Here is a 72,089-nt window from a genome sequence, read left to right as displayed (position 1 = left end):
TCTACGCTGCCAGGGTTCCGAGGTTGGGAACTCATTGACATTAATACGTTGGGAGACATTATGAGGGAAATGGTTCTGAAATCCTTCCAACAATTGCAGGGTGAATACCAACACCACCACAGTAAATTTTACAAATATTTACAGCTCCGACATGCCCTATTTTCCAACATTCAAGAGGAATTGCCAGAGTTTAATGGTTGATTTAGGCACCCACAATATTAGACACATTTTTCAGACCCTGGTCACACATGGTCCCACTACATTGCATAACTGCTGGTCCAGGTGCTGTCATGGGAGGTTCCTCTGGAGCCCAAGCTAACTCTTCTCCACGGATGTATGACGTTACAACGCGTTATTTTACAACGCAGACCGTTACATCGCAATTTTTACAGCGCAGGATCCATTACAATGCATGCCTTTACAACGCATGTCATTACATAGCAGATACTATTACAACGCATGCCATTACAACGTAAGTATAGGTAAGTATATCTTTTTGAAAAAAAAAATGTAATTAAGTTAATTTTATTAATTTAATTTAATTAATTTAATTTTATTAATTTTAAAATAGTAATTAATTTAATTTAATACATTTATTTCTATTAATTTAATTTAATTATTTAAAAAATGTAATTAATTTAATTAATTTAATTTAATTAATTTAATTAAATTAGTTTTTAAATTGTAATTAAATTAAATACATTTAATTAATTTAATTTAATTAAATTAAAAAATAGAATTAATATAATTTAATTATTTAATGTAATTTAATTAATTTAATTTAATTAATTTTAAAATTGTAATTAATTTAATTGAATTAATTTAATTAATTAATTTAATTTAATTAATGTAATTTAATTAATTTATAATTTGTAAATAATATAATTTATTTAATTTAATTTATTTAATTTATTTATTTTTTTAAAAGTCGTTTTTTTATAAAAAACTGAACCCTAAAAATACCCCTGTACCCCAAAACCCAAACACAGCCCTGAAACCTAAAAATACCCCTGTACCCCAAAACCCAAACCCAACCCTAAAACCTAAAAATACCCCTGTACCCCAAAACCCAAACCCAACCCTAAAACTTAAAAATACCCCTGTACCCCAAAACCCAAACCCAGCCCTGAAACCTAAAAATACCCCTGTACCCCAAAACCCAAACCCAGCCCTGAAACCTAAAAATACCCAAACACCCCAAAACATATACCTCAGTACCCCAAAACATATACTCCTATACTCATACTTATTTTTAAAATTACTTAAATTAATATATTTAATTTATAATATTAAAAAACATAAATAAATATATTTATTTATATTTAATATTAATTAAATTAATTAAATAATATTAAATAAAATAAAAAAATATATATATTTACCTATACTTGTAATGGCATGCGTTGTAATAGCATCTGCTATGTAATGTCATGCGTTGTAAAGGCATGCGATGTAATGGATCCAGCGTTATAAAAGTTGCGTTGTAATAGAAGTCCGTTGTAAAAGTTGCGTTGTAACGGTGCAATACCCTTCTCCACAGTATAGAGGTAATTGAAGGAAATCAACATTAATGGAACATTGTCCTCTTATTCCTCTCCTTCCCTTCTTTTTACATTCGCTCTTTCCTCCTCCCAAGTCAGTTTCAGCTCTCTGTGTCCATATACATTATCTCCTACTGTCCTCCACTCTTCAGACAGCCTTCTTCTTCCCTTCTCAATGCCCTTTTTAAAGTTTCCATCATCCACTGTACCCACAGTAGCCAATGCCATTAACCTTTGCATTTTAGAACATTGTTGTGGGTGTTACAAATCTGAGATCCCTTCTCTTCTGTTTCTATTTAAAGTCAGAAGCAGGTTAGAATTTTATCTAAAGTGTTCCTATTTCTGTAGTTGAAAAAACAAAGTTAGGGTTACCTGCAGTCATTCTGTTCTACTTAGATGGATGTTGCAGATAGGCATCCAAGCCTATTAATTACACTTAAGTTACCAGCTCCTATCTACACTAATTAATGTGTCATGATATACCAGGGTATATGCAAAATTTGTGATTTTTCCAGTGAATTGGTTTACATGTAGCTAAAAGAACCCTTTCAGCCACAGTCCAAGCATGGCTCTTGATAAATACTCTGAATCTCAGACTCTAAGCCCAATGACTGTCATTCTCTTATAGTCTTTTATGAAGGATAGGTACCCCCTACGGTATTATTTATAGGTCTAGGAACAAAGGAAGAAAGAAAACAATGAAGTAAGACCTGTATTGCTTCCACCAGGGATAAAATTAGCTCACGGTTCGTCTAATAGAAAACCTCATCCTTGTAGAAATCTCATGTTATTCTTAATGCATTGTTTTTGTTTGAATATTAAGTTCTTTAATTTATAATCATTTTGTACATTTTACTTTTCACAACTGAATTAAACATAAACCAATAAATAAACACACACTATGCATAAAGTACTATACAATGTGTTCCTTCAATTATCCAGTGACACAAAACATAAATACACACAATGCATATATAAAATTGCACAAATTGATCTAATATATTGATAAAAGCTTTAAAGGTGCTGTTTGTCATTTCCTATTTGGAAGTGATCTTTTGGGTATAAGTACCTCAGAGACCACAAGGCAACTAATATTATTGAACAATATATATACTAAATAAATACTATAAATTATTTTCCATAGCCCCATGCATATGTCTCCACTCTCACGTCACACACACACTCTTTCAAACAATCAAAACTATCAATCATACCTTTCCCATTCTAGAATTACACTCACTGTCCGAACACAGCGGGAGAAGAACTGTCTTTTTCAACCATTGCCGTGTTGTAGGGTGGGGTATTGATATTCCGGTCTACGTACGTTTCAGTGGAAAGTATGTTAAGATTCCACCTTCTTCAGGACAACCAAGTGTAACTATTCAGAATTGGTGGAATAGCAAAGGAGTACTTGAAGGTTTATAAATAATCGTACTGGGTCTCTCACTGAGATCCAGTATTAGTAGGCAGGTTATGTTGTTTCAAAGGACTAAGTTGTAGAATAGAATCTATATTTTCTTCAGGGCAAATGATTCTATGTAGAAAGTTGCTCTGTAGTGGTGCACAATATATCTCTGCTTTCTTTTTCGAGGGTCCACTAGGGCCCTGTATATGGTCACTCAAGATTCCTCATCATACAGAAATCACAAGCATCTGTGTATTAAGCCTTTCTCCTCCTTTTTATTAGAGTTAATTTTAACCTTGGTAGAAGCAATGCAGGTCTGATCGGTCACACCTCTTATTTCATTGCCATTCTCCAATATTCTCTTTTAATGTTTCAGTTGCTGAAGTTTTAGTACCTTGTTGATCTCTGAGTCTTCAGGTAAACCAACAATGGAAAGATAGTTGTTCCTCAAAATGTTTTTCAAATCAATCCAAACTATTTAGCTAAACTAATTTTTCTTGTGGAGAACAATGTCATTATTTGTATGCTCTTGGGCAATGCCTTGACTCTCCTCAACGTTTCCTCTTCTTTTATCTTCAATTTGTGATTGCAATGATCTCATTGTCCTGTTGCAGCATCATGTGCATCACATCCACAAACCAAGAACAGCCTGATAATTGGGCAATCACAAAATTGAAGATAAAAGAAGAGGTGCTTGCCACGTTGTCCTTTGAAATGCAGGGAGGTACCATAGGTACCCCCATGTGCACCACCCACGGGCCCCCAAAGTAGACTCTGCATGCCATTCCATGGCGGCATTGCCGCCACGGAAAGGCATTGGAATATGCCCATGGTAATATGGCTGGCGGTGTCTGATATACACCGCCACCATATAAAATCTTTTCTGCCCCAGTCGCAAGGCGACCGGTGCGGAAAAGGGGCGGACGGGGGACGGTCTTTCCATCCGCCGCAGACCCCCCAGCCATACTAATATGGCTGGGGGTCATTCCGGCATGGATGGCGGGCAGATCGCCCCCGCCAGGCCGGCGGTGGCTACCGCCGGCCTGGCAGGGGCGATCCGCCCGCCATCCTAATGGGCCCCTAAATCTCTGATGCCCCTATGGAGTGCTGGAGCACAGATACCCCTCATGATTTCTCGCTCCATACTCAGTTCAAAGTGTTCATAGCCGGTGCTATATTATTGAGTATGGAGCGAGAAATCATGAACTACGTGAACCATCATACAAGAGGTGATTGTGCTGGGGCGTGTCTGGTGCGCTCCCACCCCACTAATAGTTTAAACATGGCTCTCACGAGCCGTCGAGCTGAGGAGCTCGGGAGCTTGTGCCTTCATGCTGTGAGTGGAACTGGTCCTGAGAGATGAGGCAGCACGCCCTGCAACCTATGAACTTTGCTTATTTTCCCTACTGACGATTGAGTATTCATGAAACACGTGTCTAGGGATACGAAATGGAAATAAATAATATAGCACTGGCTATGAACACTTTGAACTGAGTATGGAGCGAGAAATCATGAACTACGTGAACCATCATGCAAGAGGTGATTGTGCTGGGGCGTGTCTGGTGCGCTCCCACCCCACTAATAGTTTAAACATGGCTCTCACGAGCCGCCAAGCTGACGAGCTCAAGAGCTTGCGCCTTCATGCTGTGAGTGGAACTGGTCCTGAGAGGTGAGGCAGCACGCCCTGCAACCTATGAACTTTGCTTATTTTCCCTACTGACGATTGAGTAATCATGAAACACGTGTCTAGGGATACGAAATGGAAATAAATAAAATAGCACTGGCTATGAACACTTTGAACTGAGTATGGAGCGAGAAATCATGAACTACGTGAACCATCATGCAAGAGGTGATTGTGCTGGGGCGTGTCTGGTGCGCTCCCACCCCACTAATAGTTTAAACATGGCTCTCACGAGCCGCCAAGCTGACGAGCTCAAGAGCTTGCGCCTTCATGCTGTGAGTGGAACTGGTCCTGAGAGGTGAGGCAGCACGCCCTGCAACCTATGAACTTTGCTTATTTTCCCTACTGACGATTGAGTAATCATGAAACACGTGTCTAGGGATACGAAATGGAAATAAATAAAATAGCACTGGCTATGAACACTTTGAACTGAGTATGGAGCGGGAAATCATGAACTACGTGAACCATCATGCAAGAGGTGATTGTGCTGGGGCGTGTCTGGTGCGCTCCCACCCCACTAATAGTTTACCCGCATAGCCTGTTGATATTGACAAGGAACATAGGGGCGTATAGCAGACAGTTAACTCTAGATACTTTTAAAGAGATGTTGGGAAGATATGAAGTTATGTGTTTTCAAGAAACTTGGCTGTGCGAAGTACCCGAACCAATAGATGGATTTTTAATGCTTACTAAAGATGCAGTGCGTATGGGCCCAGGACACCCCTCAGGGGGATTGATTACTTTGGTGTCAACTAAAATAGCTAATAAAGTAACTAGGTTGAAAATCAAAAGTTGATGGCTATTGGCTAGCTAGATAGAGCTCTATAGTGGCCCCAAGGTAAGAAGACAAATAATGGTGGCTATATATATATATCCAACCTGGGTATATAATAGAATATGAAGCACAGTTGGGACTGTAAGAAGATTTGGATTAATCTGTACTGCAAATGCAACACAATTGGTAATACTCTTAGGGGATTTTTATCATAAATTGGATCCCTCCTTTAGTGAAAAATTGTTTAAAGAATTTTTAGCTATGGCACATGTGCCCCCAGCTGTTTTTCCTAGATTAGGTGGTACCTTATCAGATTAAACCGTAGTAAAGCTCTTAGGATTCATAGGGCTGTTCTGTGTCAATGGACAAGTAGATACCCACAACCCCGCAAGAAAGACTTTTCATATTGGTAATCACAATTGTCCAATTGATTATGCCTTCATAAATGCATAGCATTTTTCTGAAGTAGAGGGGATTGAAGTGCTGCAAATTGAAGGTAGTGGTCCCTCGCCGCTAAAGGTAATACTCAGGGCAGAGCAAGGGGCGCAAAGAGATAGAGTGGCCCCAATGTAGATAGAGTACCTGTGGGGTACTTGTTATTATTGTAAACTTATTTTAGGCACTGTATTTTCTTAAAATACAGTATAGAATGTAGGGCACTCTGTTGGTGCTTGAATTAAGATTATGCAGTAGTTAGCATGTGGTGAACAGTGGATTGGAACACCTGATTCAGTTGGTGCTGATCCTCTGGGCCCTTTAGTCCTGTATGCTGTTATACTTTATTAAATCTTCAAGGAAACTTAGTAGGCTGTTGAATTCATCTTTATAAATATGGGGACAAGTATGGGATTAGGATTCAGCAAGATGTTTGTGCTTCAAGCTGTTGTTCTGCAATCATTGTAATAATAAAAAAAAACAATGTTTTCATTTGTTTTACTTGAGGGCTCAGGGATCTACACTTTTTTTTACTTGGTTCCTTCTGCCAACTAATGTCCGACTCAGCACTGTTTTGTTTAGACATATTTTTCATGTGTCCTAACTCCGCATCATTTGAAAGCATATTGTACTGGCCGTTCTCGTCCTCGTGCAGCAGGCTCTCAAGCTATGTATTCTTAAAGCGTGAGCCAGATCTTTCTCGCACACTGAGCTGCTACCATAGAAATGCCTTTACAACGTAACTGAACTTTTTCAATCCCTGCTTTGGCCATGGGAGATCACTCTGGTCGCTTAAGCAACAGTGGATTTTACACATATGTCACCCGCAGTAGAGTTTCTCTATCTCTGCTTTGGCCGTGGGAGATCGCTCCGAGTGTTTCAACAGCAGTGGATTTCTTCTGCCGATTTCGGTAGTGGACTGCTCTGGCTTTTCTCGCCTACGTGTTGACTGTGAAACGTCATCCGATTTATCAAGCATGCATGTGAAGTTCATTGACTTCCTGCCTACATCTACCACACTAAATTTGGAGTACTCCTACAGTTATCTTTTTGTTGTCAAGTGGCACAAGTGATGCAGATTCGTTGATCGGCACGCCTTGTTCTTCTACTGTGCTTAAGACTTCTACACGTCTTTCCACTTATGTGCTAACACAGTGATTGGCACACTTACATACAGTGAAACACACAAGATGATGGACGGAATGTTGCACAATGGCAAAACATTCACCTCCAGTCACAGATCTGGGTTTAATCCATCGGCATTTTGCATACCAAGCCACCCCAGTTCAGACATGGCCATATGCAAATCAGTCTTGCCCTGTGCCTCATGGGAACAGTCCAGCCCGAACTGCCAAGCCATGTCTTCCCTGGACCGGAATCAAGCATCCTAGGACCGGTTTCTGGCTATCAGCCGTCTTCAGCCAGGATAGCTTGACTCCAGTGGCATAGTGAGCACGGGACCCACACCCACGTCTGGGCATACAATTCCCACATAGGGTGAACAGCAAAACACACAAGATGATGGACGGTATGTTGCACAATGGCAAAACATTAACCCCCAGTCACAGATTTGAACTTAAATCCATCGTTTCTTTGTTCACCAAGCCACCCTAGTTCAGACATGGCCATATGCAAATCAGTCTTGACCCTGTGCCTCATGGGAACAGTCCAGCCCGAACTGCCAAGACATGTCTTCCCTGGACCGGAATCAAGCATCCTAGGACCGGTTTCTGACTATCAGCCGTCTTCAGCCAGGATAGCTTGATTCCAGTGGCGTAGTGAGCACCTGACCCACGTCTGGGCATACCCTTCCCACATAGGCTGCACAGCAAAACACACAAGATGATGGACGGAATGTTGCACAATGGCAAAACATTCACCCCCAGTCACAGATCTGGGTTTAATCCATTGTTACTTTGCTCACCAAGCCACCCCATTTCAGACATGCAAATCAGTCTTGACCCTGTGCCTCATGGTAACAGTCCAGCCCGAACTGCCAAGCCATGACTTCCCTGGGTCGGAATCAAGCATCCTAGGACCGGTTTCTGGCTATCAGCCATCTTCAGCTAGGATAGCTTGACTCCAGTGGTCATACAGTGACCAAAGGATCAAAAAAAATGTGTTTTACTTTACAAGAACATACAGGAGTCATCATTCAAGCTATTCTTGTATAGCGCACAAGACATTCTACAATATTATTAGGCTGAGCAAGCTGATCTTTCTTTCTTTATTCATTTCTTCCCTTTGTTCTCTTTGTTCAGCTACTTCTGTGAACATGCAAACCGTAACACCTCCCAATCATTATTTACGGGAACCTGGTCGACCTCCATTAAAATGGTGGTTATGGTTTAGATAGTTCAATGCATATTTGGGGAAAATTGATGGACTGAAATTCAAACCGGATAGGAAACACAGTCTACTTTACAACTCCTTAGGGATTGAAGGCCAAAATGTATTTGATCATTTACCGGAACATACTGGTCATAACAGTGAGGATTCAGATGAATTTCAATTAGCCGTCTAACAATTGAGTACATATTTTGAGGGAAAAGGTAATTTAGTGGTTCAAAGACACAAACTTTTTACTCTGGTTCAGGGTCTCAATGAGTCTATTGACACTTATGTCACTGCTTTGAAGGTACTGGCTAGTGTTAGACCTGGCATCTTTGGCGTGGTTTCCCCCTATCTTTTTTGCCTCTACCTCCTGTATTTTTGATGCTGTGCTGGATTTCGTTTTTGCTGGTTTAGATGCTTTGGGCACTTTGCCACTGCTGTTCAGTGTCAACGTGCAAGTGCTCCCTGTATAAATTGTTATTATGATTGGTTATCAATGATTGGCATATTTGTGTCACCAAGAAGTCCCTAGTAAAGTGCACTGAGTGTGTCAGGGCTGGTGATAACAAGTGCTACTAGTGGGCCTGCAGCACTGATTGTGCCACCCACATGAGTAGCCCTAAAATGGTGTCTCAGGCCTGCCACCGCAGTGCCTGTGTGCAGTCTGTGAACTGCCAAGTCCTCCTGGTCAGTGTCCCCACTGGCCAGGCCTAACCCTTCCCTTTCTGTACACATTGGTCACCCCTATGGAAAGCCCAAGGTACCCCCTTGGGCAGGGTGCAGTGTATGTGAAAGGTAGAGCATGTACTTGTGCAGGTGACATGCTCTGGTAGTGAATCACAGCCATTTTCGTTTTTCACTATTGTAAGGCTATCTTGCCCCATAGGCTTTCACGAGGAATGCTGGCTACAGTGGCTACCAGCATATCTTCCCATAGGAGCAAGATATGACATAAAAGTCTGGTATCCCTGAACTCAGAATTTAATAACACATCTTTTAGGAAAGGTTGTTTTTAAATCCTGTGTTTGAGAACAACACTTTTAGAAAGTTGCTGTTCTCTTGTCTGACCTTTCTGTGTGCCTTGGCCTGTTTGTGAATTGACTGTCTGGTTTGTGAGTGACAGGGGCTGGGTCGCTCCCAGAGTCTGAGTGGGCCATCACTGGGCTGAAAAGCTCCATCTGCATCTAGAGTAGTGGGAGGGGATAGCACCTGGGCCTGAATAGGGCTGTGCCTGCCTTCCACAATGCTAGCTCCACCTCCTGCTGGGCGGCTGACGGCCCTGCCCCTCTCTCTGAAAGGAAAGGAGAGGCCAGGAAAACAAAGTGCTCAAGGAACACCCAGAACTGGTTCATACCGGGCTCAGAGCCCTCCTGCACAAAGGGATCAACAACTTTTAGGGGTATAAGTACAGGACCCCTGACTACAGAAAATTAGATCATCCTAGAATCAAGAAGGAACCTCTGCCAAGGAGAAAGCTGAAACTGAAGAAGGAAGACTGTCCTGCTGTTGCTCTGCTGCCAAGGAGAGGGGAAGGACTTTGCTTTGTGCTGTGTCCCCTGTCTTGAAAGAATCTCCAAGGGTCTGAGAAGAGCTGGCTCCCTGTTAAGAAGTCCCAGGAACAAAAGGACTTCACCCCCAGCTTCCCTGAACTCTGCTGAGAGAGTTCTGTCCTTCCTAGAGTGCTTGAGCCAGTTGTGGTGCCTCTGGAAGTTGTACCTGTGTTGGGAAGCTGGAAACCAAGCTTTTTAAGACTTTCTGCAAGTTTTGTTGCATCGCTCGCTTGCGGAGCGCGTCCCCGAAAGTGCGAAGAAATTCCCGCCGCTACGAAGGTCACCTGTTGCCGCTGCCAGAGCCGTCACATCCTTCATTTTCGGGATGCACCAGACCGGTGTGGGAGCATTACCATCGCTGCGAGTGTCGTCGCAGAGCCTGTCGTCGCTGGGTGAGATCGTCACACCGCTTGCTTGCGGACAGCATCTCGTCGTGGCGAGCATCGTCGCAGAAGCCATCGCATCGAGGAGCTGCAAGAGGAAGATCACCATGGGTCCGCGCATCGTCGCCCCGGAGATCGTCACAACTCCAAAGATCATCGCATCGTGCCTTTGGGAGAGAAAACTTCCTACGGAACCTACGCACCGGAATCCATACAAGTTATCGCCTTCCTACCCATACAGACCGGATTCGTCACAACACGCCCGCTGCTGGAGCGGGGTGGTCGCATCGCCTCTCCAGGGTCTCCGGAGCAACGCATTGCTTGTTTTCCACCGCACCAGCTTCTGCTTTGGAACTTTGTTGCATTTAAAAGGTACTGTTGGCAAAACTTGACGGAACTGTGAACTTTTCAGGCAAGTGTGGATTATTTTATCGCAACCTTGAGAACTCTTTTGCAACCATATTCTTGAACTGTGTATATTAGATTTTTGTTGTTTTGGTCTTGTGTAGTTTAGATTAAATACCTTTATTTTTCTAAACTGTTGTGGAGTCCGTTTGTGGTGTTTTCACTGTGTTACTGTGAGTGTTGGTACAAATACTTTACACATTGCCTTTCATTAGCCTTGACTCCTCGTGCCAAGCTACCAAGGGAGTGAGCAGGGGTTATCTCAGAGGGTTTCCTCCTCACCCTGACTAGAAGCAAGGGTCCCTATTTGGGCAGTGCTACCTACCTCTGCCAACTAGAGACCCCCAGTACTAACAGCTAGTAATTGTGATTTTGAGAGCTTTACATCTCAATTAATAAGGGATCAAATAGTGTGTACATGCTTTTCTAAGAAGATTCAGCAAAAGTTATTATCCTGTATTGTAAACCATCGACATAGCCAAGAGAATTGAGTGTTCGGAGTTACATTCCAAACACTTAGAAACCAACACTTCTCTCACTACTGTAGGGAATATCAATCATTCTAGTAACAGTTCATATAGGTATAATGTCAACGACGTTAAGCCCAAGAAAGGAAAAGATTTAGGTGATATCAATTTCCGAGGTGGAAGAAATGTAGTTTCTGGATGCAATTATTCTAGTTTGCAATGTTTCATACGTGGTTCTACAACTCATATGTCGAATTACAAAAATGTTCCAGCTGCTGCACAAGAATATTGGAGATGTAGGAAACTGGGTCATTTTGGAAAGATGTGTAGGGGTAGCAGACCTATTCCTGTTAGGAGTATTCAGGAGCATGTGACGTCCGAGGAAGAAGAGAATATTGAAAAAAAAGTGGAAGAATTCGCACTATCTATGGTATCTGTGGAGTGCCTAGAAATTAACAATGTAAGTACAAAAAAATATGGAGATCATACACATAAAAATTGAAGGCTCTGATATTCCTTTACTCGTTGATTCACGAGCTAAAATTACTATTATTTCAATGGATAGGTACCAACAATCTTTGTCACATATGGCACTGATACCTCTTGATTTTATTACTACTGCGTTTGAAGTCAGGAGAATAGATTTAGGAGGATATTTTTGGGCTGCTATCACTTTTTAATACACAAAACCATTCATGGCAAGCTGTATGTAGTTACAAAGGTATTAATATGTTGGGGTGGTGGCACCAGGCGGAATTTGGTATGATTATCAAACTGGGTCAGAAAATTCCTGTTTCCTTAGTAAACTTCATTTCTGACCGCAATCAATGGAAACAAAAGTTTGAGAATATTTTTCATGATAAAGTTGGTAAGATCAAAGATTTTTCACATAATATTAAGGTTAAAGAGGGTGTGTCTCCTGTGAAACAAAAACTTAGAAATGTTCCGCACAGCATAAGAAATAAACTTACTACAATGTTAAAAAAAAGAGAAAAGTGATGATATTATTGTTAAAGTTGATGTCACCTTATGGTTATCTCCCATTGTTTTAGCCACAAAGTCGTCTGGGGAACTATGTTTATTGGTAAATTTAAGGTCTCTTAACAAGGCCATTTGGGTAGAGAATTTTCCATTACCACGCATTTATGATCTCATTACAGCTGTAGGTAGTCCAAGTGGCTCTCGAAATTGGATTTGCGTTCAGCGTTCCATCAGGTAGTTTTGAATGAGCAATCTCGCCATTTAACAGCTTTTGTAACACATGAAGGTACGTTTCAATTTTGTCGCATGGCATTTGGACTGGTTCCAGCTATTCTGTGTTTCAGAAAATTATGACCAAGATGTTTTAAAATGTACCTAATGCCGTGGTGTTCCAGGATGATATTCTGGTTCATACTGAGACAGAAGACAAACATAATCAGGTGGTGGAACAAGTTTTGCAAACACTTCTAAATAATGGTGTAATAAGGAAGTTTCAAATGCATTTTTGCAGTGATCAAAATTGAGTATTTAGCCCATATTCTTTCCATGGATTGTATTAAACCACAACCCAGCATTGAAGAAGGCATAGTTAATGCCCCACATCCAGTGGATAAAGATCAGTTACGATCTTTTCTTGGTCTATGTGAGTTTTATGCTAAGTTCATAAAGAATTTTGCCAGTCTTACTGAGTGTTTCAGGACTTTACTAAAGAACAGATATGATTACATTTGGACTGCTACTTGTCAGGAGCATTTTATACTCATCAAAGAGTGACCCAGCTCTTCAGGCATATGTTGAGGGTCGTGACACATACATTACAGTGGCTTCCAGTTTGTACGGAATGAGTGCGGGGTTATCCCAGATGATTGTAACAAAGAAGTAACTGTGGGATTTGATTCAAGAAGAATGGAGGATGTGGAGTTGAGGTATTCGGTAATTGAAAAGTATTGCTGGCATGTGTGTGGGGGGTTGGAAAATTAAAATCTTATGTGTGGGGAAGGAAGTTTTGGTTGAGAATCAACCATAAACCTTTGGTAGACATTCTTTCAGGTACCACGATTAAAAGAACTACTGCTAGACTTGCAAGGTTGGCAACCAAGATGTTAGAATTCAATTTTTTAGGACATTATATTGCCGGTGGCAAGATTGTTAAAGCAGATTTTCTATCTAGACTTCCTGTAGAAGACACCAATTTTCATTAGAGCAAGAGGATATGGCAGAATGAATAATTGTTAATGTAGATGACACTGTGATCTGTCCTAACATGGAAGTGTTGCAAGATGTCTTCACTAATGATCCTATTTTGAAACAAGTTATGGAATTTGTGGTTGATGGCTGGCCTAAAGAGAAATCTTTAGTGTCTAAACTACAACCCTATTGCAAGATTGCTGATTAACTTTCTATTGAAAATAGTTTACTGGTCAGGGGAGGTAAACTAATTCCTCCAAAACATTTCAAACAAAGGATAATGGAAACTGCTCATACTGGTCACTTAGGAATGACTGCCACCAAACGCAGAATTAGGAATTAGTTTTGGTGGCCCAGCATGGATTGAGATGTGGACACCATGGTTAGAGATTGTGTACAATGTTCTTATAAAGATAAGCACTTGGCAACATCTACAACTGTTCCGAAACCAGTTCTATGTACTGACAGAGTTTGGCAAAGAGTTGTACTGGATTTTTTAGGTCCTTTTCATATTCTGCCTAAGTGTATGAAATACTTTATTGTATTAATAGATCACTTGTCCAGGTGGGTGGAAGTGAGAAGGATCTCAGAACCTAACACCAAATCTGTCATTCATGTTGTGCAAGTTGTTTTTAGAAGAGAAGGAGTACCTGAAGAATTGTTGACAGATAATGGTGTTCAATTCACATCTTCCAGTATGCAAGAGTTTTTAAGAAAGTTAGGGGTGAAGCATCTACCCACTCCACTTTATCACCCGCAGGCTAATGGAAAAGTTGAGAGGTTTAACAGGGTATTAGTTGAATGTATACAGAGTACAGTCAAAGTTAAAGGTGACTGTGAGACAGCAGTAAGAGATGTGGTTTGGTCATATAGACCTACTCCACATTCTGTGTCAGGTGCTGTGCCATTTGAATTAATGAGAAAGAAAAAAAACTGTTTCTTCTCTTAATCTATTAGGGAAGATAAGAGTGCTTGGAGGTGATTGCAGTGTGTCACATGAATCCAGAAAAGCAAAGTGTACCAGTGACTACATTAATCATGAAAAGTATGAAAAGGAATGGATCCTAAAATAAATAAAAGAAGCAAGGTGTTTGGTGGGTGAGGTTGTTCGGGTTAAAGACCCGTTGTTATTGCAAAAAGGGAAGTCTAAATTCAGGGAACCCAGCTGTATTGTTGACATTAAAGGTCACGCTGTGAAGCTAAACAATGGACAGTGGTGGAATTTGTCTCGATAAGCCAAAACCAGACACAATGCAATAGTGATTTAGGGTAATAAAAAAATGGATTCTGGTGTTCAAGGTATACGGAGAAGTTCCAGAACAAGAAGAATTCACAAGACATTATATGATTGATTATTTATTTTATATCTCTTTTTTTCTTTTTTCTTTTTCTTTGTTCTTTCAAAAGAGGGGAGATATGTGATTTTCTTCTATTTCGAATTTTTATTATTGTAAACTTATTTTAGGCTCTGTATTTTCTTATTCTATACGGCATAGAATGTAGGGGACTCTGTTGGTGCTGTATTAAGTGCTGTGTAGTACTTACAATGTGGTGGACAGTTGACTGGAACACCAGATTCAGTCGGGGCTGATCCTCTTGGCCCTTTAGTCCTGTATGCTGTAATATTTGATTAACTCTTCAAGGAAACTACTTTGGCTGTTGGATTCACCTTTACAGTACCCTCACCGTATAACCACTCGTATAACCGAGGATAGCTTGAAATTGCTTAACAACCTGGTGGTCGACTATGTATTTCTCTGTAAACCTGAGGAACTGAATAATGTCCTAATATGGGATAGGAATATGATTGAGCAGGTGGTAAATTGCTTGAGGGTGCAATTAAAACCAGGACCTGTGACTAAGGAATACGATTATGACAAAGGGGGAAAGAGAAATGGTTGGTTCAACAATGAGTGTAGGAGCATAAAACTGAAGGTACGTAAATGGGATAGACTGCTTAGGAAAAAGGCAGGATAAGGTAACAGTGGAGAGCCTCCACTCAGCAAAACTTGAGTATAAAAACAAGTTGAAGGAATGGAAATCGGAGTATAAGACTAAAAATTGCCAAACTATGCTTGAAGTGATAGGCACAATTAACATTAGAAAGGTTTGGCAACTGGTGCAGGAGGATAACGTGCGTGGGTAAATTAGGTGGCTAGTTGGAGAAAATGACTGGATTATTCACTTAAGCAATCTGTATGATGATAATGGGGTAGATGAGAACCTGGAGAAGACGAGTAAGGTTGGTGTAGAAATAGAGCTGCACTTCTCCTTCCGGTAGATAAAAGAAACCATCCTGTCCCTACAGCTAACCAAAGCAGCAGGCCCAGATAACCTATAAGCAATAACATTGAAAAATTATTTATTTTGGTGGAAAAGTTTATTTAATGTAATTTTTGAAAAATCTTGACTTCTGAGAACTTCCCCGAGAGTTGGAAAGGGGCAATAGTCAGACCAATATATAGAAAGGAGGAAGCCACACAACCCAAGAACTATCGCCTAATTAGTCCATTGGATGTGGGGGAGAAAGTATTTTCCAAAATCCTATTAGTCGTAATGAAGGCCTGGCTAGAGCAAACAACCTAATTCCGATAGAACAAGGTGACTTTAAGGAGAGTCACTCAACAATAGATCATTGTCTTAGTCTATGGGCATTGACAAAAAAGGCAAGTGAGCTGCGAGGTAGATTGTTTTGCTGCTACGTTGATTTCTGGGCCACCTTTGATTTGTCTGATGATAAACTATAGTGGGAGATGCTGGGGCGGCTCGGTATCAACAAGGCGTTACTCTCACTAATCCAGGAATTGCATCCGCATAATTGGGTCCGGGTAATCTTAAATACCCATGGGACCCTGTCAGAGAAAGTACAGAAAGAATCATCGACAAAAGGGCAGTGTCCCAGCCCCCCTACTGTTTTTATTATCCTTTCAGACTTACCAAATATGTTACGCAAAGCTGGTGCCTAAGCCCTAAAATGGGCGGGACCCATATTGCCTGTCTGCTATATGGAGATGATTGGGTGATAGTGGACATGACAGAATTGGGTCTGCAAAAGAAATTTGACGTGTTCTACAATTATTGTTTACAGAAATGTCTTACAGGTTAATTTGGACCAGGTCATAATAATGGTGCTGGGGAAAGGAAAGGGGGCCTTTAAATCAACCTTGGAGAGGTCAAAATGGAGGTGGTGTACAAATATAAATATTTGGGTATGTGACTTGATACTAAATTAAATTGGAGGGGCTACATAGATTCATTAAAATCGACGCACTAGCCTCAGTATGAGGTCTAAAACACTTTAAGCAGAAATATGGAGGTCCATATTGTCAGCCTTTACTGCAATGGTCCACCCAAAATTCCAGTATGGGGAAGAGATATTATCCTTAAGCTGTAAATTGGATTGAATTTTGAGGAGGATAAATGTATCAGGAACCTCCTTGCGCTTCTACCATCAACCATGATCTAGGCTGTGAGGGCAGAATGACAACTTACTGCCAGGAGTTACATGGGGCTGCAAGTATATTGAAATTTGAGTAGAGAAGGAACCCTGAAAATATCACATCTTTGTAAAAGGGAAATAGATGAAAGCAAACTGGATTGGGCATCCCAAATTAGATGCACACCAAGTAAGATCTGTGTCAAACTATCTTTAGCACCAGAACAGTAGAAGTCCGGGCAGCAGTTCCCCACAAGCAGGAGCTACGCACTATTAGAAGTAAAAGTGCCAGAGAGGAGGATGTCCTCTCCCTGGGGAGTAAACTGTCCACCCAGTTCTTGGTAATAGATTGGAGCAATGATGACACATTCCCTTATATTGAGTCCCTGCCAATCCTAAGTTTATGCAGTATTGAAATTTAGGGTTGAACTTAATCCACGCAATGCAGATATGAAGTTAAACGCTGCAATGAGAAATGAACAGGGCTTGTGCAAACGTGGGCTGGAAGTGAAATGCACTGGCCCACACATTTTATTGGATTGTTTGTGGTTCTTAGATGAACAGAAGGAGTTTGTAAGCCTGTTTATATTGCTTATAGGAATATTAATAGGGATCAAGCCCTCAGTCTGTTGATAAATATGAGATTTTTAAATGTTGTTTGTGAATGAATGAATGAAATGAATGAATGAATGAATGAAAACTACACTTATATAGCGCTATCTACCCGGAGGCCTCGTAGCGCTTGTGACTGAAAGCTAAGTTAACGCAGGCTCGGGTAGATCAGCAGAGTTTAGCATAGAAGTGAGTTTTCAAAGCTTTCCTGAAGGCGAGATGATTAGTGGTTTCTCGCAGGGATAAAGGAAGAGTATTCCACAGTTTAGCCGCGGTGTGTGAAAAAGAGCGGCCTCCCCATCGGGCTTTCTTGATTCTAGTCAAGGCAGCCAATTGGAGGGTACCAGATCGGAGGGCACGGGGAGGAACATAGGGAGTAACCAGGGGCTGTAAGATTGCAGGGCCTTGGCGGTAGAAGGTTTTGTGTAGAATACACATGGCCTTGAATTGAACTCTGGCCGCTATAGGGAGCCAATGAAGTTCCCTTAAGGCATTCCTTGCTGACTGCCAGCGAGGGAGATTGTAAAGCAGCCGGGCCGCACTGTTTTGGGCGACTTGGAGCTTCTGGATGACAAAGGATGGGGCTCCCATATAGAGGGCATTCCCATAGTCCAGGCGAGATAGTACGAGGGCCTGGACCAGGATCCTCCTTGCTTGGAATGGAAGCAGAGGGAGCACCTTCCGGAGCATCCTCATTAATCCAAAACAAGTAGCGGCAGTTTTTATGGCCTGGGCTGAGAAGTTCAAGGCGGTGTCAAGCCAGATCCCCAAGCTTTTTATTTGGGGCTTGGGGGCAGGAGGTGGGCCCAAACATGGTGGCCAGATGGATGAGAAGACAGAGGGTGAAGGATTACCCAATAGCATGACATCTGTCTTCTCCCCATTTAGCTTTAGACAGGAAGATTGCATCCATCTGGCAACGGCCTCTAGACAGGGGCCTAAGGTGTTAGACGATCCCTCCGAGTGGTCTAACGAGACCACCAGTTGGGTATCGTCTGCGTAGGTGACAATACGCACACCGAAGGGTTGGACTATCCTGTCTAGGGGCTCCATGTAGGTGTTAAACAGGGTGGGGCTCAGGGATGAGCCCTGAGGAACCCCACACCTGAGAGGGTGTTTAGGCGACACCACTTCGCCCTCGAAAACCTGGAAGAAGCGGTCAGCCAGGAAGGAAGTCAACCATTCCAGGGCCGCGCCCGACACGCCCATGTCCGCCAGACGTTGTAATAGCGTGACATGGTTTACCGTGTCGAACGCGGCGCTGAGGTCTAATAAAATGATGGCGACTTTTCCTCCCCGGTCTAACACTGCTCTTGCCTCCTCTGTTACCGCCAGAAGGGCTGTTTCAGTCCCATGTAAAGGGCGAAAGCCTGTCTGGGAGGCACGTAGAAGGCTATTTGCTTCCAAATAGCTCATCAAGGTGTTATTTACGTGCCTCTCCAGCAGTTTACTTAGCCAGGGGAGCAAGGAGACAGGACGGTAATTCGCCAAGTTGGACTGGTCAAGATTGGGCTTCTTCAGCAAAGCCCTCACCATCGCACACTTCCATGAAGGAGGTACGACTTTTGAGGAGATGGAGGTGTTGAGTACATCTAATATGACCGGGCGAATCACGTCCATAGCTTTGTTGAGGGTCTGAGGGGGTGCAGGGTCATTAGGGGAGCCAGAGGTAGTTTTGGAAATAAGTTTGTCTAGGACTGGAATATCCAAGAGTGGGATTGTGTCCAGTTTACTGGAGGCAGAACCCTCAGGGACTGTGGGAATGAGGGGTACCAGATCGTTATTGACAGTCCCAAAGGAGGAATATATAGTCTGGATTTTATCAGAAAAGAAAGCAGCTAAATCATTACAACGGTTTTGGGCATCGTCCGTGGAGGGGCATTCTGCAGGGGGGGAAATGATTGACTTAACAATTTTAAAAATTTCCCTAGGGGCATTGGCGGCTGTGTTGATTTTGCTACCGTAGAAAGAAGCTTGTGCCTCCTTTAATTCCTGTTTATAACGCCTAATGGCCACTCTGTATTTATCCTTCCTCAGTTCGGAATAGTCCTGTCTCCAGGCTCTTTCGAGTTTGCGACAGGCTAGTTTCTGTGTCTTAAGAGTGGGCGTAAACCATGGGGAGGCTTTATGTCTTTTTGAGGGGTTGCAGACCTGTACCGGGAGTACCTTATCAAGTGTGGAGGTGATCCAGACATCAAAGTTATTAGCTGCAGTGTGGGCGTTCAGCGTCTTCTTAGGTTTATCTCTAACCAAGGCATCTTCCCAATCCAAAAGGGGAAGAGAGGGCCATTTCCTACCGTGATGTTTAACAAGGCCGTGGGCGAGGGGAGGTGTGTTTGTACGCCAAGTAAAGGGAATTAAGAAATGATCCGTCCATGGTAATGGGATAGGGGGCTCAACTATAAGAACATCAATATTGCTATAAATGTGGTCGAGCAGGTGGCCTCTATTATGGGTTACATAAAACCCCTTTTGATGTAAGTCCAGCGCTTGAAGGTTAGTACAAAGGGTGTTAGCTGCAGTATCGTGGGGATCATCCAGATGCAAGTTAAAATCCCCCAGCAAGGTGAAATTGGACGAGGATAATACGATACTTGCTGTAAGCTCTGTGATTTTCGTAATAAAATCATTAAGAGCGCCCGGAGGACGGTAAGCCAGGATGCCCGAAAAGGTGGTGGTAGGGGAGAGTTCTAGCGCAAAGTGTAAACTTTCACAAGTTGCTAAATTGGCAGGGGTGGTTCGACATTTATAGGTGTCACGATAAACAATAGCCACGCCTCCCCCTCTCCCAATCTGGCGATCCAGTCTTTTTAACGTATATCCCTGTGGGATTGCCCAGGCAATGGCTGGGTCATTGTCTATATGAAGCCAGGTTTCCGTTAAAAAGAGAGCGTGGGGTTTAAGCTCCTCAATCAGTGTGCGTAATTCGATGTAGTGTTTACAGACAGATCTACAATTTAGTAGATACATTTTCCACTCATGAATAGGAGATGAAGGATGGGATAGAAGGGGGGATGGGCTCCAGTTGCATGTTTTACAGACAAAGTCAGTATTGAGTGGTAAGAACGTGTGATCACATGACTGAGTAGTAGAGGGAAGAAGATCAAGAAGCGCAGAGGAACCATAGCACCGCGGAGGACCTACCATCATACAATACAACAGGACCTAGCCACCAGTCAGCAGGAAGCGTCTGGACGCGGACTGGCGCAGACTGGCTTCTCTTTGGCGCCTCTTCGGCGTGTATACGGCGCTACCGCTGCGCGTCACCGCTGCGCGGCGAAAAGGGAACTATAAAGATTAGGCAAAGGGGTAGACTAGCGCGTCAACCGTCCTAAGATGGCCGCCTATGCTGGAACAACCAGGAAGTGGTGCCGCTTGCCTCCCTCCACTACAAACAGCACAAGTTGCTGCGGTGGACCGGGGAGTGAGCGAGCAGAATACAGGTGAGAAAACACAGGTTTTAAAATAGCAGTTTAAAAACACAATATCACTTGTAGCAGTCTAGCTCGCTACCAAGCGCTAGCGTAACGCTTTTGTGCAATAGGAAGATTTTTATTTGCAATACAGGAGTCATTAAAAGGGCTGCTAATAAAACGTGAAAGGGCCCAGGGGGTTGGAATGAGACGTTTATTACTTGATGTTTCTAATGTTCTTGTACATATGCAGAAATGTGTATTTTCCCTTAATTTAATTATTTCTATTTTAGTCATGATTTTACAATATATTTATGGCTGTTTTTTATAATAAGGTTCATAGACTACGGCAGGAGTAAACAAGCAACAGTTATTATTACCCCCTTAGAATTAGGGGAGACTTAAGGGTCTAGAAAAGTTATTAGCGCTGTCCTGCGTTTATTGCATCTTTTTGCACCATTGATGTATTATTGCATTGCTTGTATTTAAATTGTATGTTTTTACTGTTTTATCACTGGGCTTTTGCCTTATCTTATTGATACACAATTTGTATTTTAACATTATGTTTTTACTATGTTGTTGTGTTTTATGGCATTGTCAGTCGAATAAAGTATACTGAACGAATGGCCTCTTGTGTTATACTTCAGCAGGGCAAACCTGACAAATTTAAAAGCTAATTAAACCCCCAGCGCTTCCATCGCCGTGAGGGCAACGGCCGCACCACCAGCATCCCCAGCACCTTCATCGCCGTGAGGGCTGTAGAGAGCCACTCGGGCTCTCTCATACATTGTATCTATTGCCTCCACGCACGCACGCACACCCCGGGGCGGGCTCTTGCCGGGGGTATAAATAAACATGCGGAAGACCGCTCGTGGTCTTTCCGGCTAACCATACTGCCAGTGTCAATGTCCTTATTACGTGTCCCACTCACCCACGTGTTGGGCCTTGTTGCAGCGCCACATTGGCGACGAGGCCGGACTACCGCCACGCGTGCCCTGCAGTGTCCTGGCGGCACAGTGTCTCCTGCTTCCAGCTGCGGTGCCCACCCGCGTTGCTGTGCCGACCCTGGCTCCCGAGGCTCGCCCACGCGTCTCCTGCGAGGGAGCGCCTTCAGCCGGCGGGACTCGCGGGGAGTCGGCGTGCTGTCTGGTGATCCAGCGGGTGAGTCCTCCCTCTGCCCCGCCTGCGCGACACCCCTGCGTGTCTCTCCCCTGGCCTGCGCGGAGGCGTACAACCAGGGACTGGTCCTCCAGCCACAGTGAGGCAGAAACTCCACACGCGGCAGCACCACGTGGCCCGGCGAGGCCTATTGCAGCCCCCGCCTCCTTTGCAGCGAGCGAGTGCACAGCTCGCAGGGGACAGCGTCAATCCCCAGCCTCGCCTCTCACCACAATGACCCAGAGGCTCAGCGGTACCGCGCAGAGCTACAGCGCGCACCAGTCGGCCCTGCCTGCTCCCAATCAAACAAGCACATGCAAATGCAAATTGCCTCCTGGACACACTGTGCTTCCTAAGCTCACTGCCTACAACAAGCACAACCATAAGGGACAAGGGCCCCGTACCACGCCCAGTGGATCATACTACAACAAGCATTGGCAGAGCCAAGTGGCAAAACACAAAAAAAAACAACAAAAAAAACAAGAAGACAGTTGCCCTCGCTACCCTTAGCAACACGACATCGGAAAGTTCCTGAACAGTAAAAAGAAGGCCACACAATGTCCGTTGTGGCAACAGGAGCGGCCCAAGATGGGGCAGGTCAAAACCCACCTCCAGCAGTCCTGCCACCACCAGTGGTACCTGCACCACAGCCACAGGCCCAAGCCCAAGCAGGGACCCCCATGCTAGTGGCGCCCGCCCACCTTCACTCCGGCGCAGCGCCCATTCCACCATTCAGCGAGACGGCGGACCCGGCAACGGCGGCGCTCAGATGGAAAGCGTGGGTCGGGAGGCTCAACCTCTACTTTAAAGGCACAAGGGAAACGGATGGAACAGTGAAAAGGTCACTCCTCATCTTATATGGGGGACCTGAAATTTACGAACTATTTGAATCACTCCCCAACACAGGGCCTGAGCACGACTACGATGCTGCGGTCGCAGCTTTAAATGCGCACTTTGACCCCCAACTCAATATTGACTTTGAAAATGTTTTATTTAAACGAGCCAGGCAGACTGACTCCGAGTCGGTGGATATGTACTATGCCCGGCTCCGCCGGCTTGCAAGCACATGCCCGTTCACCAACCCACAGGAAGAAATAAGGGACCAGATCATAGTGGGGTGCAAGTCAAAGCTGCTGAGAAAGCTCATCCTCAGACAACCGGGCATATCACTCGACGAGATACTAATTCTAGCCAGGTCGCATGAGTTGTCTGACGCAAGGGCGGAGTAGATGGAAGCAGCGTTACGCACACCGGTGATTGCTCCGCCAACCGTGAGGACAACGCCGATCAAAGAGGAGAGAGTCGATGCGGTACAAAGGAGATTCCCGCCAGCGCGACCTCGGAACACCCCGCCGAGAGGGAACCAGTGCGGATATTGCGGGGAAGATCACCCGGCCACTGCCACGTGTGGCGCAAAAGGAAAAACGTGCCTCAAGTGTGGGCGCATGAACCATTTTGCTGCCGTCTGTCGGGGAGGGAAGTTCAGGTCAGCTGGTCCGCGCGCCAGGGCAGTAACGCAGCGCATCCGACAGCTATCCCTCGACCACGAACCGCCTCCTCCGGACAATCAGGCCCAGGAAAGACGGCCAAGGTATGAGGACGATGAAGACGACGAGGTGTACGTTGTCTCCTACGTAAGCAGAGCGTCCACAAGAAGGAGGCCGCCGCCCATATGCTCCATAGCAGTAGACGGCACCGAGGTCAAAGCCCTGATAGACACGGGGGCGTCCATGAACGTCATGGATTCGGACCAATACGAGAAGATGTCTCCAAAGCCCATACTGACACCCTCCGTAGCGAGGATCTACACCTACGGGGGCACGGAACCACTACCACTCAGAGGAGTAATTCAAACAACGGTGGTCAACGGCGAGTATTCCACTGAGACCAAGTTCCACATCACCGAGGGCAAAAAAGGCACGCTTCTGAGCTGCCACACGGCAGAGGACCTTGGCCTGGTATTCTTTGCCAATCAGGTGCATCAGGCGCATGCTGATTTCATGCTGAAGGACTTTCCGGAGCTAGTCCAGGGCCTAGGAAAACTAAAGGGGCGGAAATTCAAGCTACACATAGACACGTCAGTCAGACCCGTAGCACTCCGGCACCGGAGGGTGCCCTTCAACTTAAGGCCTCAAGTCGAAGAGGAGCTTCGGAAGCTCGAAAATCTGGGAGTAATCGAGAAAGTGTCGGGCCCGACGCCCTGGGTTTCCCCGCTGGTGGTCGCACCAAAGCTGAAGCAACCAGGGGCGATCCGACTATGTGTGGACAAGAGGCTGCCCAAGACTGCCGTCAAACGCGAACGACATATCACTCCCACCATGGATGATATAGTAGCAGATCTAAACGGGGCGAAATGGTTTTCAAAATTAGACCTCAACTCAGGTTACCACCAGCTCGAGTTGGAACCAGCCAGCAGGTACATCACCACCTTTTCGACCCACGTAGGGTTGCGACGCTACACCCGACTCAGCTTTGGAGTCTCCTCCGCAGCGGAGGTCTTCCAAAATGCCATACGAGAAGTACTATCGGGACTGAGGGGGGTGATCAACCTCAGCGATGATATCTTGGTGTACTCTGCAACCCTAGAAGAACATCACACCAATCTGAGGGCAGCCCTCCAAAGACTTGCGGACAGCGGACTGACCCTCCACCGAGCAAAGTGCTCCTTCTACCAGGAGTCAATAGACTTTTTGGATACATCTTCACGAGGGAAGGCCTGAAAGTAGACCCCAAGAAGGCGGAGGCGATCAAGGCAGCCACCACTCCCAGAAACCCCACTGAAGTGCGCAGCTTCTTGGGCATGGCCACTTACTGTGGTCGGTTCATACCCAACTTAGCCGCGATCGCAGAACCCCTCAGAGCCCTCACCAGAGCCGACCACAAATGGGACTGGATGGGAACCGCAAACAAAGCCTTTCAAGCTATCAAGGCTAGCCTTCTCGATGACACCACCATGGCTTACTTCCAACCACGACGCCGGACTGAACTAATCGTCGACGTCAGCCCCGTAGGTCTGGGAGCGGTGCTCTTGCAAGAGTACGGATCCGAAGAGTGGAAACCAGTCGCATATGCTAGTAAGGCACTGTCAGACACTGAGACCAGATATGCATAAATCGAAAGAGAAGCCCTGGCCATCAAGTGGGCGTGCCAGCACTTTCACCTCTACCTTTGCGGGCAAGAATTCACGGTGGTTACAGATCACAAGTCACTGCTGCCCCTCTTTGCAGGGTCATCCCGGCTGGCACCCCCACGCATCGAACGCTGGGCACTTCAGCTACAGGGGTACCATTTCAAAATCGTGTTCCGCCCGGGGGCCCACAACCCGGCCGACTACCTGTCCCGGCACCTGGACATCATCAACCAGTATCCGCCCAAAGAAGAAGGTGGGGAAGCGAAAGGAGTTTGTCCATATGATCTCACAAGCTGCATGCCCAGAGAATATGTCACTCAAAGAAATCGGAGAAGCAACCGCCATGGACGAGACACTGGTGAAAGTTCGCCAGGCCCTAGAAGGAAACCGGTGGGCCCATTTCCTCGACGGGGCCTCAAGCCTCCGGCCGGAGGTGAGCCACGCACGACAACAATTGTGGCAGATACACAACGAACTGAGCGCGGGGGATGAAGGAATCATCCTTCGAGGGCACCTCATCGTCATACCGGAAAATCTCCAACAGAGAGCCTTAAGTCTAGCGCACGTAGGACATCAAGGCATGGCCAAGACAAAAGCACGCCTAAGGAGCAAATTGTGGTTTCCCGCCATGGACAGCCAAGTAGACGCCATGATACGGTCCTGCCATGCCTGCACAATCACAGGCGGATATCCGGCCCCAGCACCTGTGATCACAGAGGAAGCACCTCAGACACCCTGGACACACCTCAGCATAGATTTTGGCAGTTTCCCGGATGGGAGACACATGCTAGTCCTGGTCGACTCGTTTTCAAAATTTCCAATAGTTGAAGTCATATCATCAACCGCATTCCCGCAAGTCAAAAGAGTGCTGAGCCGCGTCTTCGCAACGATGGGGCTCCCTGAGGAAATCAAGTCAGATAACGGACCCCCCTTTCAAGGGAGAGAATTTCAGTCATACCTGGAGAACCATCGGATCAAGCACAGAAAAATCACCCCGCTGTGGCCCCAGGCAAATGGGGAAGTTGAGAGACTAATGCGAACACTGAATAGAGCACTCCGGATTGCGGTGGACAATGGGGAGGATCCAGAAATAGCCCTCGACCAATTCCTAGGAGCATACCGACAAACGCCTCACTCAACGACAAAGTGTGCTCCTGCCCACGTGCTGTTCAAGCGGGCACCAAGGGACGGTATCCCGACCGATAGCACTTGGGTGCCGGTAGAGAGAGATGCTGAGACCATTCAAGCCAGGAGTCAGAACACCAACACGAAGGCGAGTGAACATCGTCATGCCAAAGAACCCAATTTGAAAGAAGGAGACTTGGTAGTCGTCAAAGACCGCCATCCGGGATGGAAATTCCGAACACCGTACGAGTCGGAAGTGTGGAGAGTGGACAAGATCCAAGGGACAATGGTAACGGCGAAGCGTAATGGACAAGTAGTGACGCGGAATGTGTCATGCTTTAAGAAAGTAGACGAGACAACGGGAGGACATAGAGCCGAAGAGGAAACGGAAGCTGTGGAGTGTGAAGACCTGGACCTCGGCAGGAGTCCGCCAAGGTTAACAGTGAGCCAGCAAGGTGGTGCGAGTCCACCTAGAACGACACCACAGAGTCTCATCGCAGAGCAAGTTCGGCCAAGGGCGACCGGCGCGGGTGAATGTACTGGGGCAACCCCGGCCGGGGTTGTCGACCCACCAGGTGCCCGAAACCTAAGATACGGTCTGAGGCCCAACCCGAGACCCAACCTGCATCTGAGAGACTTTGCCTGGGCATCTCCGTGAAGCGAGGTCTGGCGTCTGCAGCATGAACAGAACTAAATTGAAGGAGGGATGTAGAGAGCCACTCAGGCTCTCTCATACATTGTATCTATTGCCTCCACGCACGCACGCAAACCCCGGGGCGGGCTTGCGCCGGGGGTATAAATAAACATGCGGAAGACCGCTCGTGGTCTTTCCGGCTAACCATACTGCCAGTGTCATTGTCCTTATTACGTGTCCCACTCACCCACGTGTTGGGCCTTGTTGCCGCGCCACAAGGGCAACGGCAAGTGGGGACTACAGCTCCCAGCTGCCCCGGGGACCGGCACACCTCTGTCACTCCCGCTAGCCATGGAGGCGCTACAAGAACGCGGAGCTCCGAGTGCGCAGTTGAGGGCAGAAAGCGAGCAAACCAGCAAACGACAGCACAGAGGAGGCCGTGAGGGCAACGGCAAAGCAGTCAGTGATCTGTCTAAAGAAATCGACCACACAGAGAGAAAATTATCCATGAGTTCCAATGCAGCTTCGGGCGATAAAACCAGGGAAGATTTTAATTTGGCTCATATAGAAGATGTTTCTAATACAGGGTCACCGATTATAGTGGGAGACGTAATTATTCACACTGATGATATAATCGATACTCACGCATATCTAAAACACCTTCAATGTCTATATTGGCTACCTTATCTACTACATCTCCCACACCACCACCAAAGGTCACAGTCACTAAGAAAAAAGCTACTGACCAGGGAACTACCAATGTAAAAAAAGACAAAAAACCTTTTACTCGCGGGAGCGCAGCAACTTTAAATAAAGAACTGGAGCCTAATGACGTCGAGAAAAATTGGAATATAGAAGCGATTTTCGATAAGTTGGTAGTACTGCTAAGGCCGCTGCATGACAGAATAGATAACGTAGCAAAAGAAGTACACAAACTCTGCGAGTGTCTTGAGAAAATCAATACTAAACTAGAGAAAGGTAATGTGGGTGTATGCAATAATGGTATGGGTGTGCACAAATTGAATACTGACAAGCGCGTTAATATTCCCATAAACAGTATAAATAAGGAGTATAATGAGAACCAAATCCATATGGAAAAACCAACAGAAAACCTCCAACAGTTACCTAACAAGCACGCCACTAGAACCCAATGTGAAAAAGAAAAAAGGGACGCAATAGTTTTGGAAAGTAGAAATCCCCCTGTATTAGTCGCAGAGGAGTCAGGCAACACAAACATCGCCCCCACAGAACCCCAATTCATTAATCAACCTCCCGAGTGTGGGCCTTATGTGGCGGTTTTGGTGAATGTGCCCAAACTGAAAAAAGACCACTGGGAAAATCATGCAGCTTTAAGAAATAAAACAACTCATTGGTTGTCGGAGAAATGTGGCTTCCCCCTAGCGGGTGTAAATCAGATATTATTAACGCAGCGCGTGGGTTGGATTGGCCCCCTGAAGAAGAAATTTGAGGGAGACTGTATTATAATACATTTTAAATCCCCAGTCTGGGCCAGAGATGCACTGGCTAATGCCCCCCCCTGAATCCCAATGGGAATATAACATGACCCTTTTGCCACTAGGTTATTTCTATAGACACCTTATGGGGAATTCGGCTCAAGGTGTAACCATCTGTAATTCTAAAACTAATTACCAAACCTTACCTCCATCACCGCCGCCACTTTTATACCCTAGTATTCCCACATTCAACAGATATCAGGTATTGGGCTCCATGGAAGACAACGACTGAGATGTTAAGGAAGGGAATCTCTTTAACATCAACATTGGATCTAACTGGGAGCAGTGCAGAATTAGGTTACAGTTTGGCAGTTAAGGATAGTCTGGTACAGATTCCGCTAAATGGAACCCAGGATGGTAACACACTTGACCCCAATCCTGTTGCAACCCCCGGAAACACTTTACTAACACCAAATACAGGGGGGGGGCGACAGGAGTAAATCAGTCTTTACCAAGGACAACATTAGCAGTACCTATATATAAAGAGGGCACGCCTAATGGGCATCCAACTATTATATCCAATACGGCCAATCAACATGAAGGTGGTGTAGCCAACGACTATGAAAGTTATACCTTCATGAGTTGGAATATAGCAGGTCTCAATAGTAAATTAAACACCCCACACTGGAAAGATCTTATTGTATCAAAGTACGATGGAATTTGCTTACAGGAGACCTGGCATAAAGATCCAGTCTATGTTGATGGGTATACTGCTAATTGGGTTAAAACGGTCAAATCCACCTCTGGCAGGGCAAAGGGAGGACTCCTAAAACTTATCTCTAATAAATTAGCTGAGTGTAAAATCATCAGCTGTACAAGTATAGAGCCCAACTGCCAGACTAATGAGACTCAGATTTAATTATTAATTTCTATAATAATATATAGAGAAAGAAATAGATAGAGCATTGGCAGTTCCAAATAGACAAGCAACCATCCTATGGATGGGAGACTTCAACATTCAAATGTGCCTACTCACCCACACTAAAACGTGTGGTTTTACTAAAGGCAATACCCCGGACGAAAACGAAGATTTGTTGCATTTTCCCCACCATGAATATGGCACAGTACTAAATTCCTTGCTATCTAAATATGATCTTGAACTTTTAAAATGTACAAAGAACAAGAACAATATTATATGCCCAGCTTTTACTGGTAGGGGCGCATCAACTACCACAGACCATATTATATTATCATACAATAGTGATTATAAAAACCTTTGTTTACGGAACAGGTGGTTAGCGACCACAACAGTATCTCTATAGCCCTGTTATGTTGGGTAAACAAACATGCAAATACATCAAATTGCATTACTGATATTATCCCTACAAAATTAAATGGCATGAGATTAAAATGGGCAGCCGTTGATCCAAATAAAATACAAAAGGAAGTTATCACGTATTGTAAACAAGAAATAGATTATTGCCTATGCGAGGAGGTGGACTCATGTTCCCTGATCTCCAATTTCCAAAAGATCAATGCTTTTATAGAAGGACTGCTCACTAATAAGTACAAAGCTAGGAAACAGGCACCTATAGGATGGTTCAATAAGAGCTGTACCACTGCCTTGCATAATTTAAAGCTAGCATTGGGTATGAAACCTCGAAACAAGATGAATATTAGAGTACTACGCCTCAAGTACAAACACATTATAAGGGCTCACAAAAAAGAACTGCAACATGAGGCATGGGACAATTTTAGCTTGGCGGCAGCAACTAACAACAGTAAATTGTTTTGGGAGACGGTTAACTGTCCCTTCTTAAAAGACGATAGCCGACCAGAGCTTACTTCATATGTAAATAGCGATAGTTGGATTGAACATTATACATCAATTTTTAACCCAGATAATATTGATATAACTCAACTATCTAACTCCATCTGGCCCATATTACCAATAATGATACAAATAGATGAAGTCCACGAAGTCCACAAAGGTTTATCTGATAGCAAAGGAGGGAAGGCACCAGGGCCCGATGGTGTTGCCATTGATCTATATAAAAGCGAAGAGGATCTATGGGCACCAATTTTAACTAAGATTTTTAACACAGCTATTGATGGCCAAATTCTTCTAACATGGGGCCAATCACTAATTAAAAAAGTTTCCAAATCCGCGTCCAGCAACTATCGCCCCATGTCGTTGCTGGACTCGTCACTTAAAGTAATGAGCAGGGTCATGCTGAAAAGACTCGAAACATGGGCCGAGAATAACAAAATTCTCTCACCAGCCCAATATGGGTTTAGGAAAGGCATAGGCACCCTGGAACAATGTGTTAATTTGGATCTCCTTATAAATAAATATACCCTGGCAAAAGGGGGTAAATTGTTTTGATGTTTTGCAGACCTAAGCAGCGCTTTCGATCACGTGGATCACTCTATATTGTGGCATGTAGTTCTAGACGCAGGCGCCCCCAAGTAAATTGTTTATTTTCTGGAAAGGGAATACGAGAGGTTGACCAGCAAAGTGCGCTATGGTCCTACAGGCGAGTATACTTCCTTGTTTAAGGTGAAAAGGGGCATCCGTCAGGGATGTGTACTTGCGCCTTTTCTATTTTCATTGTTTATTAACCATGTGGATAGTACACTAAAACAAATTCATGCTGATGCACCCTCTATTGAGAGCAAGTCTGTCCCTATTTTTTTATATGCAGACGATGCGGTTTTAATTTCACGTCCCCCTATTGGCCTCCAGTGTCTTATAGACAATTTTACCTTTTTTATTAATGGCAGGAAACTTCGAATAAATAAGACAAAGACATTTGTAATGCCAAGAGGAAACCAACAACTAAACCAGGAAAGGCCTTTCATTTAGAAGGAACAAAAATGCAATCAGTTAAATCTTTATGCTATCTTGTGGTAACTTTTGCAGGAAACGGGAAATGGTCACATGAATATGTTAACATCCGCCATAAAATGAGCAGGAATGTAAATGGCATTTTCTGCTTTTCTGCAAAAGTTGGTGCACGAAGAGTCAAAGATATGGTGACTATATACAATGCCAAATGTGTATCCTCTGCACTATACGGTGCAGGAGTCTGGGGCCACTACTCCGAACAATCACTACAGCAGGATGAAAATACATTTATTAATGGCATGCTGTGTGCCCCATCGTCGGCTTCAACTGAAATAATACATCAAGAAGTAGGTTTAAAATACATTTCAGATTTGGCAGGACTTCGTCCCCTTTTATTATGGCGTTCTATCTGGGCAAAATCCGAAACTGCATTCACACAAAGTATAATAAAGGATTGTATTAAGCTTGACCACAACTCACGTATCGCATGGCTGAGCTATATTCGACATTGGTACAGTCTTTTATTTAACTATGACATCTTTAGTGAACCTGAGTATGCAGCTTCAATTTTAAAAAAAAGAGCTTAAAAAGCATTTTTGGCCCATAAAAAACGAGTCAAGAGGAAAATGTATTAAGTCCCAGCATACTGTTGTGTTTTATAAAGAGCTGAATCTTACAACAGGTTTTCAGCCATATTTGGACGATGTAACCATATCTTCCCACCGTTTTGTTTTAACACATTTACGGTTAGGGATTGTACATCATTTAGTGGCTTTCCCGGTCATGAAGAAAAGTATGAATCTAGTATGCCCATGTGACAATACATCTATGCAAAGTTCCTGCCATTTTTTATTGTTCTGCAAATGTTATCATTTTTTAAGGAAATATTACTTGAAGCCATTGTTTTTAAAATATAACGTTCAATCCACTAAAAATGCTTTGAGGATGCTATTTTTATTGGAAAGCCTTAATGTCTGCTTCTTTGTAGCATCCTACATTTTAATAAGTATTGCTGCTAGGAAATCAATTGTACTCTAAAAGTGATATAATTGGGAAATCCTTTTATATTTATTTATATATAAGGTTAATATTCACAATTGCATTCATGAACTGTATGCACTATTCACTTTACACCCGACACTTTAGCGTATTTTGACATGCTTCATAATTTACTAGCCCCCATTTGCGGTTTTATCAATTTGATACCTTATATAATCCAAAGCTTAATTTTGTTTGTACGGTATTTTGATAAAGATTAATTATTTGTATATATGATTGCTTTTTGACTAGGTACTGTATGTAAGCACAAGTCACTTTACTGCATTTCTTGCACATATCGTAACTGTATCCTGCAAATTCACTAGTCTCCCCGCTCAGAACATTATATAATATGAAATTGAAGTTGTGATCCTTGTTTTTATGTATGCTTATATGGTTGTTTCTATACACCGAATAAAGCTTTTTGAAAATGAAAATGAAAATGAGCAAATAACGTCCCATAAATTCGATGACATATAGATTTTGGTGCAGAATCACCATAATCCACGTTACTCCCAATTTGTTAGCTAGGATAATTACCAATGCCCAGAGTATTGGCATTTATCAAGCCCTATAAATAAAAGATTTCTACGGGGCTACATCATAATGAGGGCTTAGTCAGTAGACAGCAGGGCTAGCCCCCACTTTAGAAAAAATCATAGACTCAGACAAGAGAGCTACCACATAGAATTAGTCCTCATTTAGCAGGCATAACTATAATGTTATAGCAATATTGCAGGCTCTGGCATCAGACAGCAGTACTAATGACAATGCTTACAAAAGCTTTATTAGTATACATGATGCTAAAATGCAATAGCATGAATCATGAAATAACAGAAGTGTCAGCAACTATCTCTTGGCACCAGTAAAACAGTACCAACAATAAGTGTCCCGAGCTCAGCACGAAATGTCTTTAAAATTCTGTTTGAAAAATATTACTAAAATAAAATAACTTTCTCCCCAGACACAAGTTTGACATTTCCTAAAAGAGAACACATTTCGAATCTAAATACCAATTTTTCGATTCAGATACATAAATCAAATTCCTCAAAGAACAAAAGGTCATTCTTTTTTAAGTAAATTGAGACACCAAAATACGCATTTTTAATTTTAGTAACTCCATTATTTTTTCACCCCAACTACCAGCTTTGCAAATTGTATGAAATGCTCACATATCATATTGTCACATATTGTAATTGTAATTGCATTTATTGAGCGCTTATTACCTCTGACGGGGTATTAAAGCACTTTAAACCAGGCAGCACTCTGCTCCGGAAACGAAGGTTCGTTGTCAGTTTAGTATTATTGGTATTGTTGTCTATTGAGATTAGTTGTGTGTGTTTAAGATAACCATTCCTTGCATTCACTCCAGTTTCTTTGTGGTGGACTAAATAAATAAGTGGAAATTGCGATAATTAGTGAGGAAGGTATGTGGTCTCATGAAGATGTAGGATTAGTAGGTGAGCTGGAGGAGATGGTGTATTATTTGGTTTGAGCGGTATGATTTTCAGAGGAGGAGAGGTTATGGTGTTGTAAATGTGGGCAGTTTGCAGAAATACAATATTAGAGATTAAGTCAAACAGGTTGTGCTCATCAAGAGGACGCCTAGATTATCCTGGGCATTCTGGAACTCACAGTGCCGCTTTTGTAAAGTGGCTGTCTGAGGCAAATTGTGAGCATTCTATGTATTATGATGCCCTTAAAAATGTTGGCCTATTGTAGGATTGTTAGGCATCATGTTGTCCTTCTTTATTATTAGGCTTATCAATCACTCAATACAGGGATGATTTTTATAGCAGACAGCGACTCAATGAGTGTCCCGGTGCTGACAGATTCGCTGACCATCATGTGAAGACAATTATTGATATGCAAATTTAAAATGTTAGGTCTTTAGATTCCATTTGAATGAATCATGTATCAATTCTTTGAATATAGTCAGAATATTGTCCAATATTGTTGATATCCTAGGCATACAGTGCCCACTCTGTTTTGCATCATGGCTTCTGGGGTACATACTTGGCATTTGTTGGCTATGGCTGGGTTGTGATGGGCTAGATGGGTCTCCCTGCCATGGGTCTATCCGTGAGATTCTTTCCCTTTGGTTTCTTTCCCTCCATCTACCTTTCCTTTTCCCATTGTTCTATTCTTCTCATCACCCATCTGCACAGGAAGTGACATCACCAGTTTCCTACTACAACTGTCTTTAAAAGAAGAAGCCAAGCAAAAGAACTTAATTTCCCATCATCCATAATCACAGGAAGTGAGATCAATGAAACTCCTATCATCCATCTGAACAGGAAGTGAGATTACTGAATTTCCCATTATCCATCTCCTAAGGCAGTGACATCACTGGTTTCTACCCACGGCAACCTGTGTGCCTTTTCACTCCAAGGACTTACTTAATTGCAGTTGCAACACGGTCACTAAAGGCAGGCCCATCTATGCCTGGACTTTGCCCAGCACCAGAAACCCTGGTTCTCCCGCTACCAACTGCTACCCAGATGTGCTTCTCTGTGCTCTCAACCCCGGTTTCTGCTCACCGCACTGCTGCCACATTGCACCACGCAACACAGCAGTAGCATTCACTTGCTCCTCCTGTAAGTTCTCATGCATTTTCACTTATACTGGAACAGTCCCCAGCACGCCACTTGCTCACACTCACACAAACCTGCCATCCACTTACATCTAGACATAAAACACAGGACCCACACAACATGTCACACTTTCATGCATGTGCCTCACCATCCGCTTCCTCATCAAGCACGCCACAGAGACATGGGATCTACTGCACAACCATGCCACAGACCTGCTCTTCCTCACAGAAACATGGCTAATCCCAACCTTTGCAACGGACATAAATAGAGCCATCCCCACCTCTCGCCACAGCTAAAAAAGCATCACAGAAACGGAGTGGACATCCACTCTCATCACTCAACATCTCGAGCACAGCAGAAACTTGCCAAAAGCCATCAAGAACCTCCACACCTGGATCACTGCAGATGCAGACTTTCTGGCTCCCCTCAAGTTCAACCCAATGACAAGAGCCCAACCACAAATCAATTGATAAGTAGAGGATTTCAAGCTGCCTAAACGCCACTGCAAGCAACTGGGGTGCAATGGAGAACGAATGAAGACACCACAGACAATGGCATATTCAAATCAACTCTAAAATTTTACCACAATACATTTGCAACCCCCTCTTGAAATTCTATAACAAAATCATCTCCATATACAGTATCTTTGACCCTCAATCGGATCCTGTCACTGTGGCAGCTCAACCTCCAATCGTGGCCAAAGAATGACACCTGACCCCATGGACCACCATCACCACTGTTAAAATCACTGCAACCATGAAGACCATCCACTTTGGGCCCATATGACCCTTATCAGCACCATGCCTTCACCAAAGGACTCCTACCAATCAGCAAAGCACTAACACCCATCCTCCATGCCTCAAGTGACTTAGCCACCGCCATGACTCAGCAACATTTTCTAACTACAGACCCATCTCCCTTCTACAATACCTGAGAAAGGTCTTAGAGAAACAAATCAACTGATGCCTTGCCGACCACCTTCAACCACCAGCTTCTCAATACCATGATGTCATATCCATGATCCTTTACAGAGGACACACAGCAGCCCTCATTCTCCTGGACCTCTTTGCAGCACTTGACATGCTCTCACCCTTCATCCTCATTTTTTTTAAACTCTGTTTTTATTAGATTTTTGTTTACAATTTAACAAGCATGTTCAGGTTGCACAGCTGATCTGAAGTCAAAATACATTTTGGTTGTTTACATAGACATTATTATACATCTTATCAAACATCACATCACTCGTAGTGAAATGTCTTTTTCATTCTGCCTCTGTATTATTTGCTGTTTGTGTCTTCGGTGTGTTTGGGTTATTGTGTTTGGTTCCCAGCAGATTGTGGAACTGAACCACAGAGTCAGCCGACGTGTGCTGGCGAGACTAGCCTTGTGTCTGTGCTGCTTGTTTTGTTGAAGTTAAAATGTTAATGAACAGTGGAGGCTAGCTATCTCACACCTCATTCTCATTAGGCACATGCACGTGATTGGCACCCAAGAACCCGCTCTCCCCTGGATCTGCTACTTCTTAACAGAGAGGACACCAGCTATCATCCTGGTACCTCAGACCTCAGAACCCCACAAATTCATCTGTGGAGTGCCTGACAGTCAATCGCTCAGCCCCACCCTCTTCAACACATACAAACTCCTTCTGTCACTCTCATCCATGCATACAACACCTCATCTTCTCTTACGCTTGCTCTCTTAGATAAGACCCTCAACACAAGAAACAAGTTCACCACCAACAAGACAGAAGACGCTAACTGGACGAAAGCCAACTGTCTCAAGTTCAACACCGACAAGACAGAAGAACTCATCACCATAGTACTTCAAGTAGTGGCCTGCTAAACACTGACCCACACCCTGCACCCAAGCCAGGCACCTCAGAAAAATAATCAACAGCAAACTTGACATGACCGCACATGTGAACGCTCTTAAATGCATCATGCTTTCACACCCTGAAGATGCTGAGGAAGATCTTCAAAGAGCTCCCAAGCAACACAAAAAAACTCTCACTCATGCTCTAGTCACCAGCAAGTTGGCTACAGGAACACCCTCTACACATGGATCACCAAGAAACGCACAAGAGGACTACAAACCATCCAGAACTCGGCAACTAGACTCATCCTCAAGTTCCCATACAGAACTCACATCATGCCACATCTCAGGTAGCTCCCCTGGCGCCTGATACACAAACATACACATCTCAAACTCCTCACACACACTTTCAAGGTACAACACAACTTGAGCCCCCCTACCTGAACAGTTGCATCTCCTTCTACCATCCACCCAGACACCTCTGCCCTGCATGACTACTAATCATACAATTTCCACTCATATACAGAACCAGATCAGGAGGATGGGCATTCTCTTACATCACTCTTAAAGCCTGGAACTACCTCCCATTCCACATCAGAGCCTCCTCGTCTCTTCTTGAATTCTGCAAGAAGCTGAAGATCATTCTTTCCAATTAACCAACATACCACAGGCTGTGCTAGGCACACAAACTGCTCAGCGCCAGGATACCCTTAAGGGTGATAGTGCACTTTACGAGTACAAATGATATAACCTAAAAAACCTTTCTTCTATCCTAATTTCTTTCTTAGCTATTTCTTTTTCCTTACTTTTTTGCATTCTTCAATTGTTATTTCCTTCCATACTATTTTTCTTCCTTTCACACTCTCTTTCTTCATTTACCTCTCTCACTTACTTTTTCTTTGCCATTTTGATACCGTGGTTGGTTCGTTAGGCCACACAGGTCTGCCTTGGTATGCTGTTTCATTGCTTGTTATTTATGAATGTCTATATCTCTCTTGAGACCTGGAGTCACAGTTCTACAGGCTCAATGTTAAGAAGAACCAAAGGAACAATTTAATATATCCAGGTGCAACCCCCACTGAAGTGGTGTAACGTGCTTCACTACACAATCGCACAGGGTTGCATCTATCAATAGTGCAGCCACTGCTTTGAGAGCTGGCCAAAGGGATACAAGAAGGCCACTGCCCACCAATCATAGCTGTTTTTACCTTGCATCTGGGAACAGGGGATCCTTTTTCCTAGCTGGGTTGAGGTTCTAATGCAAACTTGCAACACCTGGTGCCTGGGAGACAAGCCCCAAGTAAGTAGGTAACCCTTTATTTTACCATATCATTTTAGACGTCAAGTTATATGATCAATTACTTGGAAAAACGATTCTCTCAAATCACAGCTTTGTCTCGTACAGAGGCAGTGGCGAGTGGCATCTATTGAGGGGGGGGGGGGGTGCATGCGTGCAAATAAAAAAAAGTAATGTAAACGTACCTGAATCCAACTAATACGGCATCCTATCGGTACGGTCTCCTTCCCTGCAGTTCCATATCATTCCTTCCCTCACTTGATCATGTATGGGTTCCAGTGTAACGTGCTACTCACCAAAAAAGCACATCAACACCCCATCAGGGGAAGCAATCGGTATATAAATGCAAACCTTTTTCCCTTCTCTATCTCTTCACCATCCTTCTCAATCCAAATAACTGACTAACATGTCCACCACTGAAATTACTTTAACATGTTCACCATACTAATTCACCACTAATCCTTTATGGGTTCCGAAGAAGTGTGCTACTCACCAAAAACGCACTTTAACACCTCATCAAGGGTAGCAAGTGCTATATAAATGCAAACCTTTTCCCCTCTTCTATCCCTCCACTATCCTTCTCAATCCAAATAACTGTCTAACATATCCACCGCTCAAATTACTTTCATATTTTCACTACACTAATTCACCACTAATCCTTTATGGGTCCGGAGTAGCGGCCTACTCACCTAAAAAGCCCTTTGACGCCTCGTCAGGGGTAGTCAGCGCTATATAAATGCAACTACAATACAATACAGTTTGCTCCAGACGTCTCTTCGCCTGAGACTGCAGTGCAGGCCCCAGCAACCTCCACTGACCAATCCTTGTGCTGCTTACATGTTACTAACCAGCATGAGAGCCGCGTCCTGATTGGAGGGATTGGCCTGTCTCGGCACTCTCCAGTGCACTGGAAGCCTCCACTTGTTCTCAACCCAGCTGTCTTAGGATAGCTGGTTTGAGAGGTTTAAATTGAGTATGTCTGGCTGGCCGTCACAAGACGACCAGCCAAAGAGACATAAACAAATTAAATTGCATAGGCAGCCCTGTGAACACCACTCCTCCTTGTGGCTACTCCGCAGGCCCGTCCTCGGTTCAGGAAGGGATGATGAAAATTAAAATGGTAATAAATTACCATTTTATAGTAATAAGTAACTTAGAATTCAGGTTACTTTTTAAAATGTGTTTTTGTAACTTTTTGTTGGCCAACATCCCGTTCTGGATAACTAATATAAAAAGAAATTTACATTTTGATAGAAAAATTAGAGACAGGCAAAATAAATCTCACCCGCCGATTATTTGCAGCCTCACCCATGCATTGTCCCTCCATTGACAATACAAGATGCTTCGGGGGAAGGAGGGGGGTCATGTGTCAAGAACATGAAGAATAGCTGGATGCTCTGCATTCACATTGTCACAGTAAAAGTCAAACTCTCTATGCATGTGTGCAATGGACTGTGAATGTTAGTAGACTACAGTATTCCCTTCAGGAATGATATCAGAAAATAAATATGTAATTTAAAACTATTCACTGCATGTAATATTGACTTAATAGGTAAAAACAAATAAAAATGAAATGCTTTATTAGGTTGTTAAAATTTGTTTCCACATATGCTGTGGAATTATTTATTTCAAGGGGCACAGATTCCCAATTACAATGCTCCCTGTTGTTTCCCATTATGTTAGACAATAAACCATTGTATTTTATCTTTCCAATTATCTTATCTTTTCTGTTAAGTTGTAAAGAACTCAATTATGCGAGTGTGGCTTCTGCGGTATGTGGTGACCTTGAATTTGAGAGGTTTCAGAACAGTGAGCGGTAAGAAGAGAACCACCAGAGGAGAAGTGCATTTAAACGTTGTCCCTCAATTATTCTGTTGAGATGAGTTCAAACTTGGTCAATGAATCCCAAAACACATTTAAAAAAGATGCTTGTTTGCTGTTTCTAGTCACGTGGTTAATAGATAAAGAAGTTTACAAAGTCTCATTTCCTCAAACAGCCAGCACATTCAGGGGATTTTACGGCTGTCCATAATAATCCCCCCACCACAACGACCAAGGCACTCTATAGAGGTCCCGGAGTTCATAAGGAAAATGAGCAATAAAAAAACGTTTAAGTGTTGCTTTTAGCTTGTTACATTTGCTGGTGTTCCAATACATTTTAAATGTCAGGCTCTGTTTTCTGACAAATTGCTTCTTATTCTTTTTTTTAATAACCCCATTTGTATTATTTTAATGTGAAAATGTTGTTTACTTTTCTTCCTTTGCAAAGTGAGAGGAATTTGTAATGTAAACTATGTGACAATCTCTCTGTGGTACAGATAAGGCCACTGTAATTAGGGAGCAGTGGAGGCCGACATTTTGTTTGCAGTTTTGATTAATTTATGTGGCAAGAAAACACAAATGATGTGCATTAATGTGCCACCTTTTTTAATAGTATCACTTCATTATATTGTCATTTGTACATGCTAGCACTGTCTGGGCAAAGGTTTCACTTCATTCGTACCTGGTTCCACATCCAAAAACAGCTCTATGGGGTCCATTAGGATGTAAGGGGCGGTGGGAAATGAATTTTCCCACCTGTGAGCAGTCCGCCATATTAGTATGGTCAAACAGACTATTTCCTGTCCGCAGCGGTGCAACCCGCACCGCCATCAAAGTGCGCTGTGCGGAATGACGTCCGCCCCGCTCCACAAATTAGTATGCCCCAAACAAGCAGATACACCGCAGCAGAGAAACCGCCCAACTAGAGACAGCGGAAGCACGACAGCGGAGCGCGAAACCAGAGTCCCGGTCCACACCACCCGGTCACGACTGCCATGGATCGAGCTCTACACGTTTTTCCGGTGCTGTACCTAATATATCACCAGCAACTCATGGACCGCAGCGGACGCCGCCGCTGGTACACAATAACAATAACACAAACACAACACACAACTCATGGGCTGACACAGGGTCCAAATCCACATCAGACACCCTGCTCGGGACAGGAACATATCCACAAGGGCACCCACACATGACCCACCAGCCACCAAGTCATCCCTCTGCATCCTAGACACACATCTTCCGCGATCATACAGCAATGTCCCGGTCATGCCACCGCAGCGGTGAACACAAGGGAATACATGAGCACATGGGATCAACCGCACATAGCTGGTTAGAGCAGAGATTCCAAATTGTTCTGGCAAAGTGTTAACCAGGACTATTTTAATGAGTCCAAAAATGGTAAAACTGATGCATCCATTATGCTAGAGACATGAGTTGAACACTTTTCGGGTCTTTATCAAATGGATAGTGACCTTGCTTTTGGTTTTAATATTAATTATGGGGCAACTACCCTGGCACGTGAGGAAGAAGGCCTCTGGCCCAGATGGCGTCCCGGCGGACTTATTCCTTGCCAATCTACCCCTGTGGCTTCCGCTTCTAACAAATATTTTAAGCTGCTATACAGCCCAAGGACCTCCTGACTCCTGGAGAACTGGTACAATAGTTCCCATTTTTAAAAAGGGAGACAGGGTAGATCCTAAATGTTACCAGTCTATATCCTTGATTGACTGCACTTGTAAGATCATGGGCAGAGTAAAAGATAGGATGGAGGCCTAGGTAACAGAGGCCAGCTAGTTCTCTGATATCCAATATAGTTTTAGGAGAGGGTTGGGCACTGTAGAACAGTGCCTAAATCTGCACCTAGTCATAAGCAAATATACTTTAGCCAGGCCAGGATCCATATATCTAGGGTTCATGGACCTGACGTCTGCGTTTGACTGGATGCAGAGAGGAAAGCTCTGGAAGAAGATGTTGGAGATAGGCATTGATTCAGCGATAGTCAATTTTATAGCAGCTATCCATTGAGATGTCACCGGGAGGGTCCGCTATGGAGCAGGTGGGGAACTCACAACACAAATTAAAATGGACCGTGGGGTTTGCCAGGGTTGGGTGATTGCCCCTTTTTTTATTTTGTCTGTATATAAATGACTTAGAAACAACTATTACAAATGGGCAAGAGGATGCTCCACAGATTGGCCAAAGGCCGCTATCGGCCTTATTATATGCAGACAACTGTGTTTTAATGTCTCGAACCAGGGTGGGATTGCAACGACTTTTAACGAGTTTCAATCATTTTATGAATGACCTTGGCCTCAAGACCAATGTGGCTAAATCCAATGTTATGGTGGTGGGCAAGCAACCCACACTTGTGAAGACTTTTTTTATTGGCAGTGAGAAATTGTTTCATGTGTCCTCCTTCCCCTATTTAGGAATCCTTTTTGATTCAAAAGGTGTATGGCACCACTTAATGGATTCCAAGATTAGGGCTTTCAACAAAAATCTGGAGGCTATTTTTATAGTCGCAAACAAACTAGGCTCGCGCCCAATAAAAGCAATTCTTGAAATATATAAGGCACGCACGTGTGCCTCTACCTTATATGGTGCTGGAGTCTGGGGCACTTGTAATATCTTAGGCCTACAGAAAGCTGAAAATATGTTTTTGAAACACTTGCTGACTGTTCCTACAAGTACTTCCAACACTATGTTTCACAGTGAACTAGGCGTGATTCCCCTATACTTTTGCACCCAATTAGCGCCTCTTCTCTTGTGGTATAATATCTGGGCAAAAGAAGAGCTATCCTTGAATTGCGCTGTTACCACAGACTGCCTAAATCTAGAATGGGTAAACAAAATCCCGTGGATTGCTTATATCGGAGCACAATTGAGGAATTTGGGATTATCAGATTGCCTTCACAATTCAGGAAACATTCTTAAAACGTCAAGGGTAAAGCTGAAGAAAGATTTTTTGGCATTTTCATATTCGAAAAGAGACAAGCAGGACAAGGGGAAAAAAAGAGTCACTGAACATTCGCTTTTAGTCTGTTCCCCAGGCACCGAACATTACCTATCTTTTTACTTTAGTCATTCTAAATTATATTATCTTATAAGGTTTAGGTTCGGAATCTCACATTTATTGGTCTCATACCCAAGAAATGCATTGTCTGACGCTAGTCTGGATGTATGCTCATGTGATTCACAAACAAGGCAGAGCACGTTGCACTTTATGTTCTTCTTCCTTTTTAATCCCACTTTTAAAATGTTTAAATTGAAGGAAATGTCAGGCTGCATTGTATCACCTTCAGCTTTTACAGGACGAATTTACTTGTTTAATGGTCTGCAAATATATCTCCACTGCAGTTTGACTTCGGAACATTGTTGGAAAATGAGGTTAAGTTTCTGGTGACAATGCCGTTTAATTTGCTATTTTTAAGCCTAGTGTAAAAAGATTGTCTTTTTACTTCATCATTAACATTAACTTAAATATTTTTTCATGATGATTAGTGATGCATATTTTGAGAGTTTTATATCTGTATTAATTTTATGATGGCTTCATTCAGAAATATTTGTATTCTTGTATGTTGCATTCTTTTATGGCTTGGAATATAGCTGAATAAAGATTTCTGATGATGATGACATGAGCACAATGCAGAAGGCAGGGCCAGTGCCAGGCATGGGCACGGCACAAAGACCACAGGGACACACCTCCTCCCACCTCCTCCCACCGGACATTAGCACACCCCATGATGGCACATGCCATGTGCCCCTCCTGTGCACCCCCATGCACAGCAAGCCAGGTCAATCCATGCCCTGCACCACACAACAAACAACCAGGGAGACAGCAACTGCAGGAGTGGCTACACAGGAACACACAACACACAGCATTGTAGCACAGGGCCATGGAAATACGCACACCACTACAACACCACACTCAGGGAAACAAAAATGATACAAGCACCAAATGAACACATACAAGGAACAAACATCCAAATGGACACACAGCCTGCATAGTCACACATATTTACCGCAGACTGGCACACAGACACATACACACCCCACATGCCAACAGGAATTGAGCACAACAAATAGGAAAGCCAAAGTGGGCTGCACACACATGGAAGGTCATGGAGGCACACAAAAATCATGTGTACATCACATGCAAGACAAGGAACAGAGAACCACACCCTTAGACCATCAAAGCACACATGGCTGGTACAGTCAGTGAAGTCAAACCACAGACATCTCAGTACAACAACACAGGGAGACAGCAAGGCAAACCATGTATAGGCACAAGGCTGAAAAGAAGACCCTGAAGTCAAACTGCATATACAACTACTTCACAGGAGTACACCAGCAGCACAACGCACAGGGCCTATTGACACACTCCATAACTGCCAAACACCAGTAGGAATGTACACACATACCCCCCTCACACCAGCAGCACACAACACCAGTGTCAAACACACTGAAGGCTAGCAATACTTGTCAGTCTATGCACACACAAACAATCACACACCCTGGGGGAAGCCACAAACAGCACACAGACACAGGGATGCCAGGACAAATCCATGCACAAAAAAACAGGCAAACACATAACCCAACAGAAACACACACAGACCCACAGCAAGAACAGACATGCCCTGTGCAGCTAAACTGTGGAAAGGCAATGGGAGCACAGACACAATAGGAGTGCACAACCTCATCGCTCAGGAACAATGCACAGACAACACACACAAGAAGTACACCATTACAGAACAACACAGCCACATTGAACAAACAACAGATGCACAGGCAAACAAATCACATAGCAAACAAAGCAGGACATAAGGGGATGCACACCAGGCAATGACAAGGCAGCATAGACACACAGCACTGCATGCACAACAAGCAGTGTGTGTACACCAAGCATACCAGCCACACATAAATATGAGTGACAGAACATCAACCCACACAACACCAATCAGCACAGCTCAAAGACAACAGCACACCCAGGAAGTGAAGCAATACCACAGCCAACACACGTACATCCTACACAACACCAACAGATGCACAAGTCTGGCACACAAAGGTGGAAACAACTTGAACAGAGGACTGGGCAGCACACACAGTTGAACTGCATATGAGTAACCATGACTGCCAAACAGCACAAGAACATCACATACAACCCATTGGGGTAATGCCCTGAGTGACACATTGATCCTGGCTAAAGAACTGCACTACACAGCACAGTGTCACAAATGAAGTGACGGGAAGGCACACACACACATGTAAACCAAGGGGACAGCTGAAATCAAAGTGAAGTGTACTGCATGTCAGTAGGGGACATGGCAGGAGCGTACCATACACAAATAAAGGGAGTGCACAATGGTTAGGCATCTGAAGCACAGATAGGGTATGGCATGACACCACACACAACATGCCACACTGGAGTCAAGAAGGCACCATGTGACAGCAAGGCATGCGAAAACACAACCACAATGGCATTGTGGAGCAGCATATCTGCATAGTCACCTCAAACCATAACAAGACACATGGATGATCAACAAAACACAAAACTGACTTGCCAGTCACACACTCTGCATACTCACAAGTGGCAAAAACAACAAGTAGGAGTCAGACAGAACTGCCACGACACACCAACACACTGCACAGAGCACAACATACAACTCACACATGTGCATACAACCACATACACAGGGCTGAACAATCAAAACAACAGGCATACAACACCTGGGTGACACGTGTGTAGTTGATAATGCAGGGGCATGCACACATTAAACGGCAGTGAACAACTAGGCTAGTGGCCAGGGCTAAGTCCAGAGTATGTCCATGAGAAGCTGCAAAGACAAGGGCAAAACAGCAGTAACCAACAAGGCCAGTGGCCAGGGCTAAGTGCAGAGTATGTCCATGACAAGCTGCACAGGCAAGGGCAAAACACCAGTAAACAACAATGCCAGGGGCCAGGGCTAAGTGCAGAGTATGTCCATGACAAGGTGCACAGGCAAGGGCAAAACAGCAGTGATCAACAAGGCCAGTGGCCAGGGCTAAGTGCAGAGTATGTCCATGAGAAGCTGCACAGGCAAGGGCAAAACAGCAATGATCAATAAGGCCAGTGGCAGAAACAAAGTGCAGGGTATGTCCAGGAGAGGCTGCACAGGGAATGTGAGAGTCACTGAACATTCGCTTTTAGTCTGTTCCCCAGGCACCGAACATTACCTATCTTTTTACTTTAGTCATTCTAAATTATATTATCTTATAAGGTTTAGGTTCGGAATCTCACATTTATTGGTCTCATACCCAAGAAATGCATTGTCTGACGCTAGCCTGGATGTATGCCCATGTGATTCGCAAACAAGGCAGAGCACGTTGCACTTTATGTTCTTCTTCCTTTTTAATCCCACTTTTAAAATTTTTAAATTGAAGGAAATGTCAGGCTGCATTGTATCACCTTCAGCTTTTACAGGACGAATTTACTTGTTTAATGGTCTGCAAATATATCTCCACTGCAGTTTGACTTCGGAACATTGTTGGAAAATGAGGTTAAGTTTCTGGTGACAATGCCATTTAAATTGCTATTTTTAAGCCTAGTGTAAAAAGATTGTCTTTTCACTTCATCATTAACATTAACTTAAATATTTTTTCATGATGATTAGTGATGCATATTTTGAAAGTTTTATATCTGTATTAATTTTATGATGGCTTCATTCAGAAATATTTGTATTCTTGTATGTTGCATTCTTTTATGGCTTGGAATATAGCTGAATAAAGATTTCTGATGATGATGACATGAGCACAATGCAGAAGGCAGGGCCAGTGCCAGGCATGGGCACGGCACAAAGACCACAGGGACACACCTCCTCCCACCAGACATTAGCACACCCCATGATGGCACATGCCATGTGCCCCTCCTGTGCACCCCATGCACAGCAAGCCAGGTCAATCCATGCCCTGCACCACACAACAAACAACCAGGGAGACAGCAACTGCAGGAGTGGCTACACAGGAACACACAACACACAGCATTGTAGCACAGTGCCATGGAAATACGCACACCACTACAACACCACACTCAGGGAAACAAACATGATACAAGCACCAAATGAACACATACAAGGAGCAAACATCCAAATGGACACACAGCCTGCATAGTCACACATATTTACCGCAGACTGGCACACAGACACATACACACCCCACATGCCAACAGGAATTGAGCACAACAAATAGGAAAGCCAAAGTGGGCTGCACACACATGGAAGGTCATGGAGGCACACAAAAAGCATGTGTACATCACATGCAAGACAAGGAACAGAGAACCACACCGTCAGACCATCAAAGCACACATGGCTGGTACAGTCAGTGAAGTCAAACCACAGACATCTCAGTACAACAACACAGGGAGACAGCAAGGCAAACCATGTATAGGCACAAGGCTGAAAAGAAGACCCTGAAGTCAAACTGTGTATACAACTACTTCACAGGAGTACACCAGCAGCACAACACACAGGGCCTATTGACACACTTCATAACTGCCAAACACCAGTAGGAATGTACACACATACCCCCTCACACCAGCAGCACAAAACACCAGTGTCAAACACACTGAAGGCTAGCAATACTTGTCAGTCTATGCACACACAAACAATCACACACCCTGGGGGAAGCCACAAACAGCACACAGACACAGGGATGCCAGGACAAATCCCTGCACAAAAAAACAGGCAAACACATAACCCAACAGAAACACACACAGAACCACAACAAGAACAGACATGCCCTGTGCAGCTAAACTGTGGAAAGGCAATGGGAGCACAGACACAATAGGAGTGCACAACCTCATCACTCAGGAACAATGCACAGACAACACACACAAGAAGTACACCATTACAGAACAACACAGCCACATTGAACAAACAACAGATGCACAGGCAAACAAATCACATAGCAAACACAGCAGGACATAAGGGGATGCACACCAGGCAATGACAAGGCAGCATAGACACACAGCACTGCATGCACAACAAGCAGTGTGTGCACACCAAGCATACCAGCCACACATAAATATGAGTGACAGAACATCAACCCACACAACACCAATCAGCACAGCTCAAAGACAACAGCACACCCAGGAAGTGAAGCAATACCACAGCCAACACACGTACATCCCACACAACACCAACAGATGCTCAAGTCTGGCACACAAAGGTGGAAACAACTTGAACAGAGGACTGGGCAGCACACAAAGTTGAACTGCATATGAGTAACCATGACTGCCAAACAGCACAAGAACATCACATACAACCCATTGGGGTAATGCCCTGAGTGACACATTGATCCTGGCTAAAGAACTGCACTACACAGCACAGTGTCACAAATGAAGTGACGGGAAGGCACACACACATGTAAACCAAGGGGACAGCTGAAATCAAAGTGAAGTGTACTGCATGTCATTAGGGGACATGGTAGGAGCGTACCATACACAAATAAAGGGAGTGCACAATGGTTAGGCATCTGAAGCACAGATAGGGTATGGCATGACACCCCACACAACATGCCACACTGGAGTCAAGAAGGCACCATGTGACAGCAAGGCATGCGAAAACACAACCACAATGGCATTGTGGAGCAGCATATCTGCATAGTCACCTCAAACAGTAACAAAACACATGGATGATCAACAAAACACAAAACTGACTTGCCAGTCACACACACTGCATACTCACAAGTGGCAAAAACAACAAGTAGGAGTCAGACAGAACTGCCACGACACACCAACACACTGCACAGAGCACAACATACAACTTACACATGTGTATACAACCACATACACAGGGCTGAACAATCAAAACAACAGGCATACAACACCTGGGTGACACGTGTGTAGTTGACAATGCAGGGGCATGCACACATCAAACGGCAGTGAACAACAAGGCTAGTGGCCAGGGCTAAGTGCAGAGTATGTCCATTAGAAGCTGCAAAGACAAGGGCAAAACAGCAGTAACCAACAAGGCCAGTGGCAAGGGCTAAGTGCAGAGTATGTCCATGACAAGCTGCACAGGCAAGGGCAAAACACCAGTAAACAACAAGGCCAGGGGCCAGGGCTAAGTGCAGAGTATGTCCATGACAAGCTGCACAGGCAAGGGCAAAACAGCAGTGATCAACAAGGCCAGTGGCCAGGGCTAAGTGCAGAGTATGTCCATGAGAAGCTGCACAGGCAAGGGCAAAACAGCAATGATCAATAAGGCCAGTGGCCAGGGCTAAGTGCAGAGTATGTCCATGAGAAGCTGCACAGGGAATACTTGAACACAGCAAAGAGCAACAAGGCCAGTGGCAGAAACAAAGTGCAGGGTATGTCCAGGAGAGGCTACACAGGGAATGTGTGCGACTGTACCTTTCCATGGTCAGCAACACAGTTGGGGTAACAATGTGCAGTACAGGCCCACCTGTGTGAGAGACTAGTGTGTGAGGGTGACTACCACTCAGACTTGGCTGTCAGGTGAACTGGGAGCTGACTGTGTCTCGGAGACTGTTGGGGCACTTGACCGGGAACAGAGCGGACCAGCTGAGGTAGAGCTATCAGTGGCTTGGCAAGCCGGAGGGCTCCTTGGACCAGGTGGAGTAGTGGCACATGGAGGTGGAGTCATGCAGACAGGAGACACGGTGTGGCTGGGAGATTTGGAGGGGTGCCTTTCCACTTCTTGAGGAGTCTAAATGGCTTGGCTGACCCTGTTTCAATGGGAAGTGGTGTGGGCATAACAGAAACACTCACCACCAAAGCTGCATCAGGTGCAGACACTGACACCCCCTCTGGCGATGTGCTGGACCCAGTGGTATGCTTTGCCCGGTTTCATCTCTGCCCCCCTTCCCCTGTTTACTAGGTGTCACCTCTATAGTGCCCTCCTTCCCTTGCTTCACTGGGCTTGGAATGGGATTCGATGTGGTGGGTGATTCTGCCTTGGAGCCCTTCCTAGGTGTACCATTGGCATGCACCACCTCCTTGCTGGGCACAGAAACTGTATACTTCTCTTTGTGAGATGCTTTAGGGACAGGAGAGTCCTTGGCTCGGGTTGCCTCTGAGGCACGTGTGCCTGAGGTCTGCTGCTTTGCTTTTTTTTCCCTGGTGTCACCTGACGGGGTTTTCTCTCTGCCCTCTGGGATAGCTTTGGTCTTCTGTGGCGGTGGTGTCTGCACCCGTGACTGTTTGGGTTGCTCTGATGTGTGCTTCGTGTGCCGTATCGTGACTTTGGTGTATGTCACTATCGTCAGATGTGGCCACTGCCAGGGGGGTGGACAAAGGGACTGGAGCTGGACTGTGAGTATTTGCCTGTTGAAGGGCAGATGTCACTGTGGAGGACAAAGCCTGGACAGTCCGGTGCAGCCCACCCACGTCTGAATGTATGCCCTCCATTAAAGCAACCACCTGGGCCAATTTTTGTCATGGTCATTGAAGGCATTGAGGAGAACTGTCTGGCCTACACATAGCTAGCGCAAAAGGTCCAATGACTCAGCATCGATGGCAGCAGTGGAGACAGGGGCAGCGGTGCCAGGAGTGAAGGACACTCTTCCCCTCGGGCAGCACCAGAGGAAGTGGCAGGGAGGGTGGGCACTGTCCCCTGTGTGGTGGAAGATGATGAATCCCCGTTTCCTGTACCCATCAATATGGATGCCTCCCCGCTGGCATCAGATGATGTGGTACTTTTCATCTCAGGCTGGTATTCCTCCAGCAGACCTCCCTCTGAGGCGCTTGTAACATCTGTGTCACTGGGATCATGTGCCGCTGTTGTACTAATTTCACCCCCACTGGTGTCCGTCTCCTGTCCCTCCGTGACCATAGGAGATGCTGCATGAGAGAGAGAGATCTAGGGTCAGGTCAGTGGCAGCAGCAGAACAAACATATGCAAGCAATGCATAACAAAAGATGACCAAATCTACATGTTGCAAGCCACCCTGTACAATCACATTGTGCCAACTCACTATATAGACTCAAACAGTGCATGACATATGGAAATTTAGGCATGATTGAGCCATGTAATCACCACACAGCACAACACCCTGCTTTTAGCTCTATTCAACCAGACACACAACTAGCTCTGAGCACACCTAGGAACATGATGGGTCACACTACTTGTTGCCACTGACAGATCTGGATCGAACAAGAGGGGACAACACAAACACAGACTACAACATGACAGTCCACAATGGTGATGAGCCCATGCCACCCACTATGTCAAACTTTGGGGCCCAAAGACTGGTGCATATTGTTGTCAGATGTCTAGGCCTCCCCAAGCTTGGTGCATGTAATGGACGCATTGATAAAGGCAAACTCAGATCTGAGACACTGCCGTTCCCTCCCAATGGGATTCCCCAGACTATCCCAATGCCGAAGAAACCTGAAGAGCACAACTCAGACTGCAATGGAAATGCACAGTATTCAAATTATATTTGTAAGTACAGGTAGGGCAAATGCGTGACACCGGCACCCAGCCAAGCAGCCACTCAAATGCCACTGCATCACACTACCAACATTACATAGGACAGCACCGTCACAGGCTCTCTAAACATGCAGCCATTCCCAGACAAAGTCACCCTCCCCAAATACTCACCCCTGGCTTGCTGCTGATGCTCCTTCAAAAGTGCATCCAGCTCAGGCTGAGTCACCGCCAAGATGCGGCCCATTAGTGGAGTCATGCTGTGCCGTGCCAAATGCCCAGTGCAAGGAAGCAGCCCCAAGGTCATCTCCGCCACGTTCTTTGTCAGCCGGCTGATGTCATCCCATCTCTTGTGGCAGTGGGTGCGCCATCGGTTTGAGACCCCCAGTGCTCGCACCTTGGCTGCAATGGCCCTCCACACGGCTTTACGCTGGTGTACCTTGAGCTTCAGGCATGGGAGACAAGAGGGGGAAATGATCAGTGACACAGTGTTATGTACCAACATCTATCAGTATAGCAGCAAGATACAAACTCATCACAAATGCAATGTCTATGTACTCTATTTCTATCAGAGACTAGAGTACATCTGCATCGGAAAAGCTGATGTAAATGCATGCAGGTGTGAGGGGGAACACAGTTCCTGCACATCTCACACACATGCAGGATTCCAGCACTGAAACACCTATGTAACCTGCCCACATCTCCAGTCCATTGTTGTGTTGAGCAACACCTATATCACATATCAACCTGTGTCTGGGGGTGGACTCAATGTGTCCAAGACTGCGCAGCCCTCCACCTTCAGAATCTACAACAACGGAACTATTCTCATTCAATCCACTGACCTCAGCCTAAATCTATTTGATAACATCTTCTCCACTATAAAAGATTATGTGTCTAATCCTCCTACCTCCCCCGAACTTACCCAATTTCCCCTCACTCCCAGCACTCCGGTCACCACTACCCCCACCCTCCTTGCTACCCTCCCACCCCCTATAACCCTGCCATCCTTGAGCGCTGCTCCTCACTCCTCCCCCACCCTCTCTTTCTCACCCTCCAGCACCCCTCCATAACCTTCCCCTAACCCTCTCACGCCTCCAACTCACTCTACCCTATCTTCTAATTCACCTCTTGCACAATCTCTCAGGCTTCCCTCTATACCCCACCTATTTCATAACAACACCTTAGTCCTCCCTCTTCCCTGTATTGCTTCCGCTCACGCTCCCTATACAGGAGTCGTCCCTCCTCTGGATCCAAATAGAAACCATTCCCCTACCATTGAAACCCCCCAAGAACCCTGCACTGTAGTCGTCCCTCCTCTGGCTCCAAACAGAGACCACCCCCCCTCCCATTGAATCCCCCCAAGAACCCTGCACAGTTGTCGTTCCCCCTCTGGCTCCAAACAGAAACCATTCCCCTCCCATTGAATACCCCCACGCACCCTGCACAGTGGTCGTTCCACCACTGACTCCGAGTTGTGAACTTTCTCCTCCCAATAATATTCCAACCATCATACCTCTCCTCCCTTCATTAGCCACACCCTGCACGGTGGTCGTTCCACCACTGACTCCTAGTTGTGACCTTTCTCCTCCCAATAATATTCCAACCATCATACCTCTACTCCCTTCATTAGCCACTTCCACTGCCTTTACACCTTTACCTTCACGGTGCACTACATGCCATGCATCACCCCCCCCCCCCTTCCCCACCTTTGCCTTCATCTGATCTCACTACTAACCAAGTCATACCCCCCAACCCTCTTCTCACTCCAACACCAACACCTCTACTGTTCCAATCCTCACCTTGGATAAGATTATGACAACTCTTCTTCAAATCAAAGATGATCTCCATTCCTTCAAAGAGTTATTCTCTAAACAACCCAGGCACCCTTTACCCCCTAAAACCTCTTTATCCGACAAGCGCCACACCCAACCCCCTCCTCCCTGCAAACAGAATCCTCCTTATTGGACATCTATCCCCTCACGTAACTCTACCACCCGCCCTCTTCGCAGCGTCAACCCTCTCTCAGCGTATGACATACGCTCTCTCATACACTCATATGATATCCCACCCTTGACCCACACAACCCCCACATATCTTCCCATCCCTACTATTCCTCTCAATCCCCTCAGATCCTCCAAAGAGAATGATAGAAGTATCGTTGTCGATAATCTAAAAAAAGTCTCACTCACTCCCGACCCCTCTTCCTCCCTCATCACTCCTCGGCTTAAGCGCACTCTTCTGAACTGCAGATCGGCCCCCAGACATGCCACAGACATTGCAGACCTCATCATCGCACATGACCTAGACTTGATCATACTCACCGAAACCTGGTTAACAGACTCCTCCTCACCGCTCATTGACATTCTAGTTCCCCCTAACTACCACATCATTAGGCTAGACAGGGTTTGCAAAACAGGGGGTGGACTTGCATGTATTCACCGTAGCAACCTTGCAGTCAATAGAGCCAGTTCATCTTTATTCTCCTCCTGTGAATACCTTTGTCTTGATATCATCAGCGAAGCTAACCCTGTTTGCTCCCTACATATTCTCTACCACCCTCCAGGAGTCAACCTCACCTTTACTGAGCACCTCATGGATCTGATCACAACGAACACTGGACGTCCACATACACAGATTTTCCTTGGGGATTTCAACCTTCATTGGAACGACCGCAACGACTCTTTAGTCAATAGTCTCAAAAACGTCCTCATCGACCTAGACCTCACACAAATTTGCAACAGCCCCACCCACGACAAAGGCTCTATCTTGGATCTTATCATCTCCAAAGCTGACTCTATCCAACTCGATTCAATCCAACCCTGTGACTGGTCTGACCACTTCATTATCACATTCCTCATTATCGAAAAAATGAAGCTTATTCCGGCTCAATCCACTAGACCTAAGATCTGGAAGAGAGATCTGAAGAAACTCAACCCCAACTCACTACCCTCCCTCAACCACAATCTTCTTTTACCTCCCATTGGCGTTGTTGACGTACAGGCCCTTACCGACCACTACCTCAATTCGATGTCCTCAATCATCAACACAGCTGCCCCCCTTCAAATAAAGAATGTTTCTTCAAAAATTTCTAAACCATGGTATGACGGGTCTCTTAATGATGATAGACGAGCGATGAGACAGGCAGAACGTAACTGGAGATCTGTCCCGTCAGCTTTGCACCACATAACACTTAAGAAAAAAAGAAACGCTTACTTCAGGAAAATCAAACGCTCGAAAACGGCTTTCTTTAGCCTCCAGCTTGATCAAGCAAGAAACCGACCCAAAAAACTGTTCGAGTTAATAAAAACTCAATCCAAAGATGTCCCTCACACTCTCTCAAACACCTCTAATGCACTGCCGTCCTGTGAAGAATTCTCTTCCTTCTTTAACTTAAAGACAGACAACATCAGGAATGACCTCCTTACTGATCTAAATCTCTACTCTAACGCTCACAGTAAAACGCCCATTGAGTTAAAAAACAATGCTTCGTGGTCATCCTTTGAAATGTACTCAGAAGAAAATATTGCCAAGATTCTTAGCACACTGAAGCCTTCCAATCACCTCACTGACCCTCTACCCACAAACGCCGTAAAGGACTTTATCCCAATACTTCTCCCCCTTTGGACCAAAATCATTAATAGCTCACTTCAACAAGGATGCATCCCGGATTCCCTCAAAGTTGGACAGGTTGCGCCCATTTTAAAGAAACCCACAGCGGACCCCTCAGAACTTAACAGCTATCGCCCTATCACCAATATCCCTACCCTAGCCAAACTATTAGAAAAATGCGTACACCTTCAACTGGCTAAACACATTGACCACTTTCACCTCCTCAACCCATACCAATCAGGCTTCCGAGCAAGCCACAGCACTGAATCTGCCATGACCCACATTATTGATGATGCACTTCAAATACTTGATCAGAATGGCTCCTGCCTCCTCATACTACTCGATCTCTCTTCAGCCTTCGTAACGTCAAACATGAGAATTTACTTGATCTGTTGAATCTCAGAATGGGTATTTCTGGGACAGTTCTCAAGTGGTTCACCTCCTTTCTGCACAACAGGACCCAAAAATTCAAAGTCAATAACACTATGTCCACCCCAGTTCCTGTAACTTTGGGTGTCCCTCAAGGATCCTCCCTCTCCCCTACTCTGTTTAATCTAGTTATGGAACCACTTACCACACTACTCCAAGCATCCAATGTTCAATTCCACATGTACGCTGATGACACCCAACTCTACCTCAAAATACACAACCTCGATGACATCAAAATACTCAACACAACGCTAAGGAACACACAGACCTGCTAAGCAGAGAATCACCTCAAACTTAACGCGCTGAAAACAGAATTCCTCCTAATAGCACCTCCCACCAAAGTCCCCATCATTCAGCCCTGGCTTAATCATCTCACTGCTTTCAATGTTCAACCTACTATTGTGGACTCCGCAAAATCTTTAGGCATAACCCTCGACGGTAATCTCAACATGCATCATCACATCAGCAATGCAACGAAGGGAGCTAATTTCCACATCAACACATTGCGTAAATTGAAACTTTTCCTTCCCTCCAAGGATTTCAAAACTGCAGTCCAAGCCTTGGTCATCCCAAGAGTGGAAAATGGAAGTGCTGCTCTCTGTGGTCTCCCCCTATCAGCTATAGCACCTTTAAAAGCCTCTACTGATGCTGCAGCCAGACTCATCACAGGTTCGAAAAAAAGGTCTCACATCACTCCTGATCTAAAAGCTTTAAACTGGCTGCCCTACGAAGCCAGAATACATCTGAAAATCGCCTGGATGACCCACAAAGCTCTACACCACAATTCCCCCAGTTATCTTGCTCAGAAACTGACAATCTCTGGTGGATCAAGAGCGACAAGAAGCGCAGACAATCTTCTCTTGAAACCTATGAGATTCCACAAGAAAAAACCTATAAACGTTCCTTCTCAGGAATGGCGCCCAGGATATGGAATGCCCTCCCTCCAGAAATCAGACTTATCTCATCCACAGCATCCTTCAAAAAAGAAGTAAAAGCTCTCCTCTTAGCCAAATTTCCATGAACTCTGACTATTGTACTCTGATAACTCAATACCTTTCCTCCTGAGACTATTTATATCGTATTTTTGGATGTAATCTAGTAACTCAATACTTTTCAGGTTGAGACTATTTATTTTGTATTCTGTATGTATATTGACCTCCCTGCATCCTACCTCCTTACATTGTTTGTCTTTATGTTGCAACCATTTTCATCTATTTTCTCAAACGTTTTTGCTTAATCATTAGTCATTTGCATGCTTATTCACACCCTGTCTGTAAAGCGCTCTGATATCCGTAGGGATCTTGTTCGCGCTCTATAAAACTTTCAAAATAAATAAAATAAAATAATGTCCCTACCCTGTGAATAGATAACTGTGTCATGGATGTCGCATTGAGGGACATGAACTCACAAAGCAAAAATCTTCATCACAAAGCCGGTTGTGTGCAATCTACAGTGCTGAGTTGGCGCACAGCTGGAGTGCAATGAGAAAATACTGATGTAATACTCTGTAAGTGAAGTGATGTGTTCTTGACTTCGTGGACGGGCACTGTGCTGGCCAGCTGGGCTCACACTGAGATGGACAACAGGGACACACACAGCCATCAGCCAAGCAATCACTGTCCTGACTCCTGCATGAACAACATTCAGCGTCACTGTATGGCTGACAACACAACACAGGTCACTCATTCATACATGTTCAGGCAGGGAAACCTGTGGCATTGGGTACACACACCTTCCTCCTGGAGACAGCATGTTAGGCACTGCATGACAACTCCACACTCTCAGGCACATACTGCATCAGTCAAACTACATGTATGCCCCCCTGCCCTACACCCCTACTTTTGAGGTCTTACCACAACATTTGGGGTACCATATAGCCTTGGGAACTGTGTGAGCACCTCATCCACCAGGACCTCCAGCTCCTCGCTCATGAAGGGACTGGCACGGATCTTCTCTGTCTTTGCCATCACTGTGGACATGAGACAACAGCGACCGAATTGGGTAGTGAGGGGGTCTCTGGCAGCAGTCCCTGGAGACAGCAGCAGGTGAGGGGTCTCTGGAAGTTGTCCCTGGAGGCAGCAGCAGGTGAGGGGTCTCAGACAGCAGTCCCTGGAGGCAGCAGCAGGTGAGAGGTCTCAGGCAGCAGTCCCTGGAGGCAGCAGCAGGTGAGAGGTCTCAGGCAGCAGTCCCTGGAGGCAGCAGCAGGTGAGGGGTCTCTGGCAGCAGACACTAGAGGCAGCATCAGGTAAGGGGTCGCAAGCAGCAGTCCCTGGAGGCAGCAACAGTTGAGAGGTCTCAAACAGCAGTCCCTGGAGGCAGCAGCAGGTGAGGGGTCTCTGGCAGCAGGCTCTGGAGGCAGCAGCATTTGAGGGGTTTCAGGCAGCAGTCTCTGGAGGCAGCAGCAGGTGAGAGGTCTCTGGCAGAATGCTCTGGGAGCTCCCTCCCACACATATCGAAGGTGCCAAGCTGCAGCAATTGGTGGTCCAGGTCTGCCTCTTTTAAATGATTTTCAAAATTGCATCATGCCACCGCAATCAATGTTCCTATTGGCTCTAGGACATGCTCCATGGCGGTGACACATCACAGGGGCCCGGTGTGCGCTACCGCGATGGTGCATCTTTTGAATGCATCCAATGACCGCCTCCGCGGTGGCAGAGCACGCCTTCCGCGATTTTCAAAATTGCATCATACCACCACAATCAAGGTTCCCGTTGGCTCTAGGGCATTCTCCATGTGGTTACACGCAGCAGGTGTGCCCGGTGTGCCCTGTGTGCGCCCGGTGTGCGCTACCGCGATTTAGGCAGCAGAGCATGCCAACCGCCATTTTCCCATGTCTCTATGCCTATCACTACTGCACTTGTGTGAATGGGGGGTGCTGGTAACACACCACTGGGGCCAGGTGGTAGCTACCGCGATTTGGGTGGCAGAGCATGCCAACTGCCATTTACCCATGTTTCCATGCCTATTACTACCGCACTTGTGTGAAAGGGGGTGGTGGTGAAACACCTCTGGGGTCAGGCGGTAGCTACTGCGATTTGGGTTGCGGAGCATGCCAAACGCCATTTTCCCATGTCTCTATGGCTATCACTACCACACTTGTGTGACTGGGGGTGCTGGTGACACACTGCTGGGGTCAGGTGGTAGCTACCAGGATTTGGGTGGCAGAGCATGCCAACTGCCATTTTCCCATGTTTCCATGCCTATCACTACCGCACTTGTGTGAAAGGGGGTGGTGGTGAAACACCTCTGAGGTCAGGCGGTAGCTACCGCGATTTGGGTAGCGGAGCATGCCAAACGCCATTTTCCCATGTCTCTATGGCTATCACTACCACACTTGTGTGACTGGAGGTGCTGGTGACACACCGCTGGGGTCAGGCGGTAGCTACCATGATTTGGGTGGCGGAGCATGCCAACCGCCATTTGGGCATGTCTCAATGGCTATCACTACCACACTTGTGTGAATGTGGGGTGCTGGTGACGCACCGCTGGGGCCAGGCGGTAGCTACCACGATTTGGGTGGCAGAGCATGCCAACCACCATTTTCCCATGTCTCCATGGCTATCACTACCACACTTGTGTGAATGGGGGGTGCTGGTGACACACTGCTGGGGCCAGGCAGCAACTACCACGATTTGGGTGGCGGAGCATGGCAAAAGCCATTTTCTCATGTCTCTATGGCTATCACTACCACACTTGTGTGAATGGGGGGTGCTGGTGACACACCGCTGGTGCCAGGCGGTAGCTACCACGATTTGGGTGGCGGAGCATGCCAACCACCATTTTCCCATGTCTCCATGGCTATCACTACCACACTTGTTGGAATGGGGGTGCTGGTGACACATCGATGGGGCCAGGCGGCAGCTACCGCGATTTGGGTGGTGAAGCATGCCAACCACCATTTGGGCATGTCTCTATGGCTATCACTACCACACTTGTGTGAATGGGGGTGCTGGTGACACATCGCTGGGGCCAGGCTGCAGCTACCGCGATTTGGGTGGCAGAGCATGACCAACCGCCATTTGGGCATGTCTCTATGGCTATCACTACCACACTTGTGTGAATGGGGGTGCTGGTGACACACAGCTGTGGCCAGGCAGTAGCTATCTTGTTATGGGTGCCATACAATGGCAATGGCCATCTGGCAAACATCAACAGTGCACAGTGCCCACATGGTCAATGGCACATCATTGTGCACATGATGCCAATGTTCCATTGACTCCACTGGTGACTACACATTCCATGTTTGAGTATGTGATTTTGTAGATTGGCCTGTACTCCCTCATATGTCACATATGAATTTGATGGTCGACTCGTGTAGGCAGGACAGTGTTGTTCTGGACTCTACAATGTGTACACTTGTCAATGTGTTGAGGTGCAGTGACAATCACAGCAATGCTCGTCTAAAAGAATGATGTATTTTTTTGTATAGCCTCTTATGTCTGCTCATGCACACAATCATCATTTCTACGCCAACTGTGGTCATTGTGTTGTGGATGTGTGCCAGGTTGAAATGACGCATTAAGATGTGACAGGTACAGCAGCTAGGTATGAGACAGTGGGGTTGATTTGTTACACATATGCTGGATGCTATGCTCCCAGGTGGGCCCATGTGAAATATGGCAAAATCCCTATGTGCATTAACATTGACCATGGTGTTTGAGACCGGATGAGCCAGCCGACCCCGCAACCCAATAGTAATGTGAATTGGTGGACTGCTATACTCCCATCTCCTTCTTCAATCCCTTCTTCACAGGACGATAGGAACTGGGAACATGCACCGTTGTTTTCATCAAGGGTGAAAGAAAAAGACGCTGGCTCCTTTAACTGGGCCTTCCAGTAGGAGGAGGCTCCACCCCCAAAAGACGTCAGCGCCTCTCCAAAAAAAGGAGAAGAAACACGGAAGAAGGTGTGCATCGACACTGAGAGGGAAGTCGGAAGACGGAGGTTTGGTAGCAGTTGCAGTACAAAAGTGCCGAAGAAGACGAAGATCGTAGGAGAGACAGCGTGCCAATTCCAGGAGGAGCTGAGGCTGAGCCAGGAGGCCAACGTTCCCACGCACCGCCGAGCAACGTTCTTGGAGGAGCGTGGCTACTACAGGTACGGGAAAGAGTCTTGGGCTGGGTGGGGAGGCGGGGAAGAACCTGTGTAAAACTGCACCGCCTTAATCCCCTTCCCGTTTCAATCCCCGACCCGATTCCCTTACCCCCTGCACGAGTTCTTCACACGCACGTTCGCACTGTACTTCCCAAGACAAATCCGACTTCACCTTTAAAAATAAGAGTACACAGACAAGCGGTGATTCCTTCACTCCCTGGTCCCTTGAGCTACTTATGTGATATTGAACAGTATCCCGACCCCCCGTTTATTTTACTCCCACATGCCCTAATCCCGGCTGGAGCTCAAGGAGACGTGACATTGAGAAGGAAGATATGAGCTGGTTGAAAGAACGAGCTACCGTCTGCCATCACGGATCCGGCCAAGTTCGCCCAAGAAAGACTAACTAGCCGCCATAGACGTGTATTTGGGAAAATAAAGCATTATTTATCCCGACCTGGCCTCCGATCTCTTACTTGTACCCTGCCACAGTGGTGTTTGAGGTACTTGTTTTGTGTAAATTGACAGGTGTGCCATTTGTGTAGCTGAAGGTGTCCCTACCTGTAAGCTGGTCTGTAACTCAATTTTGATGGCCGTCATTGTTGTTGCTTCATCCAGAACATGAGATGCTGTGCCCATTTCATGATGTATTGCATTGGCATGTGTCCACTTTCATCTCAACTAGGAGGAGGCCAAATCTGCTTCGTCACTTGACAGTGGAGAAGTGTGGCTCACTGGTTAGAGCAGGCAGACCCTGAAGCAGAGGTCAGACCCGGGACCAGGGTTCGATTCCCGACGCGGCAGGGTGTTGAGCTCAAATGTCCACGGACTCGATAATTCTCGCTTCGGTGCCTGACCTAATCATGGGTTCATACTCTGCAACTCTGGGCATTAAGCTTGCTTAATCTCCACAACGGCCCCCCCGCGGCGGGATGCCTGGCTTTCACCTTGGGGATGCCCTGAAGGGGCTATCTCACAGGGAAAAACCAGGACGGGTTCCCAAGGCAAGCGCGGAGATACCCCTTCGGGGGTCGATTCTGGCGCTATATAAGAAATATAATAATAATAATAATAATAATAAGTGCTGAAGGACATGGAGGATGTGGCGATCATCTGTAAATTCCACCTGGATAGAGCCACCCTAAAAAGCCTTTGTGATATGTTGGAGCCCCACCTGCAGCCTCGCGGGACATATCCAACAGCTTTCACCCCAACTTGTGAGGGCAGCCCTGCATTTTTTTTGCCACTGGATCATTCCAGCAGACAGTGGCCAGCGCTGTTGGGATGTCACAACCGATGTTCAGCATGGTGCTGTGTGATGTTCTGTCCGCCATGGTGATATACAAGAACAGATATATCCATTTCCCCAGGGGTGCTGAATTGCCAGCTGTGAAGGGAGACTTCCATTGCCTTGGGCATATCCCCCATGTTGTTGGTGCCATTGATTCCACCCATGTCGGTCTTGTGCCACCACAGGCAACTGAGCACATTTACAGGAATCACAAACATTACCACTCCATAAATGTGCAAGAGGTGTGCCTGGCAGATATTATCATCTCCCACAGGTGTGCCAGATTCTCAGGCTCAGCCCATGACTCCTACATCCTGTGTAACAGCATTGTGCCCCAGCTGATGGCTAATCTGCTTCGCATGTGTTCATGGATTGTGGGTGAGTATGCCTAGTCGTATGGCGTGCTGGGTGTGTGACCTGCTTCCCTCTTCCTCAGCGGCATTGCAATGTTTATTTGTGTTTGTCATACCTAGGTGACTCTGCATATCCCAACCGTCCCTGGTTGCTGAGCCCACTGTGGAAGCCCAGGACCCCGGCAGAAGTCCGCTACAATGATGCCCATTGGAGGACACGTAGTGTGGTGGAACGTACTTTTGGTCTGCTCAAGTCAAGTTTCCGCTGCCTGGCCAAGACCAGAGGTGCACTGGCATACTCTCCCGGGAAGGTGTGTCAGATTGAAGTGGCATGCTGCATGGTCCACAACCTAGTCATTCGCAAGGAGATTCCCCTGTTCCTGGATGATGATGAGGACCCAAGGCCCCTGCCTGCAAACCAACCTGTGTCCAGTAATGAGGGCAGTGAGAATTGTAACAGCAGCCAGCTGTAGACTCAGCAGTGGTTAGAAATGTTTCTGGGACAGGTCATTTGGGACCATCTACAGGACGTGTATGTAGACACTTGTTGCCCAGTGTGACGTGTGCATGTTGGCTTATCTTGATGGTGGGTGTTGTGTGATGTCTGTGATGCCACACCCAGACCAGTGAATGTTGCTCTGTTTTGTGTCCCTAGGTCCTTCAACTTCTCCTTGCCTACATACAGTCCATACTCCTGGTACATTGTGGTCATGTTGAAGACTGTACATCCTGCACTAAAGACGGAGCAGACACGACAACATGTGTGTAAGGATTTTTTATTTACAATGGTGACATGTGAGGGGGGTGTACATTTCCATTGTGGTGGTGGTGGAGCAGTGAGTTGAAAGTTATGGTAAATGAGATCATCGATTAGCCACCACATTGATGTGGTTACCCAGACCAACAGACAGATGCCATTCACAAGGTAGTGTGGGTAAGAACAGTCCAAAAAGTCAATGCAGTGGTGAAGAGGCTTGCCATCAGGGCTGGCTCCGTGACTGGCGTTTGGCAGGTGCTTTGCCTCCAGATACTTCCAGGGTCTTCTTAGGATGGCCCCTTCGTAGCTTGGGAGGGGGGCCCCGCTTCAGGGCCATTGGGGTCCAAGGACTCACCCCTCTCTGTGGGCGCAGGGGAGGATGGTGAACTGTCATCCTGCGGCCCACCAGAGGGAGGTGAATGTGTTGTTTGTGGCGCAGACCTGTCCCTCAGTACGCCACTTGTGCCCAAGAGGTTCACAATTTTTCCCATGTGGGTGTCAATGGACCTCATCAGCAGGATGAGCTTGCGTAACAGTTCGCCCGACCGGCCTGTTTCTCCCTGGGCCTGTTCATAAGCACCAAGGACTCTGGTGATGTGGTCCAGGGATTGGGTCCCAGCCACCTGGTGTCTGTGAGGACCCTGCCCCTCCCACCTACCCTGCTGCTACGGACCTGTTGCCTCTCCACTGTGGGCACCCACATCCTCTCCCTGTCATTCTCAGTCGGTGGTGTGTGGTGGTCATCCTCTGGGACAGGGAGGGTGTTGCAGGCAGCACTGTTGGTGGTGGTGGCGGTGGAGGCACAGGCCATAACCGCAGGGTTCTAAAGTGAAGTTATTGCAGGAGATGTGGTGGGGGGACGGTGGTGTCCTGGGACCTGTTGCTCCCTGGCATACCAGATGGGCCGGCTTCAAGCTCATCGTCCAGAGGATCCTGGGAGTCAAGATCCAAGAGTCCATGTACAGGTGGGAAGACTGGCTCCGCAGGTTGCTGGTGTTGTCCTCTGAAGTGAGTTCTTGGTCACCTGTGGATCAGATGGGAAATGGTCATTGTAGTGCACCCTGCAAGCTTTGTGTTAGCTCTGTGTCATTCACCGTTTGTATACTACACAATTGACTGATCATCACATTATTTTCTATGTGCACTACTGTGCCTCCTGACATGATGCAGTGATACATGCATTACTTGTCCATGGTGTGAGGTGTCAATGAATACCATGCAACCCGTGCATAATTTATGATTACAGGGACCTGTTCCCATCCAAGGACTGGCACAACATGTTTTTCATTGAGGACTCTTTGTTGATTTGTGTGACCTGGCAAACATCAGATCTGAGCTTGAACTGGCCATTGTCATCTCCTGCATACGTTTGTTATGTCATGTGCATATCTTGATTTGTACCACCACACATGCTTTCTTATTTTTTGAATGGTCCTTGTTGCTCTTGCCCATGGCGATGCACGTCAAAGGGTGCTGTGCATGTTTTGTGCCCAGACTTTATTCGACATGTGCATTGCTATGTCACACTTTGGTAGCTGTGACAGTTTCCTTTGCTTACCTGAGTGTACACTGTGAGGTCAGTTCCGATTCAGGAAAAAACGCTCCGAATAGCCGTTCGGAGCGTTTTTCCCGTACGAATGGTACCCTGCAACATCCCCTGTACGTACGACGAAGTACGATTCGTACCAGGAGCAGAACTCCGTACGAATCGTACAAAGACCGTACGACTTGAATCTCCGCACAAATTTCTCTCTGAACCCGCTGTACGCGACATCTGTACGGTTCGCAGCTGCTTTTTCCAACCTGGCAAGTACGATTCGTGTCGGGTACGCACCGTATGACCCTTTTTCTACGGGAGCTGAAAGCAGCTGTAAAAGCAGAGTTCGCCCGAAACAGGTACGGAACGCCCCCCCCGGGTACGGTGCGTACACCCCATGATCACGGGGTGTATGCACCGTACCCCGCGATCTTGGGGTGTACGCACCGTACCCCATGTTGTACACCCTGCAATCGCGGGGTACGGTGAGTACACCCCAAGATCACAGGGGTACGTACCGTACCCCTGCTATCATGTGGTGTACGCACCATACGGTGTGTAAGTGATTGTGTGCTTTTCCGTACGAATCGCCCTTACCTGACGTGGACTGTATGAATCGCGTCCTCATACCCCGGATCGTACTCGTCGGGTCCTACGGCATGTGTACGAGTTGTACGGTTCACTGTTTAAGCCTTGCAATATGTACTGATCGCGACGATTCGGACGGATTGACGGAATACTGATCATACTACGTGACTCGGACGGACGGGTACGAATCGTACGGCGATGGTTCCGGATGAAAATCACACAGACGTTTTTTTTCCAGGATCGGAATCGGCCACATTGTGTGGCAATGGGGTCAGTGTGCATATTTCTGCAATGAGAGGGCTGGTGTAGTCATGTGGCACTATTTCTTTTGTGACAAATGTATGGGTGCATGTACTGGCTTCTTACCTGTTACGTGCTCACATTTGGCTTTGTAATGTTACACATCTGTGTGTGCATGGTGGAGGCTTACATCCTGCTCAGTGGAGTCATAAGACAGAATAATATGTCTACCTACCTGTTAGTTTGTTTGAGGCGGGCCATTATATGCCACATGCATCTGGGTGGTATGGAGAGCTCCATCTTGGTGTACTGGGGGACAAGGATACATGATGGGAGTAGTAGTACAGGCCTCCCACCCACAAACACCTTCCCAGAGAAGATGGCTACCTACCTGTAAGTTTGATGAGGATGGTGTAATGGTTGATACATGCTTCTGGGTGGAGTGGGGGAGGGGCCCATCTTGCTAGGCTGTGGGACAGGGTGCATGGTGGGAGTAGTGGTACCGGCCTCCTACCCAAAAGCACCCTCCCAGGGAAGATGGCTACCTACCTAAAAACTTGTTTGGTGTACTGCAATGGCTTCCAACTGCTTCTGGGTGGGGTGGGTTAGTGCTCCATCCTGCTGAGGTGTTGGCCAGGGGGCATGGTGGGGGTAGTGGTACAGGCCTCCCACCCACAAACACCCTCCCATGGAAGATGGCTACCCACCTGTAAGTTTGTTTGGTGTACTGCAATGACTTCCAACTGCTTCTGAGTGGGGTGGATGAGTGCTCCATCCTGCTGAGTTGTGAGCGAGGGGGCATGGTGGGAGTAGTGGTACAGGCCTCCCACCCACAAATACCCTCCCAGGGAAGATGGCTACCTACCTGTAAGTTTGTTTGGAGTAATGCAATGGCTTCCAACTGCTTCTGGGTGGGGGGTGAGTGCTCCATCCTGCTGAGGTGTGGGCCAGGGTGCATGGCGGGAGTAGTGGTACAGGCCTTCCAACCACAAACACCCTCCCAGGGAAGATGGCTACCTACCTGTAAGTTTGTTTGGTGTACTGCAATTGCTTTCAACTGCATCTGGGTGGGGTGGAGGGAGGGGTCCATCTTGCTAGGCTGTGGGACAGGGGGCATGGTGGTTGTAGTACTACAGGCCTCCCACCCGCAGATCCCATCCAGGGAAGATGGCTACCCACCTGTTAGTTTGATGAGGGTGGTGTAATGGCTGACACATGCTTCTGGGTGGGGTGGGGGAGGGGTCCATCTTGCTGGCTGTGGGCCAGGGTGCATGGTGGGAGTAATAGTACAGGCCTCCTACCCACAAACACCCTCCCAGGGAAGATGGCTACCTACCTGTAAGTTTGTTTGTACTGCAATGGCTTCCAACTGCTTCTGGGTGGGGTGGGTGAGGGCTCCATCCTGCTGAGGTGTGGGCCAGCGGGCATGGTGGGAGTAGTGGTACAGGCCTCCTACCCACAAACACCCTCTCAGGGAAAATGGCTACCTACCAGTAAGTTTGTTTGGTGTACTGCAATGGCTTCGAACTGCTTCTGGGTGGGGTGGGGGGAGGGGGTCCATCTTTTTAGGCTGTGGGACAGGGGGCATGGTGGGAGTAGTACTGTAGGACTTTCACCCACAAACACCCTCCCAGAGAAGATGGCTACCTACCTGTTAGTTTGATGAGGGTGGTGTAATGGTTGACACATGCTTCTGGGTGGGGTTGGGGAGGGGGTCCATCTTGCTGATGCTGTGGGACAAGGGGGCCTGGTGGGAGTTGTAGTGCTGGCTGCCTGTACACATGCCCCCATGGTAATGTTGGTAGCTACATTTGGGGTGAATGGGAGTAGGTGAATGTTGGATCTGAGAGACATGTTTTTATGAGTGTGTGGTGCAGATGAATGGGATTTGTCCTCGGTGGTGTAGCTTTGTAGTTGTGCAAGACAGTACATATCAGTGTGGTGGTAGTCATTTGCTTGTACGTACCATCCCAGTGATGGCTGCGGGGTAGGTCTTGAAGCAAGGAGCGTTCATTCCCCGGACCCAATTGGTGTCCTTTTTATATGCCGACTCACTGTTGCGAGCATTTCTCTCCAACTGAACAGGTCCACTACCTATGTTCTGGGTACGTAAACACATCATAGTGTAGATAGCAATTTATTTCGATCCTGAGGAAGTACCCTGATCTATAAGACAACCGTGGCATGAAACATGACGATCACTAGAGAGCTGGACATACACTACTAGATACATTATTACTAGTCCTGTGCCCCTCTCACTTTTTATCTTAGGCAGTTTACCTTCCCAATATAGTTGTTTAGGACTAACTCTACTATGTTATTCTCATCACACTTCACATCCTCACACTAGGCCTTTCAACCCCACTTCACCCACCAGCAGGAACAAAAGATCCCCGACAAAGAGCCCCGGTTCTAGGTGCCCGTCAGTTATTGCAGCACCGACCTGACGAGGGGCAGGCTCAAATGATGAAGCATGGCACCTAGCTTGCTGGGTGTGTGAGAGCCCTAGTTCCTAAAAGGGAAACCCCCCTTTTTCCCTTTTCCAACACGGATTGGTCTCTCCAGACCTTCTACCGCACTCCCACTGAGGAACTTCGTACTCTCTATGTCGACTAAGCACCTTCTCCTCCCATGGTGTAAATGGTTTTGGTGGAATAGGAGGGCCACCACCAATCCTCTCAGCCAGCTCACGGTTCTTGATTCTCCTCTCTTTGACAGCCCTCTTCAGATCATACCTCCGCTTCATGATCTCCTTTATGGATCGCGAGGTGGTCCCTACTGCATTGACCCTTTGGATTATCCTTGCCCACATTTGTGTCCTTGTGGCTAATGGTGTCTGTTGGACCAAGCTACCAAACAGTTGTGGTTCCACTCTGACTATCTCTTTTCCATGACTGTCAACTCACTCTCTGTGAATTTGGGCATTTTATCTGTTGACATGGTGTGTGGTGTGCAAAGTGTTTTTGGGTGCAGGGGTGTGAGTGGTGGGTGTGGTTGTGATGTGTATGGAGCGCGATGTACAGGGGGTTAGTGGTGCAGGTGTGGAAGTGGTGGTGGTGCTGTGTGTGGTGTGAGTAGTGCTGGTGTGTTGCTTTGCCTATCCTTTTTTTTTAACTTTGTTTTTGATTTTTTAACACAAAACAATACAAGTGTTGGTATTGTGGTTTAAAGTGGTAACACCTGGATCGTTCAGCATAGACAGGTCATGGCAATTCAACAGCATCATATAACGGAAGACGGTCATCAGGGTAAATACATTGTATGTCAATCAAGGACAGTTTCACATTGCCATTGTACAGTATGAGAGTGCCATGCTTCAGCTTATCGCGAAGGTATCTAGAGGGTAGTATCTTGTTTTTTATGCATAGCAACAGTGCACATTGTTAAGTTATGCTAGTCGTTAGGTAATACAATCACATATGTAGCAAATGTTCATAATCTTAAGCCACCCGTTGATAGTGCCACATATCAGTTCAGTCATATCCCAATTGGCCATCACCACCAGTCCGAGTCCCGCCTCCATCCGAACCATCCTCCCCATCTCCCTGAGCTAGCAGATACTTGACTAGAGGACCCCAGATGTCATTAGACCTGCTCGAAATCGGAAGTGTTTCTGCAAAAATTGCATATTGTTCCTGACAAGGAGTCATGTCTGCAAGCCAGTCTTTAAACTTTGGGGCCCTGCCACGACCCCATCTACATGCAACGCGCCGTTGTGCAAGAAGCAGAGCAATATCTAAGAATTTCCTGCAAGTCTTAGGGATGTGTGGTGTGTGCCCCATGAGCATTAGCAATGGATTAGGGTTTATGGATTCTCCGACCATTGATTCAAGGGCACCATGTACCTGTTGCCAGTAGGCATGAACAAGGGGGCATTCCCAGGCGAGGTGTAGGAAACCAGCATGTTCCGCGCGGCAGCGTTCACATCTATCATCACTGGACAAACGGAACTTGTATTTTTTGACCGGCGTATAGTACAGCCGCTGCAAGAACTTGTAGTGGATCATCTTGAGCCTACTGCTGGCCGATATCCGAGCCGTAAGGTTACAGCAGTATAGCCACTGTTCATCAGTGACCTCTGTTGCCAGGTCAGCAGCCCAATGCATTCGGGCCGCGTTCTCCGGTCCCGGGCTGCACGCCCTGATGTGGCGGTACATGCCCGACACCAGATGTGAACCGTCCTGTGAACACAACATGAAGTGTAGTGGAGATAGGACCTCAGGCTCATTGGGAAAGTCAGGCAGAATTTCCTTCATCCCCTGGCGCAGTCGCATGTAATAGAACATATCGAGTGGAGTAGGGTCGTAAGAAGTAAAAAACAGATCTGCAGATTTCAACTGGCCATTGGAGAAGAGGTCGCCCCAACAGGTGACTCGCAGGTGCTGACAGAGCAACCGAAAGCCATGTTCCTGTAGAAGTTCAAGCTTAGGGTGGTATGCCAGTGGTAGTCGAGGAGAATACGGCAAGTTGCAGTCCAGCCTCTTAGCCATGCGGTGCCAGGCATCCATAGTGCATGTGACAGAGGTATGAGGTGTTTCTATGGACGTCACTGGGCAATGTAGGAGCCCATTGAGGGGAAGAGGGTTCGTGATCCAGTCTTCGACTGCCAGTTGAGGCATAAACGGAGTGGGGACCATCCAGTGATAGGCGTAATGCGCTTGAGCACATAAATAATAAGCCTCAAAATCGGGTACATCGAAGCCCCCCTTATCATATGGTTGAATCAGCATTGACCATCGCAGCCGTGGGTGCCTACCCCCCAAAATAAATGACACAGCTCCGACTTTAATGTTTTTTTAAAAAACGCACCCAGGTAGTAAGGGATAGTAAGAAAAAGATACAGAAATTGGGGTAGCACCACCATTTTGATAAGCAATGTCCTTCCACTCTCCATGGAGAGTGGAAGGGAGATCCAACGATCGACCGATGCGGTAAGTTTCGTGACCGCCACTCCGTAGTTCAGCGGCAATGTTTCGTCTTTATCGCGTGAGATTTGGATACCAAGGTAATGCAAGTCTGACCGACACCACTCTAAAGGAAAGATAAGTGGGAAATCAGCAACCGCGTCCGTAAGAGGGTAAAATTGTGACTTAGCCCAGTTTATGTGCACTCCAGATAGTCTACCGAAGACAACAAATTCCCTAAGCAAGGGATTTAAATTTCGTGACGGATCTTTGACAAATAGCGTCATGTCGTCCGCATATAACGACACATCGATCTGACGCTGGAAGCACCGAACTGCGCCCTCTCGGTGCAACTGACGGAGCCTGCAAGCCAGTGGTTCAATGGCTATCGCGAATAGGAGAGGGGATAGCGGACACCCCTGTCGGGTGCCCCTTGTGATTGCAATGGAGGGAGAAAGGCGGCCATTAATCAGGACTTTCGCTGTTGGTTGCGTATAAATGATTTAGGGAACCCCATACGCGTTAGGACGGTGAATAAGTACGGCCATTCGACAGAATGGAAGGCCTTATTGGCATCCAAAAAACCGCTGCAACTGGGAGATCAGGGTGCACTGTGCGGAGCAGGGAAAACAATGTGCGTAGGTTATGGGAGGTGGATCGACCAGGGACAAACCCAGACTGGTCAGGTAATACGATCGGGGTCATCAGAAGGGACAGTCTGGTGGCCAGCACCTTCGCCAGTATTTTAACATCGCAATTCAAGAGCGAAAGCGGGCGAAAGGAGTCACAGGCGCTGGGGCTCTTGCCTGGTTTCAGTAGTGAGGTAATCACGACTTCGCGCATTGAGCAGGGAAGGAACCCGTCAGCTAGAGATTCCTCGAAGACCTTGCGGAGGAAATGGGCCATAATGTCTATATATGCTTTATAAAATTCGGCTGGGATCCCGTCTAGGCCGGGTGCTTTTCCATTTTTGAGTGACATAATAGAATCTCTGATTTCGTCCAATTCGAAAGGGGCAGCCAGGAAGGCCCTATCACCGTCACTGAGCCAGCAGAGAGCTACATCACCAAGGAAGTCATTATATGACACGTCAGTGGTCGTGGCCGTGGTATACAGCGCATGATAATGAGACATGAAAGCAATGAATATGTCATCTGTGTCTCTGACTGTTTGTCCCTGTTCACCTACAACCTCTAGAATTGTATTAGGATTGTGCGGGGTGCGTGTCAACACTGCCAGGGCCTTGGCAGGTCTGTCTCCTTCACAGTACTTTCTCGCCTGCCAGTGTTTCCCTTTAAACTTGGCTTCCCTGTTCGCTTTCTCCTCATATGGTGTCAGTTTATCTCTAAACTCTGCATGTGTTTCAGTATTATCCCCCGCTACCATCCGAGCTTCCAAGTCCTTCAGTTCGCTATCGAGTGTGCGAATTGGGTGTTGAATGTCGCGCAAAATCCCGAAGCTTTCCGATATGCAATACCCCTTGATCGTAACCTTGAATACCTCCCAAAGGTGTTCAACAGAGTCTACATATCCCTTGTTTCGAGGGAAGAAAGCAGCAATCTCCTCACCAAGTTCAGTGCGGAACACTGTGTCTAACAGGGCCTCTGGCTGCAGCCTCCAGTGTGGTTTGGGGTTGTACCATCCAGGCACCTGTAGGTGTACCAGGACCGACTATGGTCAGGGTATGTCCTAGAGAGGTGCGCCACCCCGGTCACCCCCGCACAAATCTCTCTAGACATAAAAAAGTAGTCCAGTCACGCCCATGTGCCTGTCAGTGATGTAAAATGTGTGCCCTCCTTCCGGAAAGGTTGTAAGTAGTGCCAGCTATCCACCAAATTGCTCTCCGAGATCAAACAGACCAGAGCCTCCCTGGACCTTGGCTTGTAATGCGACACTCCCTCTGCCCTATCCAGGTGGGGCACCAGCGCTAAGTTAAAGTTGCCCCCCCCCCAAATAACGTGCCGGTACCCCACGTCCAGAATTTTGCCCCACAATGTGGTAAACAAGATTGGCATATACACATTAGGTGCATAACAGTTTACTAACGTGATGGTGTCACGGCCTAGGCGTCCCCATATCAGAGCAAAGCGGCCCTCCGCATCCGACAATTCGCCACACACTTGAAATGGCACAGTTCGCCTTATCAGGATAGCAACCCCCCTCGCATAAGTGGAGCAAGACGAAAAAACACGGGCGCTTGCCCATTTACTCGCGAAGTTAGTACGTGCCTGCGGTGATATGTGTGTTTCCTGTAACATGGCAACCTGAACTTGTTGGCGGTCCAAGTATGCAATCACATTTCGAGATTTCTTGGCATTGTTAAGACCCCTTATATTCCATG

Source organism: Lissotriton vulgaris, chromosome 12, assembly GCF_964263255.1.
Source record: "Lissotriton vulgaris chromosome 12, aLisVul1.2, whole genome shotgun sequence".
Classification (NCBI taxonomy): Eukaryota; Metazoa; Chordata; class Amphibia; order Caudata; family Salamandridae; genus Lissotriton; species Lissotriton vulgaris.
Note: the sequence above shows the minus strand (reverse complement) of the source record.